The 60,948-nt window shown below is 47.0% G+C and overlaps 1 long non-coding RNA gene, 1 other non-coding gene and 1 pseudogene across 2 annotated transcripts; all 3 read left to right on the top strand.

Annotated features, from left to right (window-relative positions):
* The first annotated feature begins 4,906 nt into the window (after window positions 1-4,906).
* On the top strand, window positions 4,907-7,394 carry LOC119510329. The gene is made up of 3 exons (XR_005211877.1): window positions 4,907-5,050; window positions 5,629-5,787; window positions 6,898-7,394. It is a non-coding gene; the product is annotated as an uncharacterized LOC119510329 (long non-coding RNA).
* Window positions 7,395-18,686: 11,292 nt separating this feature from the next.
* Window positions 18,687-23,959, top strand: LOC119510248 (annotated as a pseudogene).
* A 3,457-nt stretch (window positions 23,960-27,416) lies between these two features.
* Window positions 27,417-27,523, top strand: LOC119511017. Its single transcript, XR_005212109.1, has one exon. It is a non-coding gene; the product is annotated as a U6 spliceosomal RNA (small nuclear RNA).
* Window positions 27,524-60,948: the final 33,425 nt, after the last annotated feature.

The raw sequence follows: 60,948 nt of genomic DNA, 5'->3' as shown, positions 1-60,948 counted from the left end.
GGACTTGCACCCTATTCTGGAGACATTTAGTGCATTTCTGGTTGTACGCAGGACAGCTGCATATAGTTAGGTGTAATATATGTCTGTAATTATGCTCTACTTAGAGACAGAGTATGGTTTAAGGTAATGTGTATAACTGCCAAGTGGACAAAGGTGGACTGTGATGGTTAGATTCATGTGTCAACTTGGCCAGGTGATGGTGTCCAGGTGTCTGGTCAAGCAAGCACTGGCCTAACCGTTACTGCAAGGACATTTGTGGCTGGTTAATAAACCAGAAGGCTGGTGTATTAAGTCATCTGTCAATTGACTGCACCTGTGACCGATAACATCAACAAAGGTTGTGTCTTCTGCAATGAGAAAATTCTATCAGCTGGATTTAACCCAGTCAGTTGAGAGAGAGAGGGGACCTTAACTTCCTCTTTGGCTAGCCAGTGTCTCCCAGGGAGTTTGTCGAACACCTTTATTGGCATTCCCAGTTTGCTGCCTGCCCTATGGAATTTGGACTTGTGCTTGCCCAGAGTTGCATGAGACACTTTTATAAACTCTAATTTACAGATATCTCTTGTTGGTTCTGTTTCCCTAGAGAACCCTAACTAACACAGGGACTTTTGGGGTGGGTAGAAAACATCTCTCGGAGATGTAGAGTTCTCCCTGTCCCTGGCCTGGTGCTGCCTCTCCTGAGCAGCAGTGCCCAGGTGCCTGGGAAACACTGAGAGGGCACTGTCCTTTCTCTTCGCCCCCGGGGCTCAGACTCACCACCACAGGGAGCAGGCAGGACGCCAACTGGGGCAGCCCACCAAGGGTGACAGAAGGGCGGCTTGAAAGTTGGGGAACAACTTCTTCCCAAATGCATGGTCACTAAAAAGAACTGACTGTGGGACATGTTTCAGTGAAAAAAGGCGAACAGCATAATATGCTGTTATTTGTGCAAAAACAGAAAGTATCTGTAGCTGCTCATCTATGTAGGAGTTCTCCTGAGAAACGGGTGGCAGGTTTACCTTGGAGAAGAGACCTGACTATGGTTGTTAGAGAGGCCGGAAGGGACCTTTCATCTCCACCGATGCACCCCTTTTCTGTGCACATCACACCCGTTCAAAAGAACTACGCAGAGAAACGAGGGGCAGCTTTCCGAGCTCCAGCATCGCCGCCCTCTCCCCTCTGGGCCTCGGGCCTCACGGCCTGAGTCTCTGCTGAGAGTGGGGTTCCTCAAGACGTCTTTGATAATTGGTAACTTGATAAGTGAGTGTGTCTGTATCCTCCATTCCCCGCTCCCCAACCTCTGCCCCTCTGCCACCCCCCTTCTCAGCTCCAGTCCAAGGGACTCTGCATACCTGGAACACACCAAGCCAGTTTTCCTTTGGAGTCAGCTGCAGATGCTCTTCTGAGGGGCCTCATCTTCAACGTCCCTCTCCAGTGAGGCCATCTCTGACGGCCTTGTGGAAAGCAGGTCCCTTCTGGTAGGATGGACCTAACAGGGTTAGGATAACCCTGTCTCCTTCAAAACACTTATCTGGCTAGGTAAAAGCTGTGTGTTTGTTTTCCTCTGTGACCTGCTTCTCCCAAAGGACAGTGACTCATGGAAGGCAGACTTTGCCTCCATTATTTCCAATGCCCAGCATGGACACCAATAAATAATTTTTGCAGTGAATTGTTTAGTCTGTAAGGACAAGAACCATCAGTGTGCCTGATGGGGGTCACAAGGCAGGAGGAGGCCAAGGACATTGGAGGATTTCCAGTGGGACATGTTGCATCTCTGCTTACCAACTTTCCTTGGTGCTTCAGTTTGTGTACAGAGATTAAGACCTGGCATTGGGGATTGGGTCATGGATCCCCAAAAGACATGTTCAAGTCTTAATCCGTGTTCCTGTGGGTGTGAACCCCTTTGTGAATGGGACTGTGAAGATATTAGTTGTAGTTAAGGTGTGGACTCATTTGTGAATAGGATCTTCGAAGATACTATTTAGATGAGGCCAGAAGGAATCAGGTGGGCCTGAATCCATAGGATTGGAGTCCTTAAAAGCCAAGGAAATTCAGACACAGTCAGAGAAAGCCACAAAAGGAGACCAAGGAGACTGACTGCCATGAGACAGAGGCAGAGATGCAAGCCAAGGAACCCCAAGGATGGCAGTAAGCCAGCACCAGCAGGCTGCAGGCTCCGGGACAAAGCATGGCCTGTCAACACCTTGGTAGTGGACTTCTGGCCCCCCAAACCGTGAGACAATACATTCCTCTTCTTTAAACCAACCATCACATGCTGTTTGTCATAGCAGCTCCGATAAACTAAAAGCCCAAACAGCTGGCCCACAGTGGAAGAAATGCAAAGTCAAAGAGTCATTAGGTTAAAGAATTTCTCTTCCTAGATATTAAACCCAGTATTTATAAATGAAATTGAATATCAAAATCTTTAAAAGCTTTGCATATCAGGCATGTTTGGGATGAAAACTCACTCTCTCTCTGCAGGGTCCCTGAGAGTAGTTTTCTAGCTGGGGCTGGACTAGCAGGAAGTCTGTGTTCAGGGGTCTACTTTCAAGGGGACCAGCCATTCACACTGCTTCCTGGACATCCATTCCATATCAGAATCCCTGGACTCATCCATCTGGGGTCTGATTTCCAAGCTACTGCAACATGGGAAAGCTGGATGAGAGGCGCTGAGGCCTTCAGGAAATCAAACCTCCATGCCTGTGAAGAAGGGCTGGGAGGAGTGGGTGATGGAGAACTCCAGGGGCCTCACCCCTGCTGGAGCAGATGGAAACCTAGAGGATCAAGTCTGAGAGAAACAGAATGTAGAGTATAAGTTACCAGGGATGTACTGGGGTGGGGAATGGGAAGTTATTTTATTTTTACCATTTTTTTAATTGAAATATATTCACATCCTATACAGTTATCCAAAGTGTAAAACAATTGTTCACAGTATCATCATATAGTTGTGCATTCATCACCACAATCCATTTTTGAATATTTTCATTACTCCAAAAAATAAAAATAAAAGTAAATGAACACTCAAAACATCCCAAATCCCCCTCCTCCATTTTATTCATTTGCTTTTTGCCCCATTTTTTTTATTCATTTGTCCGTACACTGGATAAAGGGAGTGTGAGCTATAGGTTTTCACAAACACATGGTCACACCATATAAGCCATATAGTTATATGCTCGCCTTCAAGAATCAAGGGTACTGGATTCTTCAACAGTTTCAGATATTTCCTTCTAACTATTCTAAGAAACTAAAAACTAAAGAGGGATATCTATACGACACATAAGAATTACCTCCAGAATGACCTCTTGACTCCATTTGAAATCTCTCAGCCACTGAAACTTAATTTTGTTTCATTTCTCTTCCCCCTTTTGGTCCAGAAGGCTTTCTCAATCCCATGATGTAGGGTCCAGGCTCATCCCTGGGAGTCATAACCCATGCTGCCAGGGAGATTTACACCCCTGCAAGTGGGAATGGGGAGTTTTTGCTTAATGGGTGCAGAGACTGTTTGGGGTGATGGAAAAGTTTTGATAATGGATGGTAGCGATATCTGTACAACATTGTGAATGTAAAGAACACCACTGAATTGTATACCGAAAGTGATTATAGTGGGACATTTTAGGTTATATATATCCTATCAGAATTAAAAAGAAAAAACTCATAACTGTACAACATAAAGACTAAACCCTAATACAAACTATTGACTTCAGTTAATAATTATAATAATATTGGCCCATCAATTGTAACAAATGTACCACACGAATGCAAAATGTTAACAGGGAAAACTGTGGGTGTTGGAGGGTGACGCGGGAAATCTGTACTTTCTGTGTAACTTTTCTATAAACATACAACTGCTCTAAAAAATAAAGTATCAAGAAAAAAAAAAAAAAGAAAACTGCAAGACCTGTTCTCAATTTTCTTCTGCTTCCTGGACTCGCCCTTGCAAAGGATACAAAGGGCCTCGGGCAAAGGAGAGGTCTGTGCCGAGAGCTTTCACCCTCCCTTCCCCTCATCTCAGCCACTGCGGGTGGCTCCTCCTCACACTCCCAAACCCCACCAACCTCCACCTCCAGCTCTGGGAGGAAGACAGGTATGTCCTTGAGAGCACAATTTCCCCCAAGGGAAGGTACTGACAAAACAAGTGATTTAAAAGGGCAGTGGCCGTTGTGGAGCCCGGTACACAGCGGGAGCATAGCGCCGGCTTTCCCCCAGCTTCCAGGGTGGCCTGTCGCCCCGGGCTTCGGGAGAAGGCCGACGTGTTTCATCCTGAGGCGCGTAGTGGAGGGAAAACTTCCATTACCGCGAAAACCGGAGATGGGGTGGGGGGCTCCACCGGTTTCCCAACTCATCCCAGGAGAAATACAGGAACCCCACGTGGACCCACCGGCCCTACCGGCCTGGAAGCCCCTGCGCTTCCTCCTCGCCTCTGCCCCTGGCTCTGCCCTCCGGGACTGCTTGGAGGAGCCTGGGCCGGGCAGCCTGGGCCTCGGCTTCCCCCCGGGGCCTGCTCCACCTGGGCTGCCCGGACAGGGGAACGGGTGCGCGGTGCGAGGCCGGGAGGGGCGCCCCTCGAGGCTGCGGGAGCTGCGGGACGAAGAGCTCACGGTCCAGGAACGCTTCCTCGGGCTGGTCTCCTGGGGCCTGGGAAAGGGCGGGCTCTAGGGCCTTTCTGGACAGACAGACCAAGACCCTCAGAAGCGTCCCCATCGCGCCTTTCCCCGGCACCCACCAGGCCACTGTCCTCCCTCTCGTGCGAGGGCCCGAAAGGCTGCCAGCCAATCAGCGCCAGGGGAAGGCCGTTGAGGCGGGGCCGCGGGCGAAGCAGCCAGTGGGGCGAGAGCCCAGGCGATGTGGGGGCGGGACTTTCCTCTTGGCAGGCACTGGCTGCTCCCGTTGGCCAAGCGTGCCAGTCAACGCGGCGGCGCGCCCGCGCTTGCGCAGTGTCCCGGGCTCCTGCGGCTTCTCATGTCTCCGCAGGATCCTGGGTCTGTCGGTCAGCGCCCCCCGACGCGTCTCGGGAGCTGCCGCGCTGCCTCCAGAGACCCCCAGTCGGAGAGGGGAGCCGATATTAGAGACTGTGAATAACCGACGGGAGCCCCCAGAGCGGGACGGTGTGGGGCGGGCGGGGGTCCACGACAGGTGGGGGAGGGGCCGGGGTCCCCGCGGAAAGGCTTCGCGCAGGGGGCAATGTTAGACCCGCGTTGTAGACCGTCCTTCTGGGGCACTTCTGGAAGGGAGGGGGCTCCGGAGCCGAGGCCCCCGGCCATGGCCGTTCCTAACCTCTGCGAGAGCCAGGCTCTCCTTCCCAGGACCCTCGGCCCCTGGCCCTTCCCCTCCCATCGTAGACCTCGCCCCTCGCGGCCTTTCCATGGAGGCTCCTCTAGGGCACCTCCCCGCCCGTCTCCAGGCGCTTCCTAGTCCGCGACTGCTGAGATAAACCTGCCCCCACACCTGCCTGGCCTCGGTGGCTCCCATCTTCACCGGGTCCCCCGGGCCCCCGGCGGGCGCCTTCAGTGCAGGGGACCCCCTGAGGGCCCGGGCTGCCCCTCAGCCTCCCCTCGCTCCGGGGCGATCGTAATACCTCCCTTACTGCCCCAGTCCTTTCCTCTCCCCCTCCCCCGGCGTTCAGGCTCAGTACCTCTTCCTTCCACCCAGGGGTGGCCCCTCTCTCCAGGGCTCTGCGGCCCGGGTGGGGGTGCCTCCCTTTTCTTCCAGGACTGTGACTGCCGCCATCCGTGCCTCCTGTCCTCAGAAACCCTGACACAGCAGGAATTCAGGGAGGATATGCTGGATGGATATGTGAAGTAAAATTGGGTAAAATGAGCAACAAATTAGTGAATAATCTCTGAATAGAGTATAAATGGGTAACTAGATCCTAAAAATACCTCCCAGCATTCCAGATTGACCTTGAAACTCTGCCCTCTGCCTCTGCTCATTTCTAGGCTGCGAGCTTACCTCTTCATCTCACCTGACTGTTTCGCAGGCAGCCACTCAATATTAGCTAAGATAAACTCCTGGTTTCCTCCTTGAACTCTTCTGCCTACTCTACCATCCATGCAAGAGCTGAAGCCAATGACCTGAGTATTCTGCTAGAGTTTACCTGCCCTTAACCCCTTATGCAATCCTTGATTGATTCTGGGCCGTTCCACCTCCTAAATATCTGTCACTCATCCCGCTCCTTGACCTCTGAGTCTCACACAGTGCACACGTTTTCACTGAAGGCCCTGCCAGAACCACTTCTGGCACTGCCCCTGCTATTCCCACTGAGACCACCTGCACCCTTCCGTCGTCTCCAAGCTCCAGCCCCCTGGAATTCTTTGGGTTCCTCAAGGTGCCTTAAAGGTCTTTGTACACTGCCCCATACCCACGTACTGAAGTGGTCTTTGGATGCTTGCTCTCATTGTTTAACAGCTTCATATAGACTTCACTCATTTAAATTGTACAATCTAGTGGTTTTTAGTATGTTCACATTTAGGTACAACCATTGCCACAGTCAATTTTAGAACATTTTTATCACTGCAACATTTATTACCTTTTAGCCGTCACTCACCTATCCCCTCCAGCCTTCCCTTCCAGCCTTCCCCACCAGCTGTAAGAAACTGCTAGTCTACTTTCTGTCTCTATAGATTTCTCTATTCTGGGTTTTCATAGGAACAGAACAATACAGTGTGTGGTGTTTTGAGACTGGCTTCTTTCACTTAACACAATGTTTTCAGGGTTCACTCAGGTTGTAGCATGTACCATAATTTGTTTATGTGAAAGAAGGGAGCTGACTCCTCTGTTCATGCAAAAGAAACTTTATTCTACTCATTGTTTCAGGTTTTTATAGCATACAAGGTAGTCTCCTACCTGTTTTCAGGTTTTTCAGGGAGGGTGCCTTTTTTGTAAAGCTATAAGGTCGTGATTGCATGTCTTTGATCTCAGGGGACAGTCTCTTCGGGGCCGGACAGGACGGGAGACAGGAACAGGAGACAGTAGCTAGCACGGAAGGAGCCCGGTGACTTTATCCTTATCTAAATTGCCTGCCTTCAGGCACACAAAGCTTTGGACTTCTCCCAACCTGGTGCCCGCCTTCAGGCACACAATGCTTAGGATGCGGCCTCCTTGTATAACCTATCGAGCCAGGGAACCTTCCGTGTCTGCACATGCTTATCCACTCAATTTGTTGATGGACATCTGGGTTGTTTCCCCCTTTTGACTATTATGAATCACTCTGCAGTAAACATTCATGAACAAGTTTTGTGTAGACATGTTTTCATTTCTCTTGGGTCTATACCTAGGAATGTAACTTTTGGTTCCTATGGTAACTATGTCTTTTTGTTTGTTTGTTTTAATTAGAGAAGTTACAGAAAAATCATGCATAAAATACAGAATTCCCATATGACACCTGTGCCAATTTGGATATATTATGTCCCCCAGAAAAAGCCATGTTCTTTGATGCAGTCTTGTGGGGGCCAACATATTAGTGTTGATTAGGTTGGAATCCTTTGATTGAGTGTTTCCATGGAGATGTGACCCACCCAACTGTAGGTGGTAATGCTGATTTCAGGTTTCCATGGAGATTTGGCTCTGCCCATTCAGGGTGGGTCTTGATTGTTTACTGGAGTACTTTTAAAAGATCTACACAGGCCCAGAGGCTCAGAGCTGCTGCCGAGATAGACATTTTGGAGACAGCCCTTGAAAGCAGACTTTTGCTGACACTTTGGTGATACTAGCCCAGAATTTGCCCCGAGAAGCTAAGCCTAGAGACATTTTGGAGGACACCATTTTGAAACGCAACCTAGGAGCTAGCAGACACCAGCCACGTGCCTTCTGAGCTAACAGAGGTTTTCTAGACACCAATGGTCTTTCTCCAGTCAAGATATACTCATGTTTAGGCCTTGGTTTGGACACTTTATGACTTTAAGACTGTAAATTTGTAACCAAATAAACTCTCTTTATAAAAGCCAACCATTTCTGGTATTTTGCATTAGCAAACTAGAACAACACTATTAACACCTTGCATTCACAATTCACAAATGTTTTTATAATTCTATTAACTACAGTCCATGGCTTAATTTAGGGTTCACTGTGTTGTACAGGCCTGTTTGGTTGGTTTTTTTTTTTTTAATAATTCAATTTTATTGAGATATCTTCACATGCCATGCAGTCATACAAAGTGTACAATCAGTTGTTCACAGCACCACCATATAGTTGCGCGTCCATCACCAAAATCAATTTTTGAACATATATATATATTTGTTACATATATATGTAACAAATACTCTCAGTTGTTTTCCTTGACAGGCTCATTTGGGTCATTTTCTAGAAAATATCTGCTGGATATCCAAGTCTAAATAGCCATAGTTTGTCTCAGTTATTTTTACAAATAAAATCCTATTCCATTAAAAAGGGGTTAGCTTAGCCTGTAACTCAAGCAATGACACATGTTCTTGAGACAACCATTGAACTTTGGTTTGTGATAGATGCATCATATATATTTATGCCTGAAAATCTTTTATTGGTCAGCTGTCATCTCTATTTAGAGAAACACTGCCCTGCTCTGTGTAGCTCCTTAGCACAGGGCGTGCACATCTTCAAGGTCACGGGACGATATCAGTATCCACGGAGCCCATGCCGAGTGCCTCTCCAGACTCTACATGTGTCAGCTCCCGATCCTCACGATAGCCCTGCGAAGTGGGCCTGCCATCACCCTGATTTTAAGAGGGAAAAAGGTGGCTAGATGGCCCCAGTCTTGGCTTCAACCGTTGCTTTCCATGTTAACTGTGCATGTGGTTTACTTTTAATGTGATCTTTACAACAGTTTTATTGAGATATGATTCACATAGCATCAGTTTCACCCACTTAAAGTGTCCAGTTAAATGGTTTTCATTATGTTCACAGAGTTGGTAGTTGTGGTTTTAAACATTTCTCTTTGGCGTATGTGTGTAGATGTTTTGTTCCTAAGTATATTTTATTTTCACGAGGGTGTCGATTGTCGAAATGTTGGTATCACTGTGCCATATGATAGGGCTTTCCTTCCTTAAAAAGTTAAAATGTGGTTTTATAACTTTAGACGTGTTTCCATTCTAATATTATAACACTATTTATTGATTCATTCTAGAAATATTATTCAGTCCAGGCTCTTTTCCAGGCACTAGGGATTCCCAAGAAGGTGACGCAAAGCACCTGCCTCAGGCAACTGACATCACGCTGGGGGCAGTAAGTGGGAGACTGAAATAGATGACATAATAGTTCCCGTATTGGGTGGTGCAGCCACCTCAAGCAAGCTGAGGACATACAAGGTGATAGGTAGAGGAGTTACTTTTGTAGATTGGGAGGTCAGAGTGATAGAAAAATAGGCTTAAAACATTCGTAGGGCAATATCATAAATTTCCCTTTCCCATTTATTTTTCAGTTACATGGGCCCGTGAAATCAAATACATAGCCAGATTTTAGATTAGAGCATAATTTGGGAAAAGGGTTCCTTATCTTCAACCAGTAGCTCTCATTCCAAGAAATATCTCTCCATCAATCTCCTTTATCTACATCTTTGTAAAAATAAGTTAGTTATAATTAGATTAAGTGTCTGATAAGTTAGAATCACTTACTTACTTGGTAGTAATAAAATAAAGGAATGTTTTTACTGGCACTGAATGTCTGTTAAAGTTCAAAGCCTGTAAAGACTGACTCAGAGACCAAAGTCACTATGATTTGGAAACCAACATTTAAGCTGGTCTTACTTCTGTGTTTGTTAGCAAAGAATGGGACTTTGACTCTGTACTTCCCAGAAGCTTGACTGTTAAAGTAAAGAAGGCTTTGAATTTGCATTGAATGTCTGGAATGCAAATGCAACCAGAGATTGAACAATATTCCTTATTTCCAAAGTGGTGGCTAATTTAGCTTATTTGAAAATGCTGCAACATTTTGCAATTTTTTTTGTCATGCTGTATTGTCAATAAAAGAAGCTAGTGTTAGGTTCTGCTCCAAGAGTAAGAAAGAGTGTTTACCAAACTAAAAGGAACTATGAAGTTGAAATTTAGTAAGAAATGGGGAAAAAAACCCACCAAACATATTTTTAAAATTATGTAGCAGTATTAATGTTTTTCCTATCATATAAAGTTAAAATGCCTTGTAGTTTGACATATAAATTCTTGAGAGTTACTACTTGCCTCTAAGATTGGTAAAATATTAATATATTAACTTGCAATGCTCAACATTGGGATTTTCCATCCTGAGAGCCCAAAGCCATCTCCTCCACCTCAGGACTTGCAGAAGCAGTTTTCACTCTAGGTGCAGGTAGAGCTGATTGTCCCCTATCTTTTCACGGTGGTGTAGCCCTGCTAGAGTCCCAGGCTGGGGTAGGATGGGGGAGTAAGGTCTCAGTTCCATCTCTAATTTGTTCACCTGCCTTGGAAAAACAATCGGCAAACACTGTGACCCAGCAGTGCTGCTCCAGGTGTGTTCACACCTGTCCCACCCCCCTCTACCAGACACACCTGTCCCAGAAGACTGGCAGGGGCAGATCGAAGCTTGCGGGAGCTGGATGTGGACTTCTCTGTCCAGATAAAAAAACACAAAATTATGAATATAATGTGCTTGAATGGAAGTTTATATTTATCTGGAATGAAAAAAGAAATAAACACAATTGCAAAATTAAACATAACAAAGCTCAGAAAAATAACATCAAATGAAAATGAATTGCCTGATCACTGCTTAATGGTATGATGATTTAGATAATTTAAAATATCTAAATTATCTTACAAATGTAAAATTAGAATGATTTCTATTAGAGAGAACAGACGGATTGTAACCGGGTCTTCTAAATGATGGATCCACTGTTTAAAAAGTTCTACTGATACTTTAGAAAACCTGCTTTCAGCTTCACAATTTAAAGTTGGTAGTGTTTTGGAAACTTCTTAGCTGTTGTCCAATTTGGGGAATCTGCTCTCGAGTGCCTTCCGTTTGTGAGCAGTCAGATTTCAGTGTTTCAGGGTTCCCTCTGCAGAGTCCAATCTTAAATATTCTTTGAATTGACTGTGCTCCTGTTGCTGCCACGTTGCTGTCATGGACCCTCCAAAGGCCCTGGTAGGGCCTGGGAGTAGGGGGTGGAGGGGATGGGGTCCAGCACAGGGGGCTCTGGGCATGGGGGGAGTCTGATCTTGAGGGGGGGATCCCAAAGATTTTTTAAACACAATTTTATTGAGATATATTCACAAACCATATAGTCCATCCAAAGTGTAAAATCAGTGGCTCACAGTGTCATCATATAGTTGTGCATTCATCACCACAATCAATTTTAGAACATTTTCATTACTCCAAAATAATAAAATAAAAAAGAACACCCAAAACATCCCATACCGCTTATCCCCCCCAATTATTTATATATATTTTCTCTTTGTTACTCATCTGCCCATACACTGGATAAAGGGAGTGTCAGTCACAAGGTTTTCACAGTCACATGGTCCGATGATAAAAGTGATGTAGTTAAACAATTCATCTTGAAGAATCAAGTCTACTGGATTACAGTTCAACAGATCAGGAACGATCAGGGCTTTTTTGATCTGAGTGAAGCGTTCATGTACATCTGCAGGGAATGACATGAAAAACAAGAGAATAGAACACAACAAAGGTGTACAGGAATACCCTTTAGGTAAAGCTCAAGACTGTAGAAGTAAAACCGTAAATGAAGGAACCAAAATAGATACAGTTTAAAAAGTGAATGCACATCTCTTATACCTCTGTGAATGTAAGAGATCTTGTACCTGCTTTTGATACCTACTAGTGGCTGTACAATATGAGACCTGTTTTAATGATGTTATTCTAGAATGTTTTCTTTCCAGATGATGATTGAGAAGCTAATAAAAAAATGTACCAGATAACAGTAACAGGACTTGCAGTTTTCTGGAATTTTTTTAAGCCTTTGTTTTCTTTTTTTAATGGAGTGTGCAGGATGTCTCTGTGATTTTGTTCAGATGACTGCAGAAGCTGGAAAAGCTGTTGATGCATAGCATACTGTTTTGGTTTGCTAAAGCTGCCCGTTTGCAATATACCAGAAGTGGGTTGGCTTTTACAATGGAGATAACTTACAAGTTTTCAGTTCTGAGGCCATGAATAATGTCCAAATTAAGGCACCAATAGGATGATACTTTCTTCCTGAAGACAGGCTGCCAGCATCTGGGACACCTCTGTCACATGGGAAGGCACATAGGTGGCATCTGCTGGTCCTTCTCTCCTGGGTTTCGTTGCTTTCAGCTTCTGGCTTCAGTGGCTTCCTCTCTCAGCTTCTGTGGGTGTGTCCTTGTCTCTCAGCTTCTCTGAATTCTCTGGGCTGTTTCTGTGCAACCTTTATCCTCTTACAAAGCACTGAAGTAAGCGGATTAAGACTCACCTTGAATGGGGTGGGTCACATCTCAGTTGAAACAACCTAATTAAAAGGTCCCACCCACAATAGGTCTGCACCCACAAGAATGAATTAAAAGAATATGGCCTTTTCTGGGGTATATAGCTTCAAACTACCGCACATACTGCTATTTGTCATATATAAATATACATACATATAATTTGGATTTTTGGAAACTTTAGCTGTGTTGTCAACTATAGAAAAAGTATCCCAGTTGTACTATGTTGAGTTGGCTTACACAGAAATTAACAGCCATATTCATCTAGAAACATTAAACTTATTTTTTTTTCCATTTGTACAAGGGTAATGCACTGTATTAAATATGTAAGGTCTGATCTACATGGTTTTGCATACAGAAACTAGTACTGTATTCTCTAAATAATGAAAAAAAAAGAGTAAATGCACAATTTGGGTTGGGGTTCCTGCTGAAAGGGCAGAAGGAAGGCAGCCCAGTGTGCAGCAGAGGCCTCTCCTGGCCTGGTGACAAGGTGCTGGTTAGAACTGTTCTCCAACACAGGAGGAGGAGGCTCTGGAGGAGCCAGCGGGCATCTAACCTGCAGAAGGAGAGCGGGAGTTTCATGGCGTGGGCAAGGGACAACTAGTTTCTGGGCAGAGGGGCTGTTCTTGCAGATGGGACAGGCTGGACTTTGGAGACGAGTGAAGAGGAGGAGTTAGGGGCCAAGACTCCTGTGGGAGGGGTGGGACAGACTCGGCTCTTAGGGACAGGGATGCTTGAAAGCCACAGCAGCAAGTGCTCAAGTCTCAAGGCCTTTGAGTTTCTCGCAATGCTCAATTAAATACCACTCTGTGAGGTTGGATCACGGCGTCCGTTCTGCAGAAAAGAAACTCAAGCTTGAAGGGAGTGACTTCCCTAAGCCCGACACCAAAGCTCCCAGTCTTAACTCTGCTCAGCACAGTGCTTACAAAACATTAACTCAGTGAGTCCTCACAACGGCACCCCGACGTCGATGCTATCAATATTCCATTTTCTTTATGGGGAAACTGAGGCACGGAGCAGTAACATCAGCGAGAATCCAGGCACTGGGCTCTAGACCAGTTGTGTGCTGCCTGTGGCCGGGGAGAGAGGGGAGGAGGAGGATAAGAGGAGGAAGGCAGGAGAACGCCTCCCTCGTGGAGGACTGAACTCCTTGAGCCAACTTCGTTTTCCAGGCTCCTGCCGAGGAGGCGTCCCCGGGGTTCTGCCAGTGGGGCGAGCTGCGCGGTGGGTTCAGACGCCCCCTGTCGTTCAGCGGTCAGGACAGGCCACGGGGGTCTCTGCGAGCGCTAGTGGGAGGACACCCACCGTCAGCTTTGTTCTCCTGGGCAAGCGCTACTGCAAGTTGAGCCCCGCGCCCCATCCTCGCCTTTTAACAAGATAAAGGAGGAAAGGCAAAATTGCCTCCAGGAGAAGAAAGAAAGGAGGTAAAGGGAAAAATGACAGCAGCTTTGGGAAGCAGTAAAACTGGAATTACCCAGTGGAGACCGCCACCCTGGCCCACCCTGCGGAAAGTTCCCCCAAGCCCATGTTACCAATGTGCCCTATGAGGGACGAGGAATTAGTGATGTCAGGAACTTGTGAGAGTGTGTGCTAGGATGGGGCAGGAGGACGAGCATGAAGTTGGTGTGCAGAGCCTCACCCCACTGCTGCTCCTCTGGCTGGTGCTCCACCCACTGGATGCTCCTCCCGTCGGTGCTCCTCCCGCCCGTGCTCCTCTTGCTGGGTGCTCCTCCCACGGGGGCTCCTCCTGCTGGGTGCGCCTCACCTCGGGGCCTGGAGCCTTGGCCCAGAGAGGACGCCTCCTTTCACCCTGTCGCTTTTTGGTGTCTCTGAATCCCCCACGTCTTTCCGCTTTTCCGGGTCTTTGGGCATCTCTTTCTCTCTCTGGTCGTCTCTGGTCCTTCTTTGTCCCCGGATCATTTTTGTATCTTTGTTTCTCTATGTCTGATACATCCTGGTGTCTCTCAGTTGCCTCCCTGTATTTTGTTTGTCTCTGAAATTTCTGCAGCTCCAAATGTCTCTGTTGGGGTTTCCCTTTGTCTGGGCCCAGCAACTCCCCTCTCGCCACTGCTCCCCACCCAGGCATGGAGCAGAGTGGCTCATCTTCCCACCCACCCTGGGCAGGGCCTCTGAGTCACCACCCGAGGGTTTGGGATCTAGGGGCAGTTGCCCTTTGTTGTGCTACCCCCTGCAACTGTAAGAGCTCTTCAAGGCTGTCAACGCATTGTTAGTTAGTGACCCCCACCCCAGAGCTCACCTCTCCAGCCAAGCCCAGGTTGGGGCCATTTGATTTTTGGTTGAACAATTTTTTGTTCAAACCTGAATTTTTCTTTAAAATTCAGGACTAGCTCCCTAAAGTCTCATGACAGTGAAAAGGTTTCTGAAGTTGCTGGGTGCCAGAGGTTCTCCACTGGATCTCCCTAACTTGGGGATAATAGGATAGTCTCCCTGGGGGTGGGGTGGGGGGGTGGATGAAACAAGCTGATTCCTGTACAGGTTCTAGGAGAGCTCCTGGTGCATACTGAGTGCTCAGTCCGTGTCAGATGACATTCCCCCCACATTCTTGTTCAGTCACTCCTTGTTATTTACAGATTTTGTGTTTGCGAATTTGCCTACCCACTAAAATTTACTTGCAACCCCCAAATCAATGCTCGTGGTGTATTCTTGGTCATTCGTGGAGCTGGGCAGAGTGGTGAAAATTTTTAGTCTCCTTATGTTCTTTCTTTGTGTTGGCTCTCCTACCATAAATGAGTGTTCTTTTCTGGTATTTTTAGTGCCACACTTTTGGCACTTTTGTGCTTTCTTTTTTTGGTGATTTCACTTTTTAAAGGGGTCCCCCAAGTGTAGTCCCGAAGTGCTGTCTAGTGTTCCTAAGCACAAGATGGCTGTGATGCGCCTTACAGAGAAAATACTTGTTGGATAAGCTTTGTTTGGGCCTGAGTTTTGCAGTGCTGTTGGTGGTGAGTTTGATGCTGATGAATCAACGATATCCATTAAATAAGGTGTCTTCAAACAGAAACACACAGAAAACAAGGTTATGTGTATTCAGTTAATGAAAATGTTGTGAGCAGGGGCTGGCGGGAAGGTAACCCTGTGTTTCCCCCAGGAGCAAGGCTTTGTATTAGCTCGTTCAGCATTGGCAGTGACCTGGTAGAACATAACTACTGCAAACAACAAGAATCAACTGAATTTTCTTGTTCAGTCTTACCACTGACAGGTGCACCCGAGGCCCTTGGGCTTCCCACAGGTGCCCCTGACCATAGGACTCGCTCGGACCATCTGTGCCTTTACCTGTCTGGGGAGCTCTGGTGGGAAAAGCATGTCTTTACAGAGTCCAGATAGATCCCTTAGCAACTATACTTAACTGATCATTAATCATCTGGACATGTATTTACTGAATTGCTGTGTACGTCTCATATCCAGAAATGTGAATCCATATATAGCCATATAGTATTTCCATATACAGTGTCCATTTAAACATTAAATGTATCTAACCATTCTATATGTATAAATGCCTATTTTTTCCACATTTTTTATTGTGAAATATAACATATATACAGAACATTGATAACTTTCAAAGTACAATTTAACAAGTAGTTAGAGAGCAAATTTTAAAGAATGTTATGGGTCACAGCTCCACAATTTCTGTCAGTTCCCCATTGTGAAATATAACATATATACAGAAAGGTGACAACCCTCAAAGTACGACTTAACAAGTAGTTACATAGGTTATTTCAAAGAATGTTTGGGTTACAGTTCCACAGTTTCAGTCATTTCCCTACTGTGAAATATAACATGTACACAGAGAGGTGATAACTTTCAAAATACAATTCAATGAGCAGCTATGGAGCAAATTTGAAAGAATGTTATGGGTCATAGTTCCACCATTTCTGTTATTTCCTTCTAGCTATCTGAGACCCTAGGAGCTTACATTTTATTGGGCGCAGAACTCAAATGAACACATGGACGAGAACAACATCAGCCAGTGCCAGTGCCAGAGCCGTGGGGCAAATTAAAATGCATCTTGGGGTGGGGCATGCCTGGGAAGCTTCCTTAGATCAAGACAGTGGAGAAAGGCTCCTGGGGAGTTGACAGTCACGCTGAGCTCTGGGAGCCTGAAAGAAAGAGGGTCCAGCAAGGGCAGGACACACTGTAAGGTGAAAACTGGCTCAGAATGCTCCAGAATTGCAAGAAGACGGAAGAGGGGAGCCAGAAGCGAGAGGAGGTGGAAGATGGAAGACGGAAGATGTTCACCAGGCCAGTCATCAAATGCAAATGCAAACAAGTGGTTTGCATTTTAATATAAATGGCACAGAAAACCATGGAGGGTGTTAACCTGGGGAGTGCCCTGATGTAATTTAGTTACTTATTAACAATTGCTTTCCTGCACTATTTTTTTTTTTTAGTTTTTTTAATAAATAATTCAATTTTATTGAGATATATTCACATACCATACAGTCATACAAAGCATACAATCAACTGTTCACAGTACCACCATATAGTTGTGCCTCCATCACCAAAATCAATTTTTGAACATTTTCATTGCCACACACACAAAAGTAATAAGAATAAAAATTAAAGTGAAAAAGAACAATTAAAATAATTGTTTTTCTACTCATCCATCCATACACTGGACAAAGGGGAGGGTGAGCAACATGGCTTTCCCAGTCCCATTGTCACCCCCTACAGCTACATTTTTATACAATTGTCTTCAAGATTCAAGGGTTCTGGGTTGTAGCTTGATAGTTTCAGGTATTTACTGCTAGCCATTCCAATTCATTAGAACCTAAAAAAGGTTGTCTATATTATGTGTAAGAGTGCCCACCAGGGTGAACTCTCAGCTCCTTTTGGAATCTCTTAGCCACTGAAACTTATTTCATTTCATTTCACATCCCCTTTTGGTGAAGCAGATGTTCTCCATCCCACGATGCTGGGTCTGGATTCCTCCCCGGGAGTCATATTCCACCTTGCAGGGAGATTCACTCCCCTGGGTGTCTGATCCCATGTAGGGAGGAGGGCAGTGATTTCACCTTTCAAGTTGGCTTAGCCAGAGAGAGAGGGCCACATCTGAGCAACAAAGAGGCATTTGGGTGGAGGCTCTTAGGCACAATTATAGGGAGACCTAGCCTCTCCTTTGCAGTAACAGTCTTCCCAAGGGCAAGTCCCATAAATGCCTATTTTTAAGCAATCTACAGAGAAAAATATTCATGTAGGTTTGAATTTCCTTACCATTTCTCCACTTAGAATCCATTTTAGCAGTGTTCTACACTTTTCCTCCATTCTTTCAAGATCTCTGTTGGACCATTCCACATATTTATAGATAATTATTACAAAGTCATTCTACATTTCCCACTGTAGAAAGATAGAACTACATGACAGCTCTTGAATACACAGCACTGCAAATTCCCCACACGTTTGATACAATGTTTTGTGTTCACGCTTTCTATTCCTAATATGGGTGTACACGGCCATGACTCTTGTTAGGCCCTTTTCTGTGGGGGCTGCCGTTCTCCCACAGCCTCCTGCAGTGGGCAGTGGGGTGGGGACAGGCTCAGCAGCACCCTCGGTGGCCGCTGCGAGCCAGAGTGGGGATCAGAGGGTCCCAGCCTGGGAGGAACGACCATCTCTAAAACGGGCCTAAGAGATAAGACTATGATCATTAGCCAACATCCAGGAGTTAAGGGCCCATTTTGGCAGAATCTAGGCCAAAAATCCTTCTGTTAATGACTTGTGCACTTTAAAAATGACCATCTTTTAACACGTTTATGGAAGTATGATATACTCACAGAAAAGTGCACCTAAGCGTAAAGCTTGGTGAGATGTTACAAAATGTGCACCCTGGAGTAACCAGCATGCAGATCAAGAAATAGAACCGTACTGGCACCCAGAGACCCCTTGGGCCCCCTCCACTGCTGACCATGGAATCCCATAGGGGGCACTGCTTGAGGGGTTTGTGAGAGTCTTCCCTGCAGCTGGGGACTGTGCTCATCGCTGTGCATTATTGCATCAGTGCACACGTGTCAGAAGCTGGTGGAGACTGGGTGGTTTCTGGATCTGGGGTGCAGCAGCAGAGCTGTTAGCGAGGCTCCGTCCACCTCTGTGTGGGGCACGTCCCTGAGAGCAGGATGCCAGAAGATATTGCCAGTTTCCAGGCGGTTCTATCCCATCACTCTCCCCTGTCCCGCGAGGACCCTGTCTGTCCCCTCCCCAAAACAGCAGGCCTGCCCACGTTTTCATGTTCACCATTCTGGTGGGTGTGAGAGTAGTCACCATGTGGTTTAATTTGCATTCCCCTGATGACTCACAAAGCAGAACCACTCCTCCTGCGCTGGGTGTTTATCGGCATCTCCACTTGCAGGGACCGTCCGGGTTCTGCCCGCAGCCCTGCTGGACAGCCCTATCTTCTCTTTTGATCTGTGGCACTTCAGATATATTCTGCATACTGGTCCTGTGAGTTGCCCAACTTTAAAATATCTAGTTTATCAGGTTTTTTCTTTTATAGCAGGTGCTTTTAAATTTCTGCTTAAGAAATCTTTGTCTACTTCAAGGTTATAAAGGTGGGCTATAATTCTCTTTTAAGGTTTTATTGTTTGACCTAAACATTGAGATCTGAAGTCCCTCCCGGCTGCTGCGGCCTGCAGGGAACTTCCGTTCACAAGCCACTGCACAGCACTGCTTTGTTTCCTCCTCTCGCTCCTTCATCCAACAGTGACTCTGCACCGTTACATTTATTAAGCACCCACTGCATGCCTGACTCTAAAGTCATTTCTGGAAGTGCTCAAGGAAACCTCTCTGAGGCTGTTTCTCCATCTGTAAAATGGGGTTATATTGGGATTGCTGGGAGGATTTCCACATCTATGGCCCTCAAGAAAATATCAGTCTTCTCAACAGCTCAGTCAGGGCACTCTGAGCCAGGAGCCATGCTGCGTTGCACACATCAGCCGTTGAGTCGCGACAGTGCAGGTGGGTAGGGATCCAGTTTCCTTTTCACAGACAGGGACCATGAGACCAAAAGATGGGAACTGCCTTGCTCAAGGCCACTGTCAGTGAGCGGCGGAGCCTGAATTCAGAGCTCGGTCCCTGTTCTGGTTTGCTAAAGCTGCCATTTTGCAAAATACCAGAAATGGATTGGCTTTTGTAAAGGGGGTTTATTTGGTTACAAATTTACAGTCTGAAGGCCATAAAGTGTTGAAATTAAGCATCAACATGAGTATACCTTCATTGAAGGAAGGCCAATGGCATCCGGAAAACCTCTGTTAGCTGGGAAGGCACATGGCTGGCATCTGCTGATCCTGAGTTGTGTTCCAGCTCTTCTCTCAGCTCCTGTGCATTTTTCAAAATGTTTCTCTTGGGGCATTTTGTCCTCTCTTAGCTTCTCTGGAGCAAACACTAGGCTCACATCTCCAAGTGTCAGCAAGAGTCTTCCTTCAGTGGCCATCTCCAAAATGTCTCTTTCAGCTGCTCTCCAAAATGTCACTCTCAGCTTCTTTCCAAAATGTCATTCTCAGCTGCTCTGAGGTCCTTCTGTTTGTGAGCTCTTTTATAGGACTCCAGTGATTAAGTCAAGACCCACCTTGAATGAGTGGGTCCATATCTCCAAGGAAATTACCCAATCAAACATTTCACTCACAGTTGATTGAGTCACATCTCCATGGAAACACTCAATCAAAAGATTCCAACCCAATCCACACTAATACATCTGCCCCCACAAGATTGCATCAAAGAACATGGCATTTTGGGGGACATAATATATCCAAACTGGCACAGTCCCCCTCATGGTCCTGCTTGGAGATAGGGCTTGGAGGAGGAGTGATGGAGTGGGTCTGGGGGTGGATGTGGGCTGGGGGTGCCTGAAGACCAAGAGAAGAGATATTGGAGCTGCATGTCCCTTACCCCTTGGAGTGTCCTCTTACTCCCGCTTCAGAAACTCCATTTCTTCCCCAGAGCCAAGTGTAGCCATCTCTTGCCCAGGAAAGCCTCCCAGACTTCCATCATTTCATTTGGTCCACCTCCTCCAGCTCCCCCACCTCTTTGTTCACACCTTTCTCTAAAATTTGCCTCCCTCCACCTCCTGCTACAGGTGGCTGCTTCTCTGTGTGATTCTTCCACTAACTGTCTAGCTCCTGGGGAGGAGCAGGGCCTTACATGTATCACATCCATCCTGGGGCTGGGACCAGAGCAAAAGGACATTTATAAATGTCTGCTGGTGATTGACCTGGGGTACATGGGGTACCAGATACTCACTGGTCCACAAGAAAGAGCCTGGCAGTCTTCAGTGGGCACAGGGAGGGTGGGCTGACTCTCCAGAGACAATACCACAGATCCAATAGCCAGGGACATTCATTGCGACAGAGCCACACCCTTCTGAGTGGGACGGGTTATAACTCCAGTAGTCACCAGGGAGGACTTTGGTCAGAGAATTACAATTCTGAGACTGATTTTCTTTCCCTGCCAGTGAGCACAACTCCACTCGCAGTGGTCCAGAGCCTTGGTGTTTGGGGGCTGCAGCTTTCAGGAGCTCCTTTTAGAGTGCAAAGGCAAGGATACACCAACTAAATGCCCACCATATGCTGATGGGAACTGAATGGAATCAAGACTGCTGGGCAATGACAGGGCCCCAAAGTTCCCCTGCTCAGGGACCTGGGGAAATATCAACATGTGTGAGGTCTGGGGGCTGTCATATTATTTTCCAATAATTGGGAAAATTGTCATAGAAAAAATGAAATGATAACAGAGAGAAAGGAGCCTCAGAGCTCATGACTGGCTCTTCCAGAGTAACGCATGACTCTTACTGTGGAGTATGCTGGGAAAACCCCAAGATCAAACCAAAAGACTAACCTCACAGAAGAACAGGGAGACTTAACTTCAAGGCCCCAGTGTCCAAGTCAGGGCATTAGCTGCTGCTACCCAACCTGGGGAGATGAAGGAAGGGCCAGCCCTGAGATTGCTGTCACCCTTCCCCCTCCCCAGTCCATGTCTAGCCTGTTGCTAGGAACAGTAATAATTCAAGCTAAGGTAGACTGAAGAACTGAGATGAGAGATACCAGGAGCAGGTAATAACCATCTGATGCAAGGAGATACAATGCTTCTTATTTCTCTACTTCATGCATGTTACAGGATATCAGGAAGTGACAGGATTGGGAGGGAGAAGGCACTACTCAATCTGTGCCTGCTGGGTATTTGGATTACGGAGCTCTTAATGGCACCAGGTTCAGGCTCTGGGCTGACTTTCCTGCTCTTCGCAGGTGCAAGGTTCTGCATGGAAGAAAAATGTAGCTATATGGGTCTGTGGATACCAAATTGCTACTCCCACTTGCAGGGTGTGAGATGTGGTGGTAAGAATGGAAATGCCTTACAATCTCGGGATCCAACAGAGCAGCTTGAGTCAGGAGAGCTCCCCTGCTCTCACACCATCCGTCATGCACATGGCTAGCAATGAGCACAGGGCAGCAATGAACACAGGGGGCCAAGGAGCACATGGCTCCGATGAGCAAACGGACCCCGTGAGTACACGGCACTAAGAAGTACATGGCCCCAGAGAGCATGTGGCCTCAACATCACATGAGGGGACAGGTGACTGCGGCAGTGGTGACTGGAATAACTTTTCAAAAGAAAAGATATTTTGTGTCTGTTCTCTCCGCTAGAAATGGCCAATGTGCTCTGTAACAGAGTCGGACTGGTTTCTATCTTCCAAGATTTTGCTCTTTAGTTAAAAGGGTTGTCAATCCCAAAGCCTTTTCAACTGCAGGATCTTCAGGTTCTGATGAGTCACGTTGCCACTGCACCTCCAGATAAATGCTCTAGCACAGTGTGGCCTGAGGAAACTGTGGGACCATTTGGACCTCAGGATCAAAGATTCCAGCTTCCTGGAAACCTAGGTTTTGATTGTCACCTCAACGGGACAGCTTCACAGAAGAAAAGCCAGGTCCGTAAAACTTTGCCTGATGTTCTAGCAGAACCTTTATCAAGTGAAAGGCATGAGTTTGCAAGGGCACAATACATAAATGAATTTCAGGGTAGTGTTGCACATGTCGAACAAGAAATTAATAGCACAGAAACTTACTTTGAAAGTGCCAAAGTAGAGTGTGCAATCCAAATATGCCCAGACTTGCTGTGAAAAGATTTTTTGATGCAATTTTATTGAGATATATTTACATACCATACAATTACCCAAAGTGTACAATCATTTGTTCACAGTATCATTACGTAGTTGTGCATTCATCACCACAATCAATTTTTTGAACATTTTCATTACTCCAAAAAATAATAAAAATAAAAATAAAAGTAAAAAAGAACACCCAAAACATCTCATACTCCCTTTTCCGCCCTATTAATCATTTACTTTTTTATCCCCCTTTTTTCTACTCATTTGTCCAAACACTGGATAAAGAGAGTGCAAGCCACAATATTTTCACAATCACACGGTCACACCATATAAGCTATATAGTTATACGATCGTCTTCAAGAGTCAAGGCTACTGGGCTGCAGTTCAACAGTTTCAGGTATTTCCTTCTAGCTGTTCTAGTACACTAAAAACTAAAATGGGATATCTATATAATGCATAAGAATAACCTCCAGCATGACCTCTCAACTCTATTTGAGATCTCTCAGCCACTGAAACTTTATCTTGTTTAATTTCTCTTCCCGCTTTTGGTCAGGAAGGCTTTCTCACTCCCACGATGCTGGGTCCAGGCTCATCCCCGGGAGTCATGCCCCACGTTGACAGGGAGATTTACACCCCTGGGATTTATGTCCCACGTAGATGGGAGATTTGTGAAAAGATTTTGAATCACTAGTTCCAGAAGCAGCAACCAGCAAGGTAATAATTCTGACTGTAACATAGAAAACTAAGAATGATACGGCTGTTTAGAGTGAGGAAGTAGAAAACGAACGAGAAATTCTCCTAGAGAAGTTCATCAGTGGTGCTAAGGAAATTTGCTATGCTCTTTGCACTGAAGGCTAATGGGCTGACTTTACCAACCCATCATCTGGTTTGGCACTTTTTGGACCATATACAAGCAACACTCATTTTGAAACAGATGAATGCTATTGACATTTAGGATTCTCTGTCGATGATGTTGGCTAGGTAGCGGGAAATATCTTCACTAATGCAATGCTAGACACCCATATTATGAAGAAATTAAGTGGAAACTAGCGGCGATGTCAATTAATTTGCTGTACTCTTTGTATGTGACATTTGGATTGATCTAAAAACACTGTCAAAGTTTTCAGTTTTTACAATAAACTTATGTGTAGGTATTTATTTAAACACTTATCAATTTACAAGGTTGGTAATTGATTTGTAATTTTCAAATCACAGATTTTCATTATTCATACTATCATTGAATACATGTTGAATACATCCACGTTGTATAGAATGTGGTAATTAACATTAACATGTAGCTAGGGTGTGAAGATCTCATATCGTCATTTCTCCCCTTTATTGGAAAAACCTGTTTTAATTATTTTTCTCCAAAACTAAATCACACATTTGTTTGAAATGATGTGCTTTTTCATTGAGATATTTTTAAAAATTTACTTCTTAAAGATACCTAATAAACTATAATGATGTTTTTAAAGTGCCTTTAAAAAAAATAAATTCAATTTAGAATTATTAAAAAAAAAAAAAACAGAAACAAAAACATGCCCCTAAGGATCGCCTTGTCCCAAGAGTACACGGCCACGATGAGCTGGTGGCCCCAGGAGTACTCAGCCCCAGTGAGTACAAGGCACAAGCAAGCACATGGCCCCAAGAAGCAAATAGCACCAATGAGTACATGTTCCCAACATGCAAATGACCCCAAGGAGCACCTGACAGCAACCAGAATTTGGCACTAAAATGTACACGGCCAAGGAGAGCACACGGTCTCAACCAGCACATGACACCAATGGGCACGTGACTCCACGCCAACCACGAACCAACATGTTTGTATGGATGGACGCTCAGATGTGCCCCAGTGCCAGCAGAGGACCAGCATAGCTTGTCTCCACTCACGCTCCCTAGACACTGTATATATAGTCTTGGGTGGGTGTTTCCTCCAGGCAAAAGGACACATCCTTCTACTGCAGGCAGAGTGCAGGGACAACCAAGCTCACTTACTGTCTCTTTTCCAACCGGAAGTTGAGGGTTCTGCCATCTTCCTCCTCCTGCCCAAAACTAAATTCATTTAGTCTTTGATTACTGTGTCCACCCTCACCCTCTTTCCCTTTGCTTCATATGGGGGTACTCTCCTGACACCTAAACAAGCTCTCCTACACACTGCCTGCCCTCAAGCTACCATTTGGATTCCTGGATTCTTCTTCCCTTTCTGCAAGGTGTCCTTCTATAAGTGTGCTCTACAACCCTCATACTGTGTCCTTTCTGTCCTCCAGCAGCTGAGCACTAAGAAGCCTGTCCCAGTCCCCATCGTCCTGGAAGCCCGTTTCCCCAACTTGCCTCACCCAACTGCTCCTCTCTAATGTTCTTCATCCTTGGCCGGCTTGCAGCCTCTGATGGGCCTTGTGGTCTGGTGGTTATGTATACAGGTTCTGGTTCAGGTTTGAGTCCTGCAGCAGCTGCTTCTTGGCTGTGCTGCTTTGGGCCCATCACTTTCTCTTGAGAATCAGTTCCTTATCTGACAGTTGGAGGATGTGACAGAACCTCCCTGGAGGACAAGTGTAAGAACTAACTGAGGCATAAAGTTCCTAGCAGCTGGTGAGCACTCGATACACAGGCATTGTTACCAGGGAGCTTCATTCTCCTTCCTGGTAGGCTCACTTCTTGGTCTCAGGAATCTAGCACTACTTTGGCATTTGTCCGCAGCCTGCCTGAGTGCCCCTTCCTTCAGAGAAAACTGAAAATGGCAGAAACTCTTTGTATCCCCTTTGTACTGATCAGGAAGTCAAGGAGCCAGGAGTAGATCCAGTGTTGAAAGCTGGCTGCTAGGTTCAAGATCCCTGCTCCTCTCTCCACCCTCCACTGCTCCAAGGCGCAGCATGCCCAGGGCGCTGTCCCAGGTGCTGGGAGAGGGTACGTGGGACTGGATCCTGAGGGTGCTTGTGCATAGGACTGGATCCCAAGAGTGAACGTGTGGGGGACTAGATCCCAAGGAAGAGTATGTGTGGGACTGGATCCTGAAGGTGTGGGTGCATGGGACTGGATCCTGAGGGTGTGTGAAACATTCACTTGGGGTGGACAGCAGCAAACATTTAAACTGTTGTTCCAGCTAATCTGGATGAATTGCACACTTATCTTCAGGAATTGATCCCTGGCCAGTGTGGAATGTATTAATTAAAGATAAATGATGGTTTTTGGTCACGGATGGTAGTAATGCTAGCATAACATTGTGAATGTGATTAACACCACTGAATTTTGTATTTAAAGTGGTTAAAATGGGAAATGTTATGTTGTATACACGTATATGTTGTCACAATAAAAAATTTTAAAAAAGGTAAATGATGTTCTATACCCATGGGCCCATGAGTTGCTTCAGGGCAGAACTACCAGCTTGTCTGTCAACACTGCTGAGTAATAATTTAATTTAGAGTTTGTACCTGCTTTGGGTCAGAACTTGGGGGTTTCAAAAGTCAAGGCTGGTCACATAGCTGGAAAGCGCCTACATGACCAGCTCGCTGGAAAACTCTTGCCCTGAGCAGACTTTGCTCCTCCTAATTCCGAGGCGTTTTTTTTTTTTTAAATTCAGTTTTATTGAGATATATTCACATACCACACAGTCATACAAAACAAATCATACTTTCAATTGTTTACAGTACCATTACATAGTGGTACATTCATCACCCAAATCAATCCCTGACACATTCATTAGCACACACACAAAAATAACAAGAATAATAATTAGAGTGAAAAAGAGCAATTGAAGTAAAAAAGAACACTGGGTACCTTTGTCTGTTTGTTTCCTTCCCCTATTTTTCTACTCATCCATCCATAAACTAGACAAAGTGGAGTTTGGTCCTTATGGCTTTCCCAATCCCATTGTCACCCCTCATAAGCTACATTTTTATACAACTGTCTTCGAGATTCATGGGTTCTGGGTTGTAGTTTGATAGTTTCAGTTATCCACCACCAGCTACCCCAATTCTTTAGAACCTAAAAAGGGTTGTCTAATGTGTGCGTAAGAGTGCCCACCAGAGTGACCTCTCGGCTCCTTTTGGAATCTCTCTGCCACTGAAGCTTATTTCATTTCCTCTCACAGCCCCCTTTTGGTCAAGAAGATGTTCTCTGTCCCACGATGCCAGGTCTACATTCCTCCCCGGGAGTCATATTCCACGTTGCCAGGGAGATTCACTCCCCTGGGTGTCTGATCCCACGTAGGGGGGAGGGCAGTGATTTCACCTTTCAAGTTGGCTTAGCTAGAGAGACAGGGCCACATCTGAGCAACAAAGAGGCACTCGGGAGGAGGCTCTTAGGCACAACCATAGGGAGGCCTAGCCTCTCCTTTGCAGCAACCGTCTTCCCAAGGGTAGTGCACATGGTTTGCAACCTGACGTCAGAGCACCTCCTACGCAACCAAGGGGGGATAGAAGCCTGTGCCTGAGCTCCCCAGACCCCACCCCTGCACGTCTTTCTGCCGCTGTTGCTCCTTTACCTGTGATAAACCACGAGTACAGACTGTTTGAATACTGTGGGCCCTTTCAGCAACTAAACACTTAAGATGATTAATGCATAATTAAGACAAATTGCTAGAGTAAAACATAGGAGAAAATTGTAGTTATCTTTGGTTTTGCAAAGATAGCTTAAATCAAACCACATTGTCCATTAAAATCAATAAATTGGACTTGATTGAAATGAAAAACATTTATTGTTGAAAGACACTGTTACTAAAATGAAAAGGGAAGTCATAGACTGAGAAAATATATATCTGGTAGAGGACATAACTCTAGAATACATAAAGAATTTTATACCTCAGTGATAAGAAAAATTACCCAACTTGTTAAAAGAACCAAATACCCTAATTGGAAAATGGCCAAAAGATATGAACAGACATTTCACCAAAGAAGATAGACACATGAAAAGATGTTCAACATCATTAGCCGTTAGAAAAATGCAAATTAAAACCACAATGAGTGCTTGCTTTGGCAGCACAGATACTAAAATTGGAACCATACAGAGAAGATTAGCATGGCCCCTGAGCAAGGATGACACGTACATTCGTGAAGCATTCCATATTTTCACACGGTTCCCTGAGCATCGATCCTTTGCTGGTTATCACTGAGGAAAAGATATGTGTCAAAGCAACATGTATGGCACCTAATATTAAAGCTGTGATTTTCTGGTCATGGGTTTAAAAAAAAAAAACACAATGAGATATCACCATGAACTTATCAGAATGACTAAAATTAAAAATAGTGCAGCAAGAATTTGGAGAAACTGGGTCACTGATACATTGCTGATGGGAATATAAAACGGTATAATCACTCTAGAAAATAATTTGGTGGTCTCTCGTAAAATACATTGTGTAATCTCATAAAACTAAGCAGTTGTACTCTTGGGTATTTATCCCAGAAAAATGAAAACTTATATTCACATAAAACCCTGTACACGAATATTTGTAGCAGCATTATTCATAATTGCCCCAAACTGGGAACAGCCCAGGTGCCCTGCGTCAGGCAAATGGCTAAAAAACCTGGGGTCCATCCAGACCACAGAATATGACTCAGCCAAAAAAGGAACAAATTATCAGTATGCAAAAACTTCAGTTATACAAATGGTCCATAATTGCATGAAAAAATGCTCAACATCATTAGTCATCAAGGAAAGGCAAATCAAAACCACAATGAGATACCATCTGACACCCACTAGACTGGCTCTTATTTAAAAAAAAAAATGGAAAATAAGTGTTGGAGAGGAAGTGGGAAAATAGGAACAATTGGGCATTGTTGGTGGGAGTATAAAATGTCACACTTTAGAAAACAGTTTGGTAGGTTCTTATAAAGTTAGGCATAAACAATTCATCCAAATAATGAAAACGTATGTCCACACAAAGTATTCTATATAAATATTCATTGCAGCTTTACATGAAATACCTAAAAACAGGAAATAATCCAAACGTCCATCAATAGGTCAATGGATAAACAAATTATGGTATATCCATATATCCATACTATTCACCTGTAAGAAAGAGTGAATGAACTATCGAAACTCACGTCAACATGGATGAATCTCCAAATAATTATACTGATAGAAAGATGCCAGATCAAAAAAAAAAAAAAAAGAAGAGTATGTATTGTATGATACTGTCTATATAAAATTCCAGAAAATGCAAATTAATCTGCAGTGAAAGGAAGCAGATTGACGTTGCCTGGGGACGGCTGTTGGAGCGGGCAGAAGGGAGGGATGGAATTTTTTTTTTTTGTCCTTTCAAAATGGATTTATTTGTGAGAGGAGGATGGTTGATCACGTGTATGTTGTTTAAAAAAAGAAAAAAAAATACAGAAAAGTACAAAATCCTTTCAACTACCCTGACGTAATCTCAGCCAATATTTTGACATATATTCTTATTACCTCTTTTTTTTTTTTTTAACTATTTGAACATTTATATATTATATAGGTAGACTTTAGCTATTCTGTTTGGTATCCTGATTTTTTTCACTTTGTAATACTTTAAGGACAAATTTGAATCTATTAAATATACATCAACATCACAATTTTATGGCATATTTTTTAAAATTCATTTTATTGAAATATATTCACATACCATGCAGTCATACAAAACAGAGCATACATTTGATTGTGGGATGGAATATTAAAGGGCATAAAGAAATTTGGAGGTAATGGATATGTTCATTATCCTGATTTTAGTGATAATTTCATGGATATATAGATATATCAAAACTCTTCACATTTTACACTTTCAATATTGGCAGCTTATTGCTTGTTAGTTACACCTCAATAAAGTTACAACAGTTCTGGTGGGGGGCCCTGAGTCTTTGTAGAGTGTCTCTCCACCCCTCTGGAATGCACATCTTACCAAGGCTCTTATATTTAGGTCTATGATCTATTTTGAGTTAGTTTCTGATACACAATTGATTTGTCTACATTGACCTTGTATCCTCCAACCTGCTAAACTTATTGGTGAAGATTTTTGGGGTCCAGCAGTCCGCAGCTTGCTCAGACAGTCATTCCAAAATAAAGGTCAAGTTATTGCACTTCATATTTCCCACCAACAAGAAGGAAATACAGTGGTGGCTTTGGGTTCTGCAAGCAGCTTGCTTTGAGATTGGGAACACTGCTCTGGCCCGCTCACCCAGTTAACGTGCAAGGCTGTTGGCTTTGAGTAGGACCTAGAGCAGGAAAAGCTCTGTGGCATGTTCAGACTGTGGTGCAAGCAGCTCTGCCAAATGCATCAGACCATCCAGCAGACTTTGCTCTACCTGAGGGATCTGTGGTAGGAAAAGATGCTGTGATGGTTGGGTTCATGTGACAACTTGGCCAGGTGGTCTAGCTGTCTGGTCAAGCGGGCACTGGCCTGACGATTCCTGTGAGGCTATTTGAGGCTGGTTGGTTTGTCGGATCATCAGTCAATTGACTGCAGCTGACTGATGACTCATCAAGGGGCGTGCTTCCACAGTGAGAGAATGCAATTGGCTGGATTTGGTCCGGGTGATCAGTTGGAGGCTTATAAGCCGGACGGTTAGAGAACCTTCACTTCTTCTTCAGCTGCTCAGTGAAGCTTTTCCTGGGGAGCTCGTCGAAGTTGCCAGTTCGTTTCCTGAGGAGTTCATCAAAGTTGTTGGTTCGTTTCCTGAGGAGTTCGTCAAAGTTGTCGGTTCGTTTCCCGAGGAGTTCGTCGGACGTCTTCCTTGGAGTTGACAGCTTGTTGACGGCTCTGCAGAATTTGGACTCGTGCGCTCCCGCAGTTGCGTGAGTCACTTTTACAATTTGATAATAAGAGACATCTCTCATTGATTCTGTTTCCAAGGAGAACCCTAACTAATACAGATGCCATGTGGAGTTTAGGAGAATCACATAGGGTTCTGGATCAAGGCCACACCATCTGTAACTGAGAATTATATGCACCCCATTCAAAAAGTAAAACAAAGCAGTTCCCAGCATGCTCCTGGACCTTGGTGGAGACGGAGCATCTACCAAAAGACTCTGTAGTCAAACTATCCATCCTGAGCTGGGCTCTTCCAGACTCCAAAAGCTGTGAGGTTGGTGGACTCAGCAGCAGCCGCTCGGAAGGAGGTGCAGGTAGGATCATGGGCAGAGCCAGACGGCATGAGTAAACTGCACAAGCTTGTGGCCCAGGCCCCATGTCATCCGCTAATGCTGCCTTTCAGGTCATAACTGGGCAGCATGAGGGGTCCTTTACTGTAGACAGCTTGCAGAGGAGGAAAAGGACCCAGCTTGGGTCATGGATGAGTTCGCTTGGTAGGTGAGTGTCAGTCAAAAATGCTGCTGTACTACAGCCCCACATGGGGTGGCGGTGATGGAAAGTCTTCCTAGTGGGCAGAAATACAGAAAATGCACCAGTCATTCAGTTTTTGTGGAAAGAAGTGGACCAAGGCTACAATCTGTAAGAACTCATGGGCAGCGGCCAACGTCTTAGCTGGCAGTCAAGGAGCTAGAGGAGAAAGATGGGAAGGTCAAGCGTGAGGCTGTCTTTGGTAGAGGCATACGGATGGACCTATGGAAATAGACATGTGAAGATCTTCCTGTGGAGGAAAAACTTAATAACCATTCACCCAGAATGGCTGAGCCCATTGGCATCTGCCAGCCCACCACTGGCCTCGCCATGCTGGCCCAGTGAGCAAAGAAACAAAGTAGCCATGGTGGCAGGCTACCATATGGGCTCCCACTCACCAAGACCTACACCTGCCTCTGTCAATGCCCAACGTGCAAGCAACAGGGATCAACACTGAGACTGCGATCTGGTGTTATTCCTGGAGGAGATCAACCAGCTACTCGACAATTTGATTACCCCGGGCCCTTCCTTTCTTGACTGGGGCTAACACATATTGCAGGTATAGGTTTGCCTTTCCTGCTTGCTCTACTCTCTGAGGATATACAGAATGTTTAGTCCAGCTGTATGGGATTCTGCATAGCAGTGCCTTGGACCAGGAAATACTTTACAGCCAAGGAGGTTTATAGTGGGCATGGGATCTCCTGACTCTACCACATACCATACTCCTAGCAGTTTTGCACAGCCTGCTGGAGTGCTGCAAGGGCCTTTTGATGGGGCAGCTGAGGCTCCAGCTGAGAGACCAATCCTGCAAGGATGGGGTGCTGCTCTCCTTAGTAGACTGTCAGTCTCTGACCATTATATGAGGCTGTGCTTCCTCCCAACAGGTAGAATACCAAGAGTTGGAAGGAGGAGTGGCCTGGCTTACTCTCACCCCAGTGACCCACTTGGGGAACTTAATGTTTTCTAGCTCCACAACTCCTGATTCTATCAGCCTGGAGGTCCTGACTCCCAGAGGGGATGATTTCATCAGCAAACATGAAGGCATCACTGCCCTCTGCTAACGTCGGATCGTTTGTGCCAAGAGACCAGGGGCAAGGAGAAGTGTCACCACCCTGGCCAGGGCATGACCCTAATCATCAGGAGCAGGTAGGGCTTCTGTCACTCACTGGGGGCAAGGAAGAATACATTTGGCACCCAGGTGATACAATGGGGCATCTTTTGATACTTTTGAAACTTCCTTGCTCAATTTGGCAGTATATGGGCAAATGCCCTTGCCCTAGAAGGGCATGGCCAGGGGCTCAGACTGAGCAGTGATGAGGGTCTGGATCATTCTACGAGGTAAGACACAGACAAGCAGAGGTGCTTGCTGAGCTCAAGGTGACTACCGTGGATAATGGAGGAGGGAGAAAATGAGGATCAACTGTAGCTTGAGACCAGGTGCTTTCTTCTACTAACCTTCCTCTTCCAAGTTTCTCCAGGAAAAGAGAACAACCAGGATCCTGGATGAGTTGTCACCAGATGTAACATAGGAAGCAGGTGTATCTGAACCTTGAGAGGGGATGGTCTGTAGTAGATGCTGTCATGTGCTGCAAATATCCCTCCAGGACAGCTGCTCTTATTCTCCAGGTGCCAGAGGTATCAGTGGCAGACAGCTCTGCTACACATCTCCCTCCAGGACTGTTTTCAGATGGATCTGCCTCCCTGGGGCCAGCCCTCTTCCAGTAACTGATCAATGTGGGAGTGTAAAGGCTGGAGTCTCATCTGTCGGGGATCAAACCAGGTTTCCCACAAAAAACATGTTCAAATCTTAATCCACCTTCCTGGGAGGGGGGGTGGTGAACCCACATGTAAATAGGACCTTGTGAAGATGTTATTGTTAGTTATGCTGTGGCAAATTGAATCACGGTGGGTCTTAATCTGTATGACCAGAGGCCTTATAAAGAGTGGAAATTCAGACACAGTCAGTGAGAGAAGCCAGAAATGAGAAACCAGATGTAGAAGCTGGAAAGGAGAGAGAGAGAGAGTGCCATGTGATGCAGGACAGCTGGGCCCAATATGCCACCAAATCCGGGTGTCTATGTCTTGCTTCAGAACCATGAGGCAATAAATACTTGTTGCTTAAGCCCCAACTCCCCGCACTGTGTGGTGTTGGTCATAGCAGCTCTGGCAGACTGAGACGCCCTCCCAGCTGCAAGGCTCCCTGTGGGATCAGCGGAAGCCTTTGTTGTGCCCGTATCACAGCTCATCCTCTCCCTCTGCCCAGCTGGGCTGCTCTCCCTCACAGCTGTTTATGGCTCACCCTCCAATTAACTTCCTGCAGACAGCCTCCTCCTGAGACTGGATTACACTTTCATGTCATCAGCTTCACTGTCTGCAAAGTGCCTAACTACAAGGCTTCATCAGGGATCCAGCAGGTCTCTCAGGGTTTATCAGAGGGCAGGCGAGCTCGCCTACTCAGCTCCTTCGTTTCACATTCCTGGAGATCTAAGCCCTGTCTTCCAGGCATGCTGGGCCACTCTTCCCACCAATCAAGGTTCATTTCTGGCTCGAGGAGGGACTACTCTTTACCTGTCTATTTCTTCCTAGTAAGCAGTGCCAGGCTCGTGCCTCTGGATGGGGTCCAAAAAGATTCTGGGAGTTGTTGGCGATGGGGGGAGATGGCAGCCAAGTGCTGACCTGGCTGAGGTGGCTCTTCAGCTCACACTGTCTCAGTCTGTGCCCAGAAAGGTGTGTTTAGCATCCCTCATGCCAGCACCAGCACCAGCTCCCCCAGGGAGCCTCAGAGAAACCTCATCTCACTCCAGCAAGAGGCTCAACAACAGGCTCCATGGGGAGTTCTGGGAATTCCTCCTCTTCTGTCCAAGTCCAACCACCTGAAATGAAGCCAACAGGGGTGGTGGGGTCCCCTTCCCTGCATCCAGCACTTTGTAAAGTCCCACCCAGGATACTGCATGATACATGCAGCAAGTGGAGCTGAGATGAGGACTGGGGGAATGAGGGAGGAAAGTGGGTGCCTTGGGACAGCACCAGGTCAGTGGAAAATCCCTGCTTGAACTGAGGAGCCTGAGATCCCAAAAGGGAGGGAGGCCAATCTGAGCCCCTGGGTGCCAGCTCCCTGTGGCTGGGGTTTTTCTGCTCGAGCCAGGGGCTTTAACTCTCTTCCCCATCTCTGCTAAGCATGTGGCCCTTCCTTCCTTCTGGCCCTTTGGTACCCTGTTTAGTCTGTTCTCCTCATATTGGCCTTTCCTTTCCCCTTTTTTTCTGTTCTAGGCTCTTCCTTCTGTGGTAGATTGAATGATATACCCCAACATAGACATGTCCTTACTCTTAAGCCACATCCCTGTGGGTGTAAACCCCCTGCAAACAGGGCCTCTTAAGGTGTTATTTTTAGTTAGGATGTAGCCCAACTGAATGAGCATGGCTCTTCATGGAGAAGAAACCAGAAGCCAGAAGTGGGAGAAGCTTTCATAGAAAGAAGCCAACAGTCGACAGAAACTGGAAGAGCCGGTGGAAGGAGAGGACATTGCCATGTGACAGGAGGCAGAGATGAAGCCAAGGAACCCCAAGGACTGCCGGCAGCCGGCTCCAGAGGGCTCCGGGCTCCGGGAGAAAGCCCAGCCTGCCTGAATCTTGATCTGGGATTTCTTCTACCCTCAGAACAGCGAATCCACACATTTCTGTTGTTAAGCCAAACCAGTTTGTGGCACTTGTGAGAGCAGCTCTGGCAAACAAAGACACCTTCCCTTGCTGGCTCCTTCACTCTTGTCCAGGCAGGTTTTCCCATCCACTCTGCAACTGCTCCTTCTCTGGGCATTCTCGGTGGACCCACTGGAATCTGTCCTGTCCTGTTGGGCCCCCTTCCAGGCCTCATTCTCTGGCTAAAGCCTGTAAAGTGGGGAGGACATGAGGGGTTGCTCTGGAGCCAGATGCTCGTTGGGTGCAAATTCTCATTCAACCAACTATCTGGGTCTTTGGGCAAATTGCTCAATGTTCCTTGTGCCTTATTTTCCTGTCTGGAAGGTACTCGGAATGCAATGCAAACCTCGGGGTTTGGAGGAAGAGTTAAAGTACATTTCAACGGTAAATGCTTAGTCAGTGTTGGCTATTTTTACATGAGCTCTTTGAGGGGATGGACGTTCTCTTTCATCTGCACCGCCAGCTACGAATGAGGATGAAGGAAGACGTGTTCTGAGTGCTTCTCTCTCCCGGCCCACAGCTCCCACCCTACAGTCAGTCTCTCTGTGCCTCCATCCACGAGCTGTGTTCTCGGGTCTCCCTAATGAGGGGGAACCTGGGGTCAGCACCCAGGGCTTCTGCCAGCTCAGCACCAGGAAGGATAGGACCCCACCTCCAGGACTGCCAGCTCTGAGCACGGGAGTGTCTGCTCCAGTTATCGGTGGTGACGTGACAAATGACCCTGAAAAGTCCCCAACCACAGCTAGGATTTCATGGGTCAAGACTGTGGGCAGGGTTCAGCTGGCTGGTTCTCAAGCTCCTTGAGGCATGGACTGGGGTCACTCAGTGGCAGCTGGAGCACTCTGGGGGGCCCAAGATGGCTTCACTCACACTCCTGGGATTTGTGGGGATGGCCAGAAGCTGGGCTCAGCTGGGTCTCTCTACACAGCACCAGGGCCTCTTAACACGGGCTCTCCAGAAGGGAGTGGGACTCCTTACCCGGCAGCTGAGAGCCTCCAGGAGCGAGGGTTCCAGGAGACACGAAGAGCAAGTGTCCGGGCTCTTCAATCTGGAGCAGCATCATGTCTGCCATATTCTGTGGTAGAGCAGATACCGAGCCTGCCCAGGTTCGGCAGAGGGGACACAGACCCCACCCCTCCATGGGAGGAGCCCTCTTTAATCTGCCTCAGCGGAGCAGCACAAACACCCCCAAGCCCCAGCTGAAGACGGAAGAGGCAGGGGAAGGCAGAGGCCAAGAGGCTGCAGAGATTCGGCCTCGGTGGGCTTCCTTGGGCTGGAGGGCCTTAGTGGTCAGGCAGGGCCTCCCCAAGCTTCCGACAGAGCAAACCCCTGTGCTCCCCGGGCCGCTTTCCTTCTATAAAGTGACAGTTGATGATTTCAGGTTGTCCGGGAACTCCCAGCGTCTGGAATATTCCACCTTGGCAGTGTGGGTGGGACAGTAAGACTCAACCCCCGATTCTCTGCCTCCGAGGGTCACGGAATCTGGCACTCCTCTGGGACAGGAACACACCCGCCACCCCGAAGCCAACCAGCCCAGTCACAAGGACAGGACCATCTGTCACCCAAAGGGGCCTCAATAAGCCGTCATCCTCCAAGACAGAAGGATACTGTTTACATAAATTATTAAAAAAACGAAAACACCAAAACACAAAAACAAACCGCAGTATGTCTGTATTGGTCAGAGTTTGACCAGAGAAGCAAAACATCAGCATACATTTGATCCTCATTATTCAGGTGAGTTGTAACCGTCAAACTCAAGCTCACAGTGTTTTGGAGTCCTTCATAGACATGCACAAGTGGTGAAAATTTGGAGTCCCCTGACGTGCCTGTTCTCAGGCGAGGAGGGACAAAGAGAGGCTCTGCCTTCTTCTCTCAGCTCCTGCACTGTAAACAAGTGTCCTTTTAGCGGTATATTTAGTGCCACGTTTTCTACATTTTTGTGCTTTGTTGATGTGATTTTGATGCCTAAACGGTCCCCAAGCATCGCGTTGAAGTGCTGTCCAGTATTCGTAAGCAGAAGGCGGCCGTGATGCGCCTTGCGGAGACAATACGGGTGTTGCACGAGTTTTGTTCAGGCAGGAGTGACAGCACTATTGGCCCTGGGTTCCATGTTAGTGAGTCAACAATATCTATTAAGTAAGGTGTCTTTAAATAGAAACACATACAATAAGATTATGTGCCGATCAGTTGACAAAAACCTTGTGACCAGAGGCTCACGGGAACCTAACTCTTTACTTCTCCTAGAAGCAATGGATCAGTATTTGCTAATTCAGTGTTTCTGACAACTTTATGGGACATAACGACCATGACTAATGAGAATTAAATAACACGCATATGGAATTGGCTTCTGTGATTGTGGAGGGGCAGGTTAAGCAAGCCCAGATGCACCGAAGCTGTATCAGCAGGCAGAATTTCCTGTCTCCAGGAAAGCCTCAGCCCTGCTTCCAAGGCCTTCCAACTGATTTGGTCAGGCCCACCCCAATTATCCAGGGTATTCTTTCTTCCTTAAAGTCATCTGATGAGGGGCTTTAATTATATCTGCAAAACCCTTCACAGCAAGACTAGGTTAATGTTTGAGGGAATACCTGGGGACTGTAGCGTACCCAAAAAGCCATCGTGATGGTATGTGGCCCCAGCTTCTTGAGGGGGTAGTGTCGCATCCCCACATGCTTCAGGGCGGGACAAAGGGTGGACGGTACCTGGGGAAAGAAGAGGACTGGGCTGGGAGGGAATTAACTGTCTCCATGCCATGGTATAGAGACTATACATAGAGAGAGCCAGATCTCATGGAAAAACCAACCTTTTAAATCTGGCCAGTTGTTAAATTCCCTTCTGTAATCCTCTATCTTTGAAACATTGTCTTTAGAAATAAAAGCTTTAAGTAGTTGCAGCTCCCGCCCCTCAGAGCACGTCTGGTCTAGGGCAGCGTCCTCACCTCCACAGAGGAGGCAGCCGGTCTACACTGACAGTGGACACTTCTCTCCAGGCCCACAGTCTGACGGAGAGCATCAGCTTGGGTCCGCTGACAAACAGGGTGGTACGCAAGCAGGAGTGCTGGAGGTTTATTGGGAGAGATGGATGTTTGCGACAGGAGGAGTGAGACCAGGCCGTGAGGCTCTGCCCGCCACCAGGAGCTCCGAGCAAGGACGCCATTTGAGGGGTGTGATGGGGGCCGAGCACCCCCACCCCACCCAGCCATTGGGGCTGCCAAGGAAGAGTGGACTTTGGTGTCAACGCTGGGCCACCCCGAAGGTGCTGTGGGTGCTGTCAACCGACTGCTCTGCTGGCAGCAGGGTGGTGACTTCTTTCTTGAGGAGATACCCAAGCAATGTACTCCACAGCCTCCTGGAGGGTGGACCTCATGGGAGATGGATGCCCCAGCCAGTGGGTCGGTTGCTGGCCCACCTGCCCTCCTCACACTTGGCCTCTTGCCATGGAGAGAAATCAATGAAAGATGGGCCGAGAGAACCAAGAACCAAGATGAGGGTTAGCAGAGGATGAGTCAAGCAGCACTAACTCTTGGGGTAACTCTGATTTCACTGGTGCACGGACACAAGGACCCAAGGCTTTCCCTGTGGTGGGCTGGGCCATGGAGGGGTCATAAATAACCGAGGGGACCAGCTTTCACGCTGTGACCCTTCTGTGCATGAACCACTGGTATAGTGAAGCACAAACGGCAAGGCACACCTGCTTCCCACCTAGGTGAGGCGACACCTGGGAGAGCCCTCTGCTCTCCGTGAGGCCGGGCAGCCACCCTCTGCTGCAGCCCTGGTCTTTCCCCTCCCACCTGCTAGGGAAAGTCCTGGCACCAGGGAGGAAACTTAGAATCAGAAGCACTCCTGGCCACGGCCGGCCAGCGTCATCGATTTCCCTTCTCACAGCCCTCACCCTAAACCTAACCTCTTCCTGTGGGGAAGGCACTGAGGCAGAGAGAGAGTTTGCGAACCAGGCTGAAAACTGGGTGAGTGTCCCTGAGCCCTAAAACCTGCTACGGGCTGGCTGAGTGATCTCGGGCAAGTTACCTTAATCCTCCGTGCTCGTTTGCTTTTCCGAGAAACGTGACAATCCCAGCACCTACATCACTAGCTTGCAGTGGAATTCACCGAGTCCTTCCATGCAAGGAGCTCAGAGGGCGACAGGCAGAGGGGGTGCCCAGGAAGCGGGGGGTCTGCCCTAACACGTGCTAGCAGCTGAAATGCTGAACTAACGCAACTTTGCAGCACCACAGGGAGCCCTGTACACCTCACAGCACTTTCCTTGATGATCCAATGAAATAATAATAAACTGCCTTTTAAAAGCTGCCTAAGACAAAGTGTTTTAGGAGGACCCAGTCCTTAAAATCCCAGGGCCCATGTGATCAGGGCTACTTGGTGGAGCATCTCCCCTTCAAATAAACAGGTATTTAATTAAACATTTGAAACCTTGGGTTCAGGTTCCTTTACTGGCCATTAAAAGGAGAAAGCCCACACGGAAGGCTAAGACCTCATGGGGTCGTGGATGAGTGGAAGGGGGTCACTATTTCAATAATTAGGCCCAAAGACTGGAAGGATGTATTAGCCATATGTTCCTGGAGAGGTTTCTAGAACTTTGGAACCTGGAAGCCTAATGAAGTTGGGGTTTATTTCTCTGAAACCCCGTCTCTGGCTGGCAGTTCTTGCCTTCTCCACTGAGGGAGCGTGAGCCATCACAGAGGGGTCGGAGACTTCTCATCAAGAAGAGCCTTCTGGATCTTAGACGTTCTCCTTGTACCCTTTTGCTTCTTGGAAAGCTCCGCTTTTCTCTTCCACCTCTTCTTGAATCTGCTTCTGCTGCCAGACCCTCAGCTGTTGAGGGTCACCGAGGCTCCCCATAACTTGTGCATCCACTTTCCCATCTTGCCGAGCCTTGTGCGGTGAGTGCCGTTGTGCTGCCCCCCGGGACCCCCCCCCCCCCGCCGCCGCTCACACTGCATTGGAATAGGCTCCCTCAGTTTCAACCATTGTTAAGAAAGATTTTGTCTTGGTGACATCTGTCCTTGTCCCCTCTGCCATTTTATCATCTCTCAGTGTTTAGCCGAGTTTTTGCTGCCCATGGCAACTGTTCACAGCTTTGTGTCTGTTCTTCTGTCTGTCCAGAGCTTCCAGAGGCCCTTCTGCAGCTGGCATTTGCTCCCCGAACCTGACGGAGTTCAGCTTTGTGCCTGCCTGTGCTTTGTTTCGCTCCCTCAAGGCCTCCTCTAACCTTTAAAGTTTTGAATTTGAAAAAATTCTCTATAAAATCTTGAAATACATCCATAGATATCCGGCTGTCTAGCATATTCTTTAAATTCTGTTCTCTTCTGGTTTCCAAATTAATAAGCAGATTTTCTACTAGTATTTGATTTTCTTTCCCCCCTGCAAGCTTACTGATTAAATCTTTAAGTGCAGGCACTTCTTCAAAGAGATTTTTATTGTGTACCCTATTTCTCCTTGGAAAGAGGTTTTGTTATTCTGGGTTTCTTGTCACAATCTGACAAGGTTTTAAGCACTTTTCTTTCTTTTGAGATAACATAAAGTTTTAGCTCTGTTGTGGATGGAATCACGTCCCGCCCTGTGACATGTTCAAGTTTAACCACTGGTCCTGTGGGTGTGTATTCATTTGTAAATAGGATCCTTGAAGACGTTATTAAGGGGAGGCCGAATAGGAACGCTTCCTTACAAGCAGAGGAAATTTGGACACAAGAGGAGGAGAAAGACAGGGAGACAAATGGCCATGTGACAGAAGCAGAGGCTGAGCTATTGATCACTGGCAAGCCCCCACCACAGAGCTACGACTTCAGAGAAACATGGCCTTGCCAACACCTTGATATTGGATTTCTAGCCTCCAAAATGGAGACAAAAAATTCCCATGTTTTCAGCCAACCTGTCTGCCTGCAGTACTTTGTTACAGCAGCCTGGCTGATGAAGACAAGCCTATCTGTTTTTCAGTTACTTGCTGCCCTTCATGTATATACATTTAAAAAGCAGAAGTGCCTAGGGGTAATGGCTCCCCAAATTACATGCTCTCAGAACACCCCTGACATCAGGCTCCGGGTTTCCAGGCAGAGGGGCCAGTAGTAAATGTGTCATTCAGAGACCTGTCCTCAGCCCAGCACCGAGACTGGGAGGCGCCTGAGGGCAGAGCTAAAACAAATAAAACAAAATAGAGCTCCTATGGTGAAGAGATTTAAAATGGAGTCGGGAGGTCGTTCTGGAGGTTACTCTCAGGCAGGGCTCAGCCAGATATCACAAACTGCCAAAGTAGCAAAGCCTCAAACAACAAAGTTCCTGAAAACCCCAAGGACACTGCACCATAAAACAAACCATAGGATAAAGAAGTCAGTTAACTGTCTACCCTGAAGAAGGGCTGGAGTACCCTAAATATCCACAAACAACTTGCCTAACCTTCCTTTCCTTTAAAAACCCTTGCCTGGCAATATCAAAGCCAGAAACGATTTGGGCTGCTACTTGAGTCTGTGCTCCCTGAACAGAAATTCTAAGACCCTTAACAGATGCCTTGGTTGCCTTGCACCTGTCTGTCATTTCTCGTTGACAGCAGCCTCTGCCGTCGGCCCCTCAGGCACCTTCTAGGCTCCTGTGTCCCTCTGCTGGGCAGCGACCCTCATCGGCGTCTTCCCTGTTGTCTGTGACCCGCTTGTCTTCTGGGCTCAGTTTCTAGCTACCTTGTGGCTTTACTGAGCAAGTTTTTGGGGACTCAGCAGTGGCCGGGGTAGCCCTGAAGGCTACTTTTCCACCCCTGGGCGACAGTGGCATTGCCTGAGACGGCGTGTTTGAAGCCTCTGCCCCTACTTTCTGCAACCTCCTCCCGGGAATTTCCTGAGATCAGCTCATCCGACTCCCTGTCTGCACCTTGGCCCACTACGCCCAGATCCCGCCCTGCTCCCAGGAAGCTAGTGGGCCGGGGGCGGGGCCAACGAGCACGGGTCAGGCCACTGGACGAGAGCCCCTCAGCACCTCCCCTTCCCGCCGGCCTCAGCCCCGCCCCGCGCCCAGCCGGCCAATCCCGGGCCCGGCGCGTCACAACGGCGTCCTCCGCGGCTTCGCTCAGGGCCCGGTGTTGCCATGGCGACGGTAAAGCATCCCAGGCCTGGCTGCTCGCGCCTGGCCTCTCTGACCAGGAAGCGGCATCAGCGGGGGGACGCGGCTGGGGTGCTGGGGGAGCAGGTGAGGGCGCCGAGGGCCTCCTTCGACACCCCCGCGGCCCTCCCTGTTGGTTGGTGGAGGTATTAGTCCTGCCTCGCTGTCCTCGCTGCTCCTGTCACTATTCCTGTTCCTTAATCTTTTCATGTTGCCTCTCGGCTCCATGACGCCTTGTCCAGACACAAAACTTTCTTCCCCAATAGACAAACCTTTGCTCCTAAAAGTAATGACGTTTTCAGGCGTCCTGGGCAAAGTGCTCCGAGAGGGGCTGTTCTCTTTTTTTGGGATTGCTTGAGAGAGGGCAGTTTGACCCAATTTTGAAGACAGAACTGGAGACAAAGACTGCTGGGGGATGGGGGGGGGGGGAGGGAGCGGCGGCAGGGAGGGAGGAGGGCGTCTGGGAAAGTTTTCATCATACATGAATGATGTGTGGAGCTGTGGCAGCCATTACTACACCATGAGGGGAAGGAAGAACATCTCAGGGAAGCAGATGCGGAGCCCTGGTGTGGTTGAGACTGAACTAAGGAGCCTGGGCAACATCTGCCTCTGGACTTAGGAGTGAGATCACACCCAGTATTGAAGCCACTTTAGCCAGGTTTTCTCTTCCTTGAAGCTGAAAGCATCTCCTTTATGGCACATCGCCTTGATGATTCAGCTCTTATCTCACCTTAAACACCCACTCCCACAGTCACACCGAGACTTCAGCGTTACCAGTAACTGTGCTGCTTCTGAAACACCCATTACTGTCACCATGCTTTCGCCCATATCTCCCAGCTTTCCAGTTTATTGTCTTCTAGCACCCCCACTCCAACAAGTCTTTGGCCCCTCTAGGATCTCCCATATCCAGAACTTCCATTTTGCCATTGTTCCCCTGATGTTCTCATTTCCCTCACCTGGCCTGCTGTGTCAGTTTGTATGTATTATGTCCCCCAAAACACCATGTTCTTTGATGCAGTCTTGTGGGGGCATACGTATTAGTGTTGATTAGGTTGGAATCCTTTGATTGAATATTTTCATGGAGATGTGACCCACCCAACTGTAGGTGATACATTTGATTGGATTATTTCCATGGAGATGTGGACCCTGCCCATTCAGGGTGGGTCTCGATTTAATTACTGGAGTACTTTAAAAGAGAACCACACAGGCCCAGACGCTTGCTGCAGCTGAGAGACTCATTTTGAAGATGGCCATTGGAAGCTGACACTGATATTTTAGAGAACGCCATTTTGAAACGCAACCTGGGATCAGCAGACACCAGCCATGTGCCTTCCCAGCTACAAGAGGTTTTCAGATGCCATCAGCCATCCTTAAATGCAGATACCCTGTTGTTGATGCCTTACCTTGGACACTTTATGACCTTAAGACTATAACTTTGTAACCAAATAAACTCCCTTTATAAAAGCCAATCCATTTCTGGTATTTTTGCAAAATGGCAGCATTAGCAAACCAGAACAAGGCCCTATCCATAGTGATTGCCTTTGCACATGCCCCCAACTCACTTGCCCCTCTCTCCCTGCCTTGCACTCACCTGCCCTAAGCCCCTCCCATCTGGCCTTGCTCCCAGGCAGCTTAGTGCCCTGCTTCTGGACCCACCCCTCTGGCTTCTTCAAGGTCATCTGCCTCTGCAAGAGTCCTTTCTTCCTTTTGCCTCATCAGTTTCCTCTTTATTGGCTCATTTCCAATGACACCCAAAGATGCCATGTTGGTACCACTTTAGAAACAGACAGACATTGAAGCTTATCTCTCCAGCTGCTGCCCTGTTTCTCTTCTTCCCTTCAGTAAAACCTGTGTAAAAATAAAACCTCCTGCTCATGCGCAGCCATGCTGGACACTGCTTGAGGAAGGGATCCTTCCTCGTAGTTCCTCTGAAGACTGCAAGACCACCAAGTCTTCCATGTTCCCAAACTCATCTTCCTAATCTGCTTGGCAGCGACTGAAAGAATTGTTCACTCTCTGTGGGGGACTGCATCACACCGCCACAAAATCACGTTCACATCCTATCCCCAGCCCAGTGAATGGGAGCCCATTTGTAAAAGGGATCTTTGAAGATGTTATTGGTGAGACAAGATCCAACTGAACAAGGGTGGGCCTTAATCCAACATGACTGCAGTCCTATCAGCAGAGGAAATTTGGGCACAGGAATTGGAGACTGACAGTGTGGGCAGCCAATTCAGCACCTGGCAGTCGGCCTAGTGGCACGGTCCTTGGGCCTTCAGTACATGTCGTGGTAACCGTTCTGCAAGGCGGAGCATCGAGAGGCACCTATGACTCCTGCCTAAAAGAAATTTGTTTCTTGCTGCTGTTTCTTATAGTCATACTGCCTCTTTTTCTCATTTGGCATCTTTTGGGCTCTGTGGTGGTGGAATGCTCCCACACCTAGCTACGTTAATGAGCCAACGGCCTACCCTGCATTAGCATCAGCGTAAGTGACAATGCCTGCCCCTTTCTTAGAAGACAATAGGTCACCCTTTCTGCTCACTCCCACTGGCCACGTGTCAACTAGGCGGAAATCCCCCTTCCCAAGCTTTGAAAGCGTTAGCTAGAAGACACAAAAAGGTAATGATTAACAGATTCAAAAACATGAACACAAAAAATAATTATAGGTTGCTTGGTACTAAATAACAGGAACTGCTCTGCCTGTGCTGAAACACTGTGTCTTGCTGCGCTCCAGGGAGTCTGTCCCTGCAAACCCATTGATCATTGTGCAAGAATAAATAATGCCTGAGATTTAGCCAAAATATTCTACTATTGCATGCCTGAATGCTAGTGCGTATGTTACAGAGAATTATAAAAATAAAGCTCTGATGCTCTGCTTGGTCGGAGATTCCATCTTCGTACCCAGACACGACAAGGTGTCTGTCTCCTTCCTTCGCCGACTGCAGCCCCCCATCAGGACCCTGACCGTTGCTGAGGCTGGCCTCGGCATGACAGGAGAGAGACAGCCATGTGATGGAGGCTGAGATTGAGTTATGGATGGCTGGCAGCCACCACCAGACCACAGCTGGCTTCAGAGGAAGCATGGCCTTATTGACACCTTGATGGATGGCTAGCCTCCAAAACTGTGAGACCATAAATTCCAGTTCAAGCCAACTAGTCTGTGAAAACTTGTTCTGGCAGCCCTGGCCAACGAAGACAGCCTCCCTCCTCCTTGAAGCACTTTTCCCACTTGCTTCTGGTCTTCATCCTTCCTCCATGGGCTTTCTCTTGAGTCTCACCTCCTACTTTGAACCGTGGCCATGCCATCAGGTCAGCCCTTGATCTTTCCTCTGTCTACTTGTCCCCCTTAAGGGAGCTATGAGGCCATGGCTTTAAATTCCATCTGTGCACTAGACCAGGCTCAAGTAGCCAACTGCCTCCCATACAACCATGCTTGGATGTCTGATAACCATCTCGTTGAGCACATTCAAAAGAGACTCACTGGTCAGCATGCCTCAGAAAACCATGATCCTCAGCCAGGGCTCCCAATCTCAGTACAGGAAACCAGCCTGCCCCATCCATTTCTCTTCTGTCTCTTATATAATCCATGTCTAAATCTCATTGCTCCCCACTACTGTCCCCACCCCCCACTCCTGCTCAGCTCTGGTAGTTGCACCTAAACTAATGCAAGAGCCTAAGAAGGGGTCTCCCTGCTTCCCCTCAGGGTCCCCCAGGCAGAACACTTCCCTTGGAGGTCTGGCCCAGGCTCCCTCTCCCACCATGTCTCCCCCTTCCTGCTTCAGCTCCCCCGACCCTCTTGCTGTTCCTGTAATGTACCAAGGCCATTCTGGCCTCAGCACTTTTACCTTCCCAGGCCATGTGATCTAAAACTGCCTGTGCTGGTTTGCATATATTACGTCCCCCAGAAAAAGCCATATTATTTAATGCAATCTTTTGGGGGCAGACATATTAGTGTTGATTAGATTGGAACCTTCTGATTAGGTTGTTTCCATGGAGATGTGACCCACCCAACTGTAGGTGATAACTCTGATTGGATAGTTTCCATGGAGATGTGGCCCCACCCATTCAGTGTGGGCCTTGATTAGTTCATTGGAATCCTTTAAAAGCTCAGACAGAAGGAGCTCATAGCTAGCTGCAGCTGAGAGACATATTTTGAAGACGGCCGTTGGAAGCTTACACTGACATTTTGGAGAAAGCCATTTTGAAACGCAACCTGGGAGCAAGTGGACGCCAGCTATATCCCTCCCCAGCTAACAGAGGTGTTCTGGATGCCAATGGTCTTTCTCCAGTGAAGGTACCCGATTGTTGATGCCTTACCTTGGACACTTTATGGCCTTAAGACTGTAACTTTGTAACCAAATAACCCCCCTTTTTAAAAGCCAATCCATTTCTTGTATTTTGCTTAATGGCAGCATTAGCAAACCGGAACATCTACAAAATTTATTTAGTTGGTGCAAGTGTTGGTTCAAGTCTAAATGACTTGAAGCATTGTCTACAGTTCAAAAGAACTGATCTTTTTTCAAAAAATGTTATTATTATTCAATTTAGTTGAATTTATATTTTCACAATATTAAACATTTAATGGAATAATAACTGACCGTCTGTGATGGCTAATTTGACGTGTCACCCTGGCTAGGTTGTTGTGTCCCATTGTTTGGTCCAGGAAGCACTGAACTGGTTGGTACTGTGAGGGTATTTGGTAGCTGGATTTACATCTTTAGACAGTTGACTCCATTTATGAGTGATGCCATCTACAACCAACAAAGGAGATGGTCTTTGGCAAGGAGAGGAGCCTCCCCATCCAGTCAGTTGGAGGCCTTAAAGTGAGAACTGAGGATTTCAGCAGTCAGAAGGAAGAATTTCTGTCTCTACAGTAACCAGCCAGCTTCTCCTGGGTATCAGCGTCAGCTTCACCAAGTGTTCAACTTGTGGCCTGCCCTACGGAATCTGAACTTGCCAATCCCCATGGCCATGTAAGCCAATTACTATAACAAACCTCTTAATATCGTATATTTCCTTTCAGTTCTGCTTATCTGGAGAACCCTGACTAAAACCGATTTTTTTTCCAGGATTGGTTCTTGAGAATCAGAATCTTGAGTATGAGATTTCTGGGTTGGTTCTGGAGTTTTTGGAATTGGTTCTGTAATCTGATTAGATTTAAAGGCACTAATGACTATTTCCAATGACTGTATTTCCTGATGATAGTCTACAGTGAAATTTTGCAACAGAGAATAAGCAAAATATCACCATTGGATACTCCTACTCAAATGCGTATAAGAGGCAAGGCTCTGGGTGACTGTATTTGACACCTTAGCAGAGTTTTGCTGGTTGTTCCTAAATATGCTTGGATGAAGTCATTAAAGAAAAGAATGAGCTCAAGGCTTTAAATTCCCAGCTTAAGTGTCTCATAAAGGACATGAAAAATTCTATATGTGTTTTGAAAAACTCTTATTTCTTTTTTTTTTAATTCAGTTTTATTGAAATATATTCACAAACCATACAGTCATCCATTGTATACAATCAACTGTTCACAGTATGATCATATAGTTATGCATTCATCACCACAATCTATTTCTGAACATTTTCCTTACATCAGAAAGAATCAGAATAAGAATAAAAAATAAAAGTGAAAAGAGAATACCCAAACCATCCCCCCATCCCACCCTATTTGTCATTTAGTTTTTACTCCCATTTTTCTACTGATTTTTTTTCAATTTTTTAACTTTGTTTATCAAAAAATTAAAAACAAACAGGCAAACAACAACCAAAAAAACCCCACAACATTTCAAACAAAGCAATGGATTAAGGAAAACAAATAACCTAAAATAACTACTTTGCTTCCAATATGTTCCTACCATACCCCAAGAAAATTAATAAACCATGTCCAAACAGGGGAGTAAGAAAAACAAATAATCTAAAATAACTACATTGCTTCCAACATGTTCCTACCATACCCCAAGAAAATTAACAACCCCTAAGAAAACAATGGAATAAGAGAAAAAAAAAACCTAAAATAACTCTATTGCTTCCAACATGATCTTACTATATCCAAGAAAGTTTACAAACCATAATCATTCCTGAGCATTCCCATAACCTTAAGATTACCCTCCATAGTTTATCTGTTCTTATTAGATTATCATTCCCCCTCCACTAATTGGTATAACTCTTATTTCTTATAGCTGCAGACTTGAGGTTTCTGAAGACCTAACACAAAGTCTTAGCCTGTGAGTAGCTGAATTCCTAACCTTGCAGGTTATTTGCTGCTGAAGTGAGGGCATTGATTGGGGACAAATGGGCTGATAATGATGACAGTTTGACACTGAACCCCTAGACTCTGCTGAGTTTTCTTTGCCAGATAGACCTGTAATAGTCTGTCCTGAGGAATCAGCCACTGGAGGAACCAGCCATCCTGCCTCCACCTGAAGAGATTAACCCTGCTGTGCTGCAAAACCCGTAACTGCCTCCCCTGAGAAAACAGCCATCACACCTCCCTCTGAAGAGATTATTCTTGTTTCACCAGATGAAACTGTAATGGAATGCCCTGAGGTTGTTGGCTCGCAAGTCCCTTCTAATTCTTCTCATGACCGGCTACCACCACCCCTCTTTTCTTACAGACCTGTAACTAGACTGAAGTCCCAATGGGCCCTAAAAGGTGAGGTATTGTAGAGGGCGATTAAGGTAGCATGCATGAAGTCCACCTTCAGCTATGCCGGAGATGTGCAACATGGCCGCCAGGGCTGATACAGCAGTAGCTTAAGTTACCCTCAGCCTTCTTTACGGAAGTAGTTTGCCCAAAAGTGCTAGTTCGCGCCAAAAATGCTAACCCTACATCTGCCATCCGCCCTAGCAACAGCAGCCACCAATCCTAGACCGCCACGAGCCCTTGCTAGCCACTTCCCCTTCTCCTAGAGTATATATGCTCTGCCTCCTCAATAAAGATTTGCAGCTTGATCAGAATCTTTGTCTTGCTGTCATTCCTCGTGTCTCTTGTCCCATACCATTCCTCCCTCACAGGATTTGGAGCCTCCGTTGATCGTCCCGCGGGCCAGGACAAACTGGCGCCCAACGTGGGGCCCTGAGTTCTGTGAGAGACGGAACGCCGCACTCAAGGAGAGAGGCCTCTCCCACTCACCGCACCCGGGATCGCCGCGGGGAAGCGCGCTCGCGAGACAGATCCGTTCACCAGCCGATCAGTGCCGGCGAAAGGAAGAAACGGAAAGAAGAAAAGAAAGCAACAAAAGGTAAGCCCCCATCCCCAACATGGGACAAGCAATCTCCCAACATGAATTATATATTAGTCAGGTCAAACAATCGCTCAAGGCACGAGGAACTAGAGTTAAGAAAAAAGATCTCACGCGCTTTTTTGATTTTTTGTTAAAAACCTGCCCTTGGTTCCCTCAAGAAGGTACTATAGACCACCAATGCTGGCTAAGAGTCGGCGACTGTTTAAAAGATTATTCCCGGACCTTTGGTCCTGAAAAGGTCCCGGTTACTGCCTTTTCTTATTGGAATCTAATTAATGAAATCCTAAGATTCCATTCTTTAGCTCCAGACATTCAAAACCTCTGCAAAAAAGGAGAGGAAGCTTTAAGAGAGCACTCTCGTCCCGCTTCAGCATGCAGCTCAGTAATTATTAACATACCTGAGGATCCCCTAAACAAAAACCCCAACAGGGATAGGCCAAATACCCCAACCAGTCAAGCTAGTCTATCGCCCGATCAGCACAGTATCGAACCAGAGGCTAAAATTTCTCCCTCTTTGGAGGAACCGGAGGCTAAAACCTCTCCTGTTTTGGAATAAAACAAAAATCGGCCTTACTATGCAATCCGTTCTTCACTCTGGGCATTGTATTGGTAACATTTCCTCCTCCTTAAAAAAGGTCTGTGCACAGTCATCCTTTCCAGAAGGTAAATTCTATATTCCCCCAATAGGGGCAAAATGGCTGTGCTCTTCCACGGGGCTTACTCCTTGCGTATCAGCAAAAGCCCTCACTGAAACAGGGGAAATGTGCCTCTTAGTGGCTGTGCTACCCCATGTCCTCTTCCATGCAGAGGAAGACCTTTATCACCACTTAACCGCGCAACCTCCAGTCACGTTGAGAAAGAAAAGAGAATTTGTTACGGCTGTTACTATTGCTTCTCTTTTAGGTATTGCTGGCCTAGCCACCGGAACCACCTCTATCGTTCTCCAAAACCGGGACCTCTCCCACCTAAGAGCTGCTATAGACGAAGATTTAGCCCGCATTGAAACCTCCATTACCCATCTTGAAAAATCCCTTACGTCCCTATCGGAGGTTGTTCTCCAAAACAGGAGAGGTTTGGATCTGCTTTTCCTTAAGCAGGGAGGGCTTTGTGCTGCACTAGGTGAGGAATGTTGCTTTTACGCTGACCATTCTGGCATAGTTAAGGATTCCATGACCAAACTTAGGGAGGGAATTGAAAACCGCAAACGTGAGCGAGAAACCCAAGGAGGTACCTCCTGGGGGCTCAACGGAATTCTCCCTTACCTCCTCCCTATATTAGGCCCCTTTATAACCATACTCCTTATAATATCTTTTGCACCTTGGGCCATAAAAAGAATAATACAGCTAGTTAAGGACCAAGTTGATTCTGCCCTAGGCAAGCCTATTCAAGTGCATTATCACCGGCTTCACCTCGCTGACCAAGGTGTGGATCCAGAAAATCTGCCTGCTACCCACCCTTTCGGGTAAGAAACCCCCTCCTACGGGAGCAGCATATAACTCGAAAATATGCTTCTAGCTTATGCTATGATTGGTACCGCTGGGTGCGAGGCAAAGCACTGCAAAGGAGGGTCAAAACAATTAAAGGCCATTTTCGAGCTCCTTGAGAAGTATGCCTCATTAGCATAGGGGTTCGCTCTGCACAAATTCCCCTCCCCAGAAAAACAGAGCCACAAACAACTTGGGGAATGAGGCCTCTATTTCCCCCAGCAGGTTAATGCCAAAAGAATGCTCGATCAGCATTCTTCCTCCATCCTTTTGAAAAACAAAGGGAGGAGATGTAGAGGGCGATTAAGGTAGCATGTATAAAATCCACCCTCAGCGATGCCGGAGATATGCAACATGGCCGCTAGGGCTGATGCAATAACGGCTTAAGTTGCCCTCAGCCTTCTTTACGGAAGTAGTTCGCGCCAAAAGTGCTAGTTCGCGCCAAAAATGCTAACCCTACATCTGCCATCCGCCCTAGCAACAGCAGCCACCAATCCTAGACTGCCACGAGCCCTTGCTAGCCACTTCCCCTTCTCCTAGAGTATATATGCTCTGCCTCTTCAATAAAGTTTTGCAGCTTGATCAGAAACCTGTCTTGCTGTCGTTCTTCGTGTCTCTTGTCCCATACCATTCCTCCCTCACAGGATTTGGAGCCTCTTGATCGTCCCGCGGGCCGGGACAAGGTATGAAGTGTGACCCATGAGGATGTGGGCTACATTCCAAAAGAACTGCATGATTTTTCCAATTAATACAGGCAGAAATTAGGGGAATATGTGTGGGAATGGATATTAAGGGTATGGGATAATGGTGAAAGGAATATAAAATTGGATCAGGCTGAATTTATTGATATGGGCCCACTAAGCAGAGATTCTGCATTCAATGTTGTAGCTCGAGGGGTTAGAAAGGGCGTTAACAGTTTGTTTGGGTGGTTGGCTGAAACATGGATCCAAAGGTGGCCTACATTAAATTAAATTGAAATGCCAGAACTGCCCTGGTGTAATGTAGAGGAGGGGATTCAACGGCTTAGAGAGATTGGAATGTTAGACTGGATTTATCATGGAAGACCTGCTCACCCATCCCAGGGATGTCCAGAGAATACATCTTTTACCAGGACTGTGAGGAATAAATTTGTGAGACTAATTCCATCTTCCTGAAGAGTTATATGGTTGCTCTTCTCTGTAAGTCAGATATTACTGTGGGAACTGCTGTCACTGAATTTGGATCTTTAAACACAATGGGGATGATCAGATCCTGGGTTGGCAGAAGCCAAGTGGCAGAACTTAATCACCAAAGACAAAGTGGATGTGGCTACCATAATGGGTAGCAGACTGGAAGCAATAATTAAAATAGTGTGATTCACATAGACCTATGACATGGGCTAGTACATGATGGGGTACATAGAAGTGAAACAGATGGGCAGACTACTAAATTTTTACTTGATCTGTATAAGCAGAAGAATTCTAGGTCAAGTGAACAAAATCCTAACTTGATTCACAAAAACAGAGAGTCATGGCCCTTTAATGAGTTCCCAAACTTGAGACAGTTTACAGACCCAGAGTCCCTGGATGAAGAGAAGGCCAGGTTCCTTTGGGGAAGGAGCCTACTACACTGCCAAATATGTATACAGTTAATCTTGTTTCCAGCTTTCCCCAAAGGGACTTATGGCCTTTTACTAGAGTGACTGTGCATTGGAGAAAGGAATGATGAGACATTTTGGGGATTATTAGGCACCAGCTCAGAACTGACATTAATTCCAGGAAACCCAAATTGTCACTGTGTCCACCAGTCAGAGTGTAGGGGCTTATGGAAGTTAGGTGATCAATGGAATTTTAGTTCAGGTCTGTCTCATAGAGGGTCAAGTAGGTCCCCCAGACTGTCCTGTGGTTATTTACCCAGTTCCAGAATGCATAATTGGAAGAGACATACTCATTTCTCCAGAATCCCCACATTGGTTCCCTGACTCGTGGACTGAGGGCTACTATGGTGGGAAAGGCCAAATGGAAGGCACTAGAACTGCCCCTGTCTAGCAAAATAGTAAATCAGAAGCAATACTGGATTCCTGGAGGGATTGCAGAGATTAATGTCACTCTTAAGGGTGCAGGGGTGGTGATTCCCACTGCATTATTCAGCTCTCCTATTTGGCCTGTGCAGAAAATGGATGGGTCTTGGAGGATGACAGTGGATTATTGTAAGCTTAACCAGGTGGTGACTCCAATTGCAGCTGCTGTTCCAGATGTGGTATCATTGCTTGAGCAAATCAGCACATCCCTGGCACCTTGTAAGCAACTGTTTATCTGGCAAATGCTTTTTTTCTCAATAGCTGTTAGTAAGGACCACCAGAAACAGGTTGCATTCAGCTGACAAGGCCAGCAGTATACATTCACTGTGCTACCTCAGTGAATGTATACTGAGGTAGCACAGGGTCAGGGTCAGGGTCAGGGTTAGGGTCAGGGGTATATCAACTCTCCAGCCCTATGTCATAATATAGTCCAGAGGGACCTTGATCACCTTTCCCTCCCATAAGACATCACACTCATCCGTTATATTGAAGACATGCTGATTGGACCTAGTGAGCAAGAAGTGGCAACTACTCGAGACTTACTGGTAGGGCATTTGTATTTCAGAGAGTGTTCCAGTTTGCTAATGCTGCCATTTTGCAAAACACCAGAAATGGATTGGCTTTTATAAAGGGTGTGTGCCAGTTTGAATGTATTATGTCCCCCAAACGCCATTATCTTTGATGTAATCTTGTGTGGGCAGACCTATCAGTGTTAATTAGATTGTAATTCTTTGAGTGTTTCCATGGAATGTGCCCCACCCAACTGTGGGTGGTAACTCTGATGAAATATTCCCATGGAGGCATGTCCCCACCCATTCAGGATGGGCCTTGATGAGTGGAGCCATATAAATGGGCTGACAAACAGAAGGAACTCAGTGCGACTGCAGCAGAGAGTGATATCTAGAAGAGGAGCTACAGCCAAGAGGGACACTTTGAAGAATGCACTGGAAGGGAGAGGAGCTTCAGCTTACAGAGACATTTTGGAGACAGCCTTTGAAAGCCATCTTTTGCTCTGGAGAAGCTAAGAGAGGACAAATGCCCCAAGAGCAACTGATAGTGACATTTTTTAGGAGCTGAAGCCTAGGGAGGAAAAGCCATTTTGAAACCAGAACTCCAGAGCAGATGCCAGCCACGTGCCTTCCCAGCAACAGAGGTTTTCCGGACACTATTGGCCATCCTCCAGTGAAAGTACCTGATTGTTGATGCATTACCTTGGACACTTTATGGCCTTAAGACTGTAACTGTGTAACCAAATAAACCCCTTTTATAAAAGCCAATCCATCTCCGGTGTTTTGCATTCTGGCAGCGTTAGCAAACCAGAACAGGGGGTGTATTTGGTTACAAAGATACAGTCTGAAGGCCATGAAAATGTCCAAATGAAGGCATCAACTCAAGTATATATTCACCAAAGGAAGGCCAATGGCATCCAGAAAACCTCTGTTAGCTGGGAAGGCACGTGGCTGGCGTTTGCTAATCCCAGGTTGTGTTCCAGCTCCTCTCTGAGCTCCTGTGCATTCTTCAGAGTGTCTTTCTTGGCTGCACCTCCTCCTTCTGTCTGTGGACACTTTTATAGGACTCCAGTGATTCAATCAAGACACACCCTGAATGGGTGGGGTAACATCTTCATGGAAATTATCCAATCAAAGTTCTCGCCACAGTTGATTGAGTCACATCTCCATGGAAGCACTCAATGTAAGGATTCCAACCTAATCAACACTAATTGCATTAAAGAACATGTCATTTTGGGGGATACAATACATCTAAACTGGCACACTTCACCCCCTGGACCCCAAAACGACATGATCTTTCCATATACTAAATACATTCATCCCATCACAAGATCACAAAAACTTGAATCATTTCAGTAACAATAGGTAAGTACAAGATCCCATCAAAATCAGTCACATGTGTGGTCTTGTCCTAAAGCAAAATTCCCTAGGGCTGTGGACCTGTGAAACTTAGACAAAGGAGGGACAGTCATAGGATAAACATTCCCATTGTCATAAGGAGAAACTGAAAGGAAAACAGGGTTCACAGGACCAAAACAGTTCCTAAAGCCCACAGGGCACACTTCATTAGATTTCAAAGTCTGAGAGTCATTCACAGAATGAGGTTGAATCCTTGGGGTTTGAGAAAGTGGCAGTCCCTTTTCTCATGCAGCAGCTCTTTTCTCTCCAAATGCTGGGGTGAGTGCTCCAACATATCCACACATTGGGGAGACCACCTTCTTCTTGGCCCTGCCCTCCTCAAACATTGGGGTGCCACTTGGTCTCTGTCTCTCCGGGGCAAAGGCTCTACCTCTCTGAACAGTGGGGTGGTGACCAGGCTCTCCCCAATCCCCGGGGAATGTGCTCCACCCTCTCCAAGGCCTGGGCTGGCAGTACTTTTCCTGAGCATCCAGGCGGAAGGCCCACCCTCAACCTCCAGGGCAAACTCACCCTTTCCACGTGTGTGGGCTGCTCCGTGCTCTCTGCTGGAGACTTCCTGACTCCAGACCTCAATCTCCGGGTTGGGATCTAGGAACTGTGAGATTATTTTATTCTTCTTGATGCAATATGAAGAGCATCACAGAACCTGTTTTGGCAGCTCTCCAGGTGTAACAGTCAGCATTTTGTTTTTCGTGACTCTGGCCCCCTCAGGGAAACTGACAGTCAGCAGGCCGGGGCCAGGTTGTCATTGTCCAACCTGCACGGCCACAGCTGGGTGGGCTGGGTGGGGCATGGTGTGTCCCGGGACAGCCCAGGTGGACAGAAGGGATGCAGGACCATCCCAGGACAGCCTAGAATTTTCCCAGGAATATCCTAGAGGAGAAACAGCCTCAAGAGCAGAATGGCTTGCTCTGTCTGGACCAGGGGGAGGCCCCCAAGTGACCCCCGCAGCCCCAAGCAGGGCCCTCAGGAAGCCTGAGTGCGAGGAGCCTCTGGATCCGGTGTTCCTGAATCTCCCATCCTCCGTGGTGTCCCGCGCATGCAGAGGCTGTCCTGGGATGCTGTGGTGGGGTTGTGGCTCCTGCTGAGCTGCAGATGCCACGTGCAGTCCCCAGGCTCCCCAAGAACCCAGCCCAGGGCAGAGGCCGCTGGAGGGAAGGAGGCAGAGGGCCGAGGGTGTGGATGCACGGGGAATGCCCTTCATGCCAGGGACACGGTCGGGTCGGGCACCTTTTCCTCTCGATGAGCTCCCGCAGCCCTTGGTTGACGTGCTGAGCCAAACCGCGAGCTCAGCCCCGTTCTCGGAGCTTTGCATTCACTTTCTCATCTCAGCCTCCAACAGCTGTGCGCTGTGAGTGGCCCTGGGAGCCCTGGTTTCCAATGGGAAAGCGGAGGCTCAGGGATCTGGTAACTTGCTGTCTTAGACTGCCAGAGCTGCTATCACAAACACCACCTCCTGGCTTTGGTTTAAATAACAGGAATTTATTGGCTCACTGTCTGAGGCCAGAAGTCCCAAATCAAAATATGGGCAAGGCTGGCTTCCTTCAGGGTCCGTAGCTTTCTGGCTCTGGTGCCCGGTAATCCCTGGGGCTCCTTGGTTTCATCTCCGTCCGTCACATGGCTATGCTCTCTTCTTTCTGTCTGCTCTTCTGGTTTCTGCTAACTTCTGGTTTCTTCCTTGCTTCTGGCTTCTTCTCTTTAAAAGGCCTAAGTAATGTGGATCAAAACCAACCCCCCTTCAGTTGGGCCACAGCTGAACTAAAAATTGCATCTTCAAGAGGCCCTGTTTACCATGGGCCCACATCCACAGGAGTGGATTAGATTTAAGAGCATGTTTTTCTGGGGTACATGCAACTTCCAACTATTACAATACTACTATAAATAAAGACTTTTATATTTTTGCATGTAGTTTTGTGGGTATGTTTTCCTAACACTGGGACCAATCAATTACTGAAATGAATGAGAGGGAGGGTGCTTAGGTGTGGCCAGGGATCGGATTGTTTTCATCGGGTGGAGAACTGGAACTGACCATACAGAGGCTCTTGCCTGAACGGACGTCCCTGGCCAGTGTCACGGATGTGCCACCTGCACCGTCACATGGGGCCCCGTGTCCCCAGGGCCTGGGCTTGGTTTTAAGCTCTGCAGTCCTCTTTTTGAAACTTTAAAATTTATCTTTGAATTGATGTTTTGTGAGCGAAGCCTGATGGTGCAACGGAGCGTGTGCGCAAACAGAGGAAGTGTGCAACAGGCGTTGATTCCTTGCTCCGCCTTTCGCATATAGCGTTTGTGGTGCCCCGGGAGCAGGGAGCATCGGTGCACCCACAGTGAGTTGGTCCTTCCTGGTCACCTGTGAGCCAGAGGCCCCGGGTGTGGGCAGGATGTGCGTGTCAAGGAGGGCAGCAAGGGCGGCTGAGTTAGTGTCGTGCCGCGTTCTTACTGGGCTGCTCAGAACAGATGGCACGTGCACGAGTGAGCTACAAAACACAAATTTTGGTGATTCCACATACGAGTCAAATGCTCTTAGGTTTGCATTTAAGACTGGCATTGAAGAACGTAAAGACGAACAGTAAAATTCCTGTGAATAATCAAAATTTTTATTTTCTTACAACAACATTAAATGACAAAAAAAAAAAAACAACAAAAAACCATGACAAGGTGACAGAATGTGGAAGAAAGGAAAAAGCTTTATCTGTCAGTACCTTTAACAGCACATTTTTTCCTGCTTTTTGAACAAGCAGTCGGCACTCTACTTTTGCCCTGTGTCTCACAAATTAAATAGCTGGCTGTGCACATCACAAACCCCTACAATTTCAGCACAGAGTGTGCATTGGAGATGGTCTAACATCTCACTCACAGGGAATCAGGGACTAGCCAGGTGGGTGCAGCTGGACCAGGGAGAGAGTAATTAGTGGTTGGTGTGGATGCAGATGGTCAGCACGGGAGACCAGATCCCCTTGCTGCTCAGATCGTCTCCCCCAGACAGCAGAGCCAGTAGAATAGTAGTTGACATAGGTTGCCTCTGTGTAAACCCCTGGCCTTGCATCTGTTGTGTGAAGTGACCCCAAGAAGCCCAAAGGAAGGGAGTGGATGCTGAGGGCACTGGGCAAGGGCACTGCTGGAGAGTTTTCAAGCGATCAAAAGAGGCGGTGAAGGCACCTGCCCCAGCCCCGCCCTGATGACATCCTCCCATCAAGAGGCCAGGTTGCTCCCGCAGGAAGGGGGCTCAGGGGAGACCCGGTCATGGGGGCATCCAGAAGCCATTTAGTCCAGCTCTCCACAGTCTTGTCCCCATGCCCTGTCACTACTGACCGGATCTGGGCAGCAGCCCAGCCTCCACAGCAGGCTCCCCGAGACTGATTGAGGGACAATAACAGGCATGGCCGGGTGTACTGAGCCAGGCACTGGAGTCAGGGTGGTCAGAGCTGGTGCAGCCCCTTACCCTGCACTTACCCTAGGGCACCACTGAGCCACTCGTGCCAGTGAGCACTGGAGACGTGGCCTGTCTAGCCTGAGATGGGCTCCAAGCTTAAAATGCATGCTGGATCTTGAAGACTAAGCATGAAAAAAAGGATACAATATTAATAATTTTTATGGTGATAGAATATTGAAATGATAGCATGTTGGATATCTTGGGTTAAATAAGATGCGTGTTTAACATTCATGTCAACTTTTTCCCCCACTTTTTAAAGATGTGGCTATGAGTAGGTTTGTTACCTGTGAGGGCGCATTCTGTTCCTGCTGGACAGAGAACACAAGGGAGTTGGGCAGGGGAGAGATGCTGCGGGGCAGGCTGGGCCAGCCGCGAGTAAGCCATGAGCGAGCTGTCTCGCCTTGGCAACGTCTTGAATCTCAGGAGCCTCAGTTTTGTCTTTTAAAAGATATGGATAATAATGATGTTCCTTTTTCTCACATTAAATATTTTTTATTGTGATAACATATTTAACATAAAATTTGTCATGTTAATCATTTTTAAGTATATGGTTCAATGGCATTAATTATCCTCACTATGTTGTGCGACTACCACCATCTTCCATTATTAAAACTTTTTCATCACCCAAAACAGAAACTCTTTACTCATTAAGAGATAACTCCCCATTGCCTCTCCCTTCAGTGCCTGGTAACCTCTAATCTGCTTTCTGTCTCTGAATTTGCTTATTCTAGATATTTCATATAAGCGGATGTCTCAGTTGCCAGGCCCTGCTATAACGGAATACCACAAATGGTTGGCTTAGCCAACAGACTTTATTGACTCACTATTTGGAGGCTTGAAATCCAACACTGTGGGGTCAGCAGGCTGTGCCTTCTCTAAGCCCCATAATGCTCTGGCAGCAGCTTGCAGGTCATTGGTCTCTGCCTCTGCCACGTGGCAAACTGTCTTTTTCTGTCTCCTGCTGTAGCTTCTACTTCTGCATCCTAATTTCCTTTGTTTATAAGGACTCCATCATACCAGCTGAAGGCCCGTCCTAATTCAATTTGGCCTCATCAAAATAGGATCTTCAAAGGCCCTATTTACAAATGAGTTCATACCCACAGGACCTGGGGTCAGAATTGAACATGTCTTTATGGAGGACACAATTTCATCCTCCACAGTGAAATCATGCAATATCTGTCCTTTTGTGTCTGGCTTACTTTATTTAGCATAATGTTTTCATCCATGTTGCAGCATGTATCATAATTTTATTCCTTGTTATGGCTGAATGGTATTGAATTGTGTGTATATAACACAATTTGTTTCTCCGTTTATCTGTTGATGGACTCGGGTTGTTTCCATCTTTCTTATTTTGTGACTAATGCTGCTATGAACACTGTGTACCACTGTCTGTTCAAGTTCCTGTTTTCGGTTCCCTTTTCGTATACACCTGGGAATGGAATTGATGGTTCATATGGTAATTCTATGTTTCACTTTCTGAGGAACCACCAAGCTGTTTTCCATGGCAGTGGCACCATTTTGCATTCCCACCAAAACGCTTGAGGGCTCCTTTTTCTCCAAATCCTTGGCAACACTTGTTATTTTATGTTTTTTTTTTTTTTTTTTTTTTTTAAATAATAGCCATCCCAGTGGGTATATAGTGGTATCTCATTGTGGTTTTGATTTGCATTTCCCTACTGGCTGGTGATGTTGTCTACTTTTTAAAAATTTTTAAATGATGACTGATTGATCCCCTGCTATGTTCTGGGCTTGTTCTAGATGCTTGGGTGTATTGGGGAACCCAGCAAAACCCAGTCCTCGTGATGCTCATGTTCAAGTTGGTTGTTCCCCCCTCATGAGCTGGTTGAGAGAATTCAATAAAAGAATCCATGGAGTGCATGCCTGGCCCACAGTAATTGTGAAATGCAGACAATCATTATCTTCCTCACCACCACCATCATCATCATCACCATCATCATCATCTTCATCTCTTCTCTGCTCTCCCTCACTGACAGGCAAAATAAACACATGCCCGCACACGATTTTGCCAATGAATCCCGAACACAGGAAACTTGTACTGCAGACCAGTTTAATGAAAAGCTGGAGTCTTTCAGGACAACGGAAAAAAAGAACTGGTTGGGGAAAGAAAGCATTTGAAATGCATTCTCACCAGAACCGTAATCATTCAAGAACTTCCAAGCCAACCAAGAAATGAACGAGGAGCAGAAATCTGTGCTCCTTCTACTGAGATCTCTGTGGCTGGGCTCCACATTTGCCAAGATAAATATCCCTCCAGAGGAGATTGCCCTGTGCCTCCACGGGGAGGGCCCTTGGAGAGAATATTCTCAACGTGAGACAAGCAGAGTGCAGGCTTCAGCCACTGTCCTCATGATTTCTGACCGTGTGGCTGTCTTCCTTCACGGGCCAAGGCTGCAAAGATGCCTTCCAGCTCTCCCCTGTGCAGAGCCCAGCTTGCCTCTGACCCCTTGGAGCCTGGGGTGGGAGTGGGCACAAGGTCTTCTTGAGAAAACAAACGGCAGCTCGCCCCCACCCAGCTCTGCGTGACTCTGCCCTCCTCCCAGCCCCCCCACCTACCCCGCACCAGGGCACATGGGGCTTCGCCTCTGGCCTCTGATTTCCCAGCCCACACCCATCAAGGCTCCACCAGCTCCCTCAGGACTGTCCTTAAGCCTTCAGCCTGGGCTTAACCTTGGATCACTGGCATGGCCTGTACCTGCAAATCTGAAATGGGATGCCTGACACCCCCCTTCCCAAAGAAAGACTTGGAAGGAAATGGAGACAATTGATTATGATAATTTTACGTTAAAACACAGCCAAGAATGCATCATGAGCTTGCTCCTTCTACGTCTTCAGTCCTCAGACCCAGTGTTGCTTCCAGTGGGACCCTGTCTGCAGCCCAGGTGCCCACAGCCAAGCCCGTCCGTGGAGCGAGATGCTCTACGGTGCGTCGTGGGAACTGGCTCAGGCACCACAGAAACCTTCAGCACAAAGAGTCCCCAAGAGCAGGGGAACAGACCCCGTCGTGGCCGGCCCCCCGGGGAGGCCAGCTGCTAGGGTCGGAGTCTGTGGATGGTGGCTCTGCATCCCCCACTGTGCGTCGGAGAGGTGGGACTCTGCTGTTTGAGTGCTGAGGGTTTGCGCACCCGGAGGAGGGGGCCCTGCCGCTGACAGTTCCCGCCCTGAAAAGCAGCTGGGGCTGTCTGTTGCTAGTTTCAGGTTGAAGGTAAGACCTGTTCATTATACCTAACATCTCCCG

This window comes from Choloepus didactylus, chromosome 15 (genome assembly GCF_015220235.1).
Source record: "Choloepus didactylus isolate mChoDid1 chromosome 15, mChoDid1.pri, whole genome shotgun sequence".
Classification (NCBI taxonomy): Eukaryota; Metazoa; Chordata; class Mammalia; order Pilosa; family Megalonychidae; genus Choloepus; species Choloepus didactylus.
This window is presented reverse-complemented; position numbering and strand designations above follow the sequence as displayed.